This window comes from Melanotaenia boesemani, chromosome 19 (assembly GCF_017639745.1).
Source record: "Melanotaenia boesemani isolate fMelBoe1 chromosome 19, fMelBoe1.pri, whole genome shotgun sequence".
NCBI classification, from domain to species: Eukaryota; Metazoa; Chordata; class Actinopteri; order Atheriniformes; family Melanotaeniidae; genus Melanotaenia; species Melanotaenia boesemani.
Genome location: NC_055700.1, coordinates 4401055 through 4465437, shown reverse-complemented (window position 1 = coordinate 4465437; position 64383 = coordinate 4401055). Strand labels below are relative to the sequence as shown.

Genomic DNA, 64383 nt, shown 5'->3' with positions numbered 1-64383 from the left:
GTCTGTGCCTTGTTATTATATGTTATTGCTGTTTGTGACCTGCAGATATAATTTAGCTGTAATGCTAACTCTGCGTACATTTACATTTTGTATTTTCATTTATTTTCATTAATGTGCAATATGTGATTTTCTTATTTCTTGCTCTGTCACTTTTTTTTCTTTTCTTCACTTTCTCCAGTAATATTTGCTTGCGTAGCTTTGTTGAATTAGCTCAAAAAAAAAGAGAGAGAGATAGAGAAAGAAAGAAATTAAAGAAAAGGGGCCAATTTACTGATATCCAGTTGCTGGCGTGTGATGTGGTTCCATAAAGTAAACCACAGCTGTCACATGATGCCCCATGTACTCAAAATGCTGTTTGGTAATGTCCTACACCTCTTTCTGCACAAAATCAAACTGCTCAGCTTTGCTTGATGGTTTGTGACCATCCATCTTCATTTTGATGTCATTCCAGAGGTTTTAAACAGGGTTCAGATTTGGACATTGAGCTGGCCATGACAGGCTCTTGATGTGGTGATCATCCATCCAGACCTTGATTCCCCTGACTATGTGGCATAGAGGATTGGCCTGCTGTAATGCTCTAGGGCAGGGGTCTGCAACCTGTACACTTCAACGAGTCATTTTTCCCTCAGCCCAACTAAATAAAACTTGCTTAGAGTTACAAGACCTTTTGAAAAAAGACAAAAAAAAATTATTAATATCTGCTATATGAAATGTGCTGTCATTTTGATGAGCCACAATTTTATCTCTATTTTTAGGTTTTAAAATAAAGGCAAACATAAAACTTTGTTTTATAAAAGTTTGTCTGTCAGTCTGCGGAAGAAAACCAGAAGACAGGTCAACCTGGATGCCCAGTAAGGTACAGAACTCCTTCCAAATCTTAGACACAAACTGAGGTCCCCGGTCTGAGACAACGCTGACTGGAAGGCCATGAAGACAAAACAGCTCCCTAGAGAGGATGACACCAAGGTCTTTTAGATACAGGCAAACCAGTGATAAAGTACATGGACACATGAGACCACGGGCGACTGGAAATAGGGAAGGGTCGCAGCAGACCTGCAGGTCGTCGACGAGACGGTTTAGCTTGGCAGCAATGTCTACAACGTCTAGACAGCGAATCTGCTTTTTTTTTTTTGTTTTTGTTTTTGCTCCCAGGCCTGTAAGACAGCGAGAAGTTAAAACGGTCAAAAAACAAGGCCCATCGAGCCTGCCTGGGGGTTAAGTCTCTTAGCTGTCTTCAGGTACTCCAGATTCTTGTGATGTGTCCATACTATGAAGGGCTTAGCGGCTCCCTCCAACCAGTGTCTCCACTCCTCCAGTGCCAATTTCATAGCCAGCAATTCACAATTCCCCACATCTTGGTTGCGTTCTGCAGCCAACAAACTCCTGGAGAAGGCACAGGGATGGGTCTTGTTATCCGAATACCTCTGACTGAGAACCGCTCTCACTCCAGAGTTGGATGCATCGACCTCCACAATGACTTGTCGGGACGAGTCTGGAGAGAAAAGAACAGGTGCTGAGGTAAAATGTTGTTTCAAACACATGAACGCCCTGTCAGCCTGGATCGTCCAGAGGAACCTGGTCTTGGATGAAGTAGGTGCATGCAGAGGCGATGCGATGGAACTGTAATTCCTGATGAAGTTGGCAAAGCCCAAAAAGTGCTGGAGCTGTTTGCGGCACTGGGGAATTAGCCACTCCTTCACTGCTCTGACCTTACTTGAATCCATGGCGATGCCATCAGGAGAGACAATATATCCAAGGAATGAGATAGTGTCCCTGTGAAACTCACACTTCTCTGCTTTGATGTACAGCTTGTTCTGCAGGAGTAGGAGAAGGACAGCATGGCCGTGCGCCTGATGGGAAGAAATGTCCTTAGAAAAAAAATCAAAATGTCATCCAAGTATACAAAAACAAAACACCCGATCATGTCCCTGGGGACGTCATCAACTAAAGCCTGGAAAACAGCAGGTGCATTAGTAAGTCCGAATGGCATAACCAGGTATTCGTAATGCCCTGTAGGGGTATTAAACGCCGTCTTCCATTCATCGCCCTCTCTAATCTGGACAAGATGATAAGCATTCCGTGTTCATGAGGGGCAGAGGATAGCGATTCTTGACAGTCACTGCCTTTAGTCCTCTGTAACCGATACATGGTCTTAGAGACCCATCTTTCTTCTCTACAAAAAAGAAGCCAGCACCAACAGGAGACGAAGATGACTGAATAATGCCAGCCCTGAAGGAGTCCTCAATGTAACTTTTCATGGCCTGGTTTTCAGGACCGGACAGGGAATACAAACGCCCCCTTAGGGGGAAACGCTCCAGGCATGAGCTCAATGGTGCAGTCATAAGGCCGATGAGGGGGAAGGGAGGTGGCGCGATGTTTGCTGAACACTTCTCTGAGATCGTGATATACCTGAGAAACCCCTGCCAGATTGGGGTAGATCTCGAGGCCTGCCCTGGCCTCAATACATGGAGTGTTGACCATGTATTCAGTGCGAATATGAATATGATTCACCTCAGGTGAATGAATGAGCAAGAAAGTCACCAGTTCATGATTGCCTCCCATTAACCAATTCTACCAGAACAGTTTCTTGAGTATCTGGTGCAGTACATGACCATCGAGTGCCAAGACTTTCACTGTCCTAGAAGTGGGTTGTGTTTTGATCTTTAAGGCCTTGGCTAAGCCAATGTCCAGAAACTCAGCACCGGAGTCAATAAATGCGGACATTTGTTTTGACAGACCATTTACTATTAACTGAGAAGGTACAGAAAACATAGCAGAGAACTCAGGTGATTTCCTCTGACTCAGTAGGTGCCTCACCTCTCCTACTGAGCCTGACCCTTTTAGAGGACACCGGGAAGCCAGATGACCGCCTCCCATACAATAGAAACAAAGCCCTTCTTTGAATCTCCATTCCTTCTCCCGGGAGGGCAGTCGGATTCGTCCAAGCTGCATGGGTTTCTCGGCCTCAATGGAGGAAGAAACAGGTTGGTCATAAAGGGGCTTACCCCTCGTTTCAGGCTGACGGTCCAGGTGGGAGCAACTCCTCTCTGCCCTCCGTTCCTGAAGCCTGAGGTCAGTGCATGTTGAGAGGGTCTCCATCTCAACAGACTTCTGGGCGCATCCCGGGTAGCCAACTCGTCCTTAATTTCCTCATTGAGGCCCTGGTAGAAAACATCACACAGAGCCTCATCATTCCAGTAACTCTCAGCAGACAGGGTGTGAAAACCAATAACGTTGTCCGTGACCCGTCTCTTGCCTTGCCGCAGTACCAACAGCCCGCGTGCCACCTCTCTCTTTGGCAAAACAGGGTCAAACACTCTGATTAGGGCTTTGGCAAAATCTTTGTAATCGTAACAAATAAGTGAGTCTCTCTGCCACTCAGCGGTTCCCCATAACTTTGCTTTGCCAGATAATAAGGAAATCATGTAAGCAACCTTTGCTCAATCAGAGGGAAATGATGAGGGCTGGAGCTCGAACTGTATCTCACACTGGGTAATAAAGGGTCGACACTGAGAGCGCTCACCTGTGAAGACCTCGGGCGGAACCAAACGTGACTTTGGACATGCAGATGATACTGCGGAGGAAAGGGAAGTTGTGGCACTGTGGGGACCTGCTGATGTAGAGAGGTTAGTCAGCATTGACATTAAATCTTGCATATTGGACTCCAACTTGTAAATAAACGTCTCCACGCATGAGCGCCACTCCTGTGTGGGTGACGGGTCCATTATGGCCAGATGGTAATGTAATGGTTTCTCCTGAAGACCTGGAAATTCAGCATCACACAGATCTTAGGTTTGAACAGAGTATAATTAATTAAAGCAGGAGGAGTGGTAGAGAGAACTTGGAGCTGTCTGATGGAATATGGCAGGAGGACCTGGGCTGACTGTGTGTCGCCGGAATCTGCAAGAACTCCAGGCGTTAAAGCATGAATCCAATATCCAAAAACGTGGTCAAGAGGGCAGGCAATGGTCATACACAAAAGGCAGATATCATGCAACTTATCAAGGGGGGGTAGGCAAAAACTCTGGTCATTCCAAGCAGGGGTGAATATCCAGGCAGGCTACTAGCAGGGGGGACAATCCGATGTGGCCTGGGCAGGAGCAAAATCCAGGGACGTTACCGGTTCAAAAACAAGAGGTCTGCAAATACAAGGAAACTCAAGAACAAGACAAAGTTAGATGACCATCTGGCAGGGAAGCAGAGGCTGGATACTGTGTTTAAGGAGGGTGGGGAGCAGGTGCAGAGAATGAGCAATCAGGGCAGGTGGAGCAGATGAGCTTGACTGCAGCGCTGCAGCAGAGTAGCAACCATGACAGTCTTTGGTCTATGTTGCTCCTACAGGTGTTATAAAAGAAAAACAGGTGATTGAACAGATTTCTATTTAAAAAAAAAAAAAAAAAAAAAAAAAAAGAAATACAGAGATGTTAAATAAATAAACAAATAAAAAATTTCTTTTATAAATTATGTATTCCCTACTTTACCTTTTTTATTGTTTAACGAAGTTGATTTTTCTCATTACACTCGGGTCCATTAGAAAATAAATTAAACCTACTAAAAAAATCAATAATGAAGGCAAAGAGAGTGTCAGGCTCATAATACTGAGTAACATGATGGGCAGTTACAGCTCATAGTCTGTATTATAAAATAGCAAAAGGGTAATCCGACAAAAGTTCATGACAAAAAGAGATAATGTAATAATCATCTCCTGATGCTTTGAGGTTAATGTGGCCTCAGGCTGCTGCGTGACTCAGCTTCATTTTAAGCTTTCTCCTGCAGGACGGCAGAGCTGGAGGCAGCTGAGAAAAAACCTCCACTTAGTAAAATGGAAAATGTTAAATTGAAAAGAAAGGAAAAAAGCACAAGATCTGATGTCTAATATTAAAATTTAATAGCTAGTACAATCCTAAATCTTATGTATCATATAATTTTGTTAAGACAAAAGAATAGCATGCTTATAACCTAGTCAAATGAAAATGAAAGTGCATACTCTCTCAGGTTTTATGTAAAAAGATACCATGTAATTAAATAAAACTTGTCAAATAAATTTAAAGGCAGATTAAAAAAACAACTATTTAGCAGATTATAACAAAGTTTGATCATATTGACAACTTCAATGTATAATTGGATCCAGGGTCAGATCATCAAGTTCCTCTGACCAGTTGCTTGTTAGGGTGAGGAAAATAAGGCAATAAAGAGATTAAAAAGAAAAACATCATCCAAATTTATTGTTCATACAAATGTTTAAAGAACATTAAATACATTTGTATGAATATTAAAATTGGATGTTCGTTCGGAGGTTTGATGTTGTGAATGGACACTGGACATACTTGCCAGTCTTTAAAACGTGCTTCCAACATGGCCCCTTGATGCCTTTTTTTTAGCACATTCATAGGCTGAGCATATGGTCTTCGACTGTGTCTAGTGTTGGTTGTAATGGTTTTGCTTGATAATTGATACTTATACTTCTCCTGGGCTCCAGGCGAAAAAGGCTCATGGTCATTCTCAAATTGGCCAGGAGCCCTTCTCATCAGTTTTTACTTTGTGAGGCACCAGAAATTGCTGTAAAGCCTCATTTTGGCACTTACTCTTTTATGGTATAAGAGATGCACGGACTGCCCTAGTATTTGGGGCGACATGTCTCAGTGGGTAGAGTGTTTGCCTTGTGTCCTGAGGGCTGCTGGTTCGATCCTCAGCCGGTCAGGCTCATGTTGAGGCTGAGCAAGACACCAAACCCCAAATTGTTCCTAATTGGTTGTGGTTAGCTCCTTCCATGGCAGCTTCCACCGTCAGTGTGTGAATGTGATGTATAATGTAAAGTGCTTTGGGTATCATTTCAGGTACAGTAGAAGTGCTGCATGAATACAAACCATTTACCATTTATTTGACACAAACAGGAAACATCATTCTACCTAGACTGCTGGTTTTTCCCCTGTTCCATTCCTTTTCTGTTTTTACTTTGGCATCCTTTCATCTAGTAAGGCACTGAGGCACCGAGCAGGAGCGTAGGGGTGGAGTAGCTCAGAGAGGTAAGGAGGGCCAGACCATTTAAAGATTTAAAAACAAATGAAAGAATCTTAAAATGAACTCTGTAGTGCACTGGCAGCCAGTGAAGTGAGGCCAGGATGGGGGTTATGTGCTCCCTCTTACGTACTCCAGCTAGGAGGTGTGCAGCTGCATTTTGCACCAATTGGAGATGTGTAAGGGAAGACTGGCTAACCCCAAAATAAAGAGCATTACAATTATCCAGCCGAGATGTAATGAAGGCATGGATTACTGTTTCAAAGTGTTGTTTTTCAAGAAAAGGTTTGACCTTAGCAAGCTGCCTGATGTGGAAAAAGTTGGACTTTACTACAGAGCTGATTTGCCTATCCAGTTTAAAATCGCTGTCCATCTTTAAACCCAAGTTTGAGACTGTTGGCTTTAAAAAACCTACCAAAGGACCCAAAACAATGAAGAAGGGTTCACAAAAGCCACTGGGACCAAACACCATCACTTCAGTTTTTTTCTCATTATGGTATAAAAAGTTTAGGGCCAACCAGGCTTTTATGTCTTTGAGACATGCCAGAAGGGGTGCAAGGGAGAAAGCATTTTTCTTTTTAAGGGGCACATATATCTGACTGTCGTCAAAATTTCCAAAGGTCACACTCATGCTTTTGTCGGAGAGATAAGACTTGAACCACTCCAATGCAGTACCACCGATGCCCACTAGGCAGCATAACCGAGCCACTAAAGTGGTGTGGTCCACGGTGTCAAAAGCTGCTGTTAAGTCTAATAAAATAAGAATAATATGTTCACCAGAGTCATTTGCTAAGAGGATGTCTTTAAACACTCTTAACAAAGCTGACTTGGTGCTGTGCAGAGTTTTAAAGCCAGACTGGAACACCTCCAGGATTTAATGTTCATCTAAAAGCAGCTTGAGTTGAGTGTGGACAACTTTTTCTAAGATTTTAGAAATAAAAGGCAGCCCCAAAATAGGTCTGAAATTGGCCAGTACGCTGCCATCAAGGACTGGACCACAGCATGTTTAAAACTCAACGGAACAACTCCAGATGACAAACTACTGTTAATAATGGCCAGATCTGCCTGCCCTATACTAGGAAAACATTTTGGGGAGAGCCTGATGGCTTCATATGGCCAATCAGATCTTCCAGAACTGAAAAAGATACCAGCTCAAACTCCTCAAGAGCTGCAGAACAACGAACAGAGACAAAAGGGTCAAATGCAGGAGCAGAGATGAGAGTCCTTGCAGTAGCAACCTTATCAATAAAAAAGTGGAGAAGCTACTGCAAGTCTCAGAAGATGCCTCCAAGCTAACAGGCTGTGGGGCATTAAGAACAGTGTCCATGGTTTTAAATAACACATGTGGGTTATGACGATTAGACTCAATAAGGTTTGCTGTTACAGCTGGTACCTTGTGCTGGTAACAGCACCAACAGTCCTTAAGGATGAGGAAGGAAACCTGCAGCTTTTCCTTTTTCCACCTTCGCTCAGCTTTGCAGCACTCTCGTCTAGCTTCCCGAGTTTTGTCATTAAGCCAGGGCTCAGATTTAACCCTGTGCTTCACAGTTTTTATTGGAGCCACAGAGTCCAGTATAGTTCGGCATGTGACAAGTGGGAATCAAAATTGTTGTTGTTATTGATTCCTTCTCTGTAGAAGTGTACAAGAACTTTGTTGCTCCTGAACTTTCTAAACATTGTTAGAGATGTGCGATGCATCCCCCAAAAAACAAGAAAACACTCAAAAACACAATAAAACCCGTATCTGTGTTCAGATTCAGTCAACAGTCAAATTGTTTGTGTCTCTGGCTGCCGGTGCAGTGATACATGAAAGCAAGAGCTAAGGCTGGAATAGTCTTTACACCTACTAAAACCTTTTAACCTCAGCTTCTCGACAAAGTGCTGTTTAATGTTTCACATTAACCTGCTCACACAAAGATGCAGTGATGTTGACTGAGCTGTCATGTGAGGTGTTGGCCTGCCCTAATTCTGCTTTTCCTGCAGCAAGTGGAATGACTACACAGTCACAGACTGAACCACCATACTGGATGGCCTGTCCAACCACCTGATGCAGAACATGTGAAAAGATTTGCAACTTTTTTTAGTCAGCTCTACTTTCTGAAACTCAACCATTTATTGATAAAGTCATAAAAACCAACTGCTGCTCAGTATTATGCAGTATGTATCGCTCTGCAGCCTTCCCTCAGCTCAATCTTAGATATTGTACCTGAGGCAATGCTCAGATCATGGCATTATCTCCGATAAGCAGGGGACAGAAAATGAATACAGTGCCAGAAGAGAAATGAGAGAGCAGAAAAGGGCCATGAGAAAGATTTCATATCTTCCCTCTCCTGCGCTGGAGTGCACCCTGCTAGAAAAGAACTGTATTTATTCACAATGATCTATTCAGAAATTCAATTTTAACTCAATTAAAGCTTCTCTCCCTGTCGGTCATGCCTTTGTTGCAGTAATTGTCAGTGTCTGCTTCTCAGACTCCAGTTCTTTGAACATGAATCACGCCGGAGCTCAAGCCTTCAGCAGAGCGAGGGGGAACATTTTAATTCAGCCACACAAGAGGAAGGAGAAACCGTGACAGAGAAGCAGGTAGGAGTGGGTTTGAGTGCCTTCAGCGAGCCGGGCCAAGCACTCACATACACGCATGCACATGCATGGTTGCAGAGGAAAGCGAGTCTATGCAAATCGTTGAGCTAATGAATTTCTGAATTCCAGCCTTGGCTCCTGTGATGGTAATGAGCTTATTTTGGCATGCGCTCATAGAGAAGAGAGGAAATGAACAAAATCAAGCACAAACACCATGGCAGAGAAAGCCAAACACAATCTCCTGCTGACAGAAGCTCATCACACCTCCTCAATCTTCCTCTCCCTTGTCGGTCCGTCGTCTTTTTAACCAGCATTTCTTCCTCATGATGCCACCTGTGTAAACTCGTTAGCACGTGCACACAAAGCGCGCAACAACAGGTAACCGTGGAGACCAGGGAAACCTTGTTTATCGCCAAAGTGTGTGATTATCCCTACACTAAAATCAGATTTGTGTTTCCACCTGATGAGCAGTGGTGTGCACATATTCGAACAGCAAAGATGACACTTATGTGGCACTCAAGTCATCTACTAAACACACTAGTCTCTCCATCACATCTGATCCTGCAGGGAGAAAGTCAGGCGACTGCTCATAGGTCCTTTCAGATCATAAGTTTTTCAAGATTTTTCTGAGTTGAGTTTAATCACTTTTGTGATTTTCTTTCTGCATCACCAGTCGCTCGTTTCTCATTGGATTGGGTTGAAATTTGTTTTAAAAAATTGCTAAATTTCAGCAAGTAAACAGTTTTTACTGAATGTTTTACACTTTACTGTTTAAAACATTCATTATCTCCCACTTTTATCTGTTTCTTGTAACCAAACATTCTAGTTTCACCACAATTTGATTATATCTAGATTTTCTGCTCCTGAGAATCAGTGTTTTGCTACTTCACAGCACAGAAAAAAAACTGATTTAATATCTCTTGTTTGACTTCAGTCTTTACTTTTCATTGGACTTTAGTTTACAGCAGCGTTCTCTGTGGCATTGTTTCAATAAGCTTCTGCAATGTTACATTTTTTTCTATCCAGATATGCAATGATTTTTCTCCAAGATCTCGTATTGATGATGGGAGCGTCCAACTGCTGCACAAAGCTCTCTCCATGCACATCCCAAAAACTCTCAATGGGGTTCAGATCTGGACTCTATGGTGCCCAATCCATGGGTGCAAATGATGGCTCCTGTTGCCTGAACCACTCTTTCACAAGCTGAGCCAGATGAATCCTGCATTTTCATCTTGGAATATGGCTGTCTCATGAGGGAAGATGGAATAACCTGCTCATTTAGTATATTCAGGTATGAACTGACCTCATTCTTTGAGAACACAATGTTGCTGAATCTAGACCTGACCAACTGCAGCAACCCCAGATCATAGGCTTCCCCCACAGGCTTGTACAATAGGCACTAGACATCATGGCTGAATCGCTTCATCCTCCTCTTTTCTTACACTGATGCTCCCATCACTCTGGAACAGGGTAAATCTGGACTCATCAGACCACATGACCTTCCATTGCTCCAGAGTCCAGTCTTTACGCTTTCTAGCAAATTGAAGCCGTTTTTTTTTATTAGTCTCAATGATTTGTGATTTTCTTAAGGCTACACAGCTGTTTCACACTTTAGCTTGTGGATATGTTCTTACTTTCACTATTAAATATGGTTGTGAGCTTGATTTGATTTCACCAAAGTGATTGAGGATCACAGTCAGTAATTTTTTCTAGAAGATGATGGTTCCTCACTATAAAACCATTATTTAATAATGCATTGGACAGTTCTTAACCTAGTTTTAGTAGTTTCAGCATCTCCTTAGATGTTTTCTTTCTTGATGCCAATAATTTGACTCTTCTGAAACAGGTTAATACATTTTTTACATGACTACAGGACATGACTTCTGACATCAGTTTGGAATAAAAAGACTTGTTGCCAGCTGAAACAATAATTCATGGAGTACTTTTTCAATGGTTGGCTCTTAACCTATTTGCTTATGTTGCCCCTCTGGCATTATAGTCAGAAGTCCACAGAGTTTTTGTCGTCTCAACATTTCAAGCTGTGGTGAAGAATAGAGAAGACACGTTGAGCTGGCTTTAGCTTCATACATGAAAGTTTATTCTTTACAGAAATCAGGTATCATTAACAATTTGACAGATTCCATTTACAACCTGGTCGTAATATCGCTTTAGGACAGTCTGACTTTTGTAATGTTTCATTGACTTAATATTTTTCCAGCAAGGTTACATGAGCACAATAACAAATACAAATTATTTATGCCACTTATGTTCTCTTGATCTGAACTATTACTTTTAACTGTCTATACAAACAATTGACACATTTTTTTAACCTTAGGATAATTACTCTTATTCAAGCTACATGAAACAGATTTTAAACACAAGCACTGAATACTATTTTACTGCCTACTGTGTACATAATAGTTACAGTAGATAACAAATTTTACATATCCAACTAAATGACTAACAAGAAAATGAAGTTTCCCTTTAATGGTGCTTTTCTCTGTTTCTCATACTCACTCAATGACCTACAACACGGCATTTCTGGTTTGGTGACATCAGAGAAAATTATGCTGCATAAACAACTTTCAGTGTTAAGTGAATTGAGATTAAAAGTGAGTACATTAGTTTCTCAGTTGTTTTGGGATAGCTTTATTTTTGTAATCTGGTCTGTTTTTCATGGCCCTTGCAGACATGAATCCTGGCGGAGCAAACAGAGTAGTACCACTGGAAACCCTGTTAAGCAGGATACCTGACGTGTGAACTATGAAAGAAACAAAAAAGCTGTAGTTTATTTAATGGCTGCACAGACTGCCGTCTTCTGCACCACCTCTTTTTTTGTCTCTTCCTCATGATCTCCTCCATCATCGCCATGGTTGCTAGTGTCTAAAATTGAGGTCAGAACTCGTTGGTGAACTCTGAACTCTACACTGCGAGCTAGTGGATATATTGGCCAAAAAAAACATGCTAACATAAGGTACGCATTAAAGTATGAGGGCAACTCTTGACACAGACGTACCTATTTCCATACATAAAGGGAGCATTACAGGACCTTAATACAGAACCCAACACAGTCTCCTCTTCCCAGTCTTGGAAAATAAAAAACACCACTGATGAACCAGAGAGCTTTCAAATTTATGCTTAATGTCATCCGTACTTTTCATTAAAAGATTAAACCCATATTGTGGGGCATATGGTCCTTGCTTCTGATAAAGAATAATCACAACCTGAAGAGTTAGGAAAGTACTAAGATCAATCCAAACATCTACTAACAACTTCCTAAGAAGTAAAAGTGTCAATTATTTTTGTAACAGTCTCTAAGTGGATGTGTTGACTTTGTAGGATATGTTTGAGACTGTATAGCCCGTTATAACCTTTATCAATGTTCATTGCATAAAAACATGTGTTTGATGAACATGAACTTTGTAGTCAATACAGGTTGCTGTTAAACACGGAATTTGAAATTGAAAGAGACAACTCCACATCACACCTCCAGTGCTTGTGTTAAAGTCTCAGAGAAACACTCAGACGTGTTGACACACACAGACGACAGTAAACTGTTAACTCTCAGGCTGAGCGACAGCAGCACTGAGAGAAGGACACAGCGATCGATCGGTAGACAATGAAAAACAGATTACAGACGACCGCTCAGTATAAGACCTGTCAGAGTCAAACTGCTGATGGATTTTCATTTAAATGAAGTTTCAGTGAAGATAGAGATGGATTAGAAAATGGTAAGCTAAAGCAGGAACAGCAATAAATCGGACACACTGCAGGATTTACTGAGAGGTTCATGACATGAGCTGCTCCAATATTTGGGATTTTTTTATATTTCCACATCCTCCCAGAGACAAATGTACATTTTACTGATAGTTGTGATTGGTTCCTCCATAGGCCTGGTCAGTGAGGCCAGACCAGTCACCATCACTCACATAGAGCTGTGGAGACCATTTCCTGTCTGACAGGAGTGGAACCAGAGATTTGGATTTGATGAGTCTGAACACTTCTTTTGCTCAGCACAGTTATAGAAAGTAATACGTCAAGTTTTCCTGAATGAACATTTTTATTTGTTACTATTCTGAGTAACGCTCAACTCCAATGAAATAAAAATCCAGATCAGCAGTGCTATCCATCATCCATCCATCTGGTTGTGGATATGCAGAGGTCAACACCACCAGTGACCCTTGTTTTCATCAGTGGTGTGAATGTGGACTTTAGATATCTTTTTTTTTTAATTGTTCTTTCTTTAACCCATAACCCTTTGAGATCTTACAATATAAAGGAAAGTATAAATCCAATGATTATTTATTATTATTATTATTATTATTATTATTATTATTATTATTATTATAAATATCTTGGTGTGTTCATTGATAAATAAATTAATTTTTACCAAAAACACTGATGCCATCTACATGGAAGGCTGAACCGTCTCTATTTTCAAAGGTCTGGGGTCCTTCAACATCTGCAGAATGATTCTTAACATATTTTAAGAGTCTGTGGGGGCCAGTATCCGTCTTCATGCTGTTGCGTGCTGGCTGGGGCAGCAGACTGAAGACGGACACCAACAGGCTAAGTAAAATGATCCATAAGGCTAGGAGTAGAGCTGGAGTCTCTGAGGGTGGTGTCAGAGAGGAAGATGCTGCCCAAGCTAAGAGCTATACTGGTCAGCTCTTCCCACCATCTCCACAACATGCTGGACAATGTTAACAGACTGATTCCACCTCGCTGCAATACGGAACGCCACCGGAAATCATTCCTTCCTGTGGCCATCAAACTCCATAAGTCTGCAAGGAACCAGAAGTAAAAAAATATATCTATTTGTTAATGTCTTTGTTGTACTATTCATATTTTACATACTTAAATTTTTTATTGATTGAATTATTTTATATTTTTTTATCTCTTTCAGCACCTTGTTCACTTAGTCTCATATCACTATTTTCTATCTCCTTTTCTCTCACTGTATGTCATTGTTTTAAGGAGCACTGCAATGCAGCAGTTTCCCTCTGGCATTATTAAGAATTTCTGATATTGATTCTGATTGTCTTTACCTGCTTATTCCAATGCAAGGTGAGCTGAAGCCTATCCTAGCTAGATGAAAGGTAGGTTACACCCTGAACAGGTCGCCAGTTTGAATTTAGTTCATTTATTTGTTTTTAATATTTGTGTCAAAAGACAAGAACAATGACTGGATTCTTTGATTGCCTCCTCTTTAGTAAAGGAAACCTTTCAGTGACTTTAATGAATTTATTAAATAAAAGTGGAAACAAACCTGCCTGTGCCATCTCTACTCTGTTTGGCATTTAATAACCAAGAGAAACTCATCCATGCATTCATCTCCAGTAGGCTGGATTACTGTAATTACAGGACTTTCTAAAAAGAGCATTCAACATCTGCAGCTCATCAAAAACGCTGCTGCTAGAGTTTTAACCAGGACTAAGAGATCTGAACACATCACACCAGTTTTAAAATCTTTACACTGGCTTACAGGCAGTCACAGAATAGATTTTAAAACCCTTCTGCTTGTTTACAAATCCCAGAATGGTTTAGGCCCAGAATACATCTGTGATATGTTCAGAGAATATAAACCTAGCAGAGCTCTTAGATCCAAAGACTCTGGTCAACTAGTCCAGACCAGAGTCCAGACTAAACATGGAGAAGCTGTTGTGGTTCCGGCTCTGGTGCGTGGCATTGGTGGCCTGTTTTCCTGGCAACCGGCTCTTCACCTGTGCCTCATTCTATAATCAAGAAGCGAGTATTTAAGACCAGCTCAGCCGTCAAGTCATCGCCACATTGTTGCCTTACCCAGTGGTAACAGCCCTCGGCCATTTATGCATGTTTTGATCACTTTGTCTTTTGCCCGCCTAATTTACCATATTTTTGCTCTGCTCAGAGATCCTGCCTGCCTTCTCGCCTGCCGAACTTCTCCTCCTACCCGTGGATTCCCTAAATAAACAGATTATTCTTTCCATTCCAGTGTCTGTGCTTGGATCCCACACCCTGTGACAGAAGCAGCATTTAGCTGTTATACTACAAACAAGTGGTACAAACTGCCAGTGGAGATTAAACTTTCACCAAATGTATACATTTTTAAATCCAGGTTAAATATTTGTGTCAGTGCTTGGCTTTAGTCATCATGTCCCTGCTGTGAGTGTTGCGTATCTGAGTGATGCACATCAGTGTTCACAGTTAAAAACAGCAACACAGCAACAGGTTAGTAAATCTGACAGATGACAAGTCTCCTGCCTTCATTATCTTAGCTCACACTCATCTAATAATAATAAATTAAATTTAATTCTTCACACCAAATCTGTCAAAAATCATACCCGGTATTCTCAACTGAAAGCGAAAAGGTGGGGTTTTTGCACATCTGAAGCCCACAGTAAGAAAAACTTATCATGTGACCCATGAATATTCAGATAGGATTCATAGAAACTCAACTTGGTTTAATTGTTTCTATGCACACAAACTGATTAGAACTCTGCAGAGGTGCTTGGTGTCATATTCATTCTCCACTTATGTATTAGCTGAACTGAAGCTTCCATGCATGGATATTCAATCTGTCTGCAGTGCATTGCAAAATGTAGAAAATGGTGATTCTCCAGGAAATGTCTATTTTGTTCTTTTGTTTATTTTTGTGGTGATTTTTCTGAACTGGAGATTGGTGCAGGTGCATGTGTACTCAGCTGGATAATAAATATTTGGGCTGCACACAGTCAGTTGCAGAGGGACCCAATAGACCTTTGCAGATGCAAACACAGACACTGTGAAGTGGTTTAAACCATCCTCCTATATATATTACCCTTCATACATAAAAAGCATCAAGAAAAACTACACGCCTCTTTGGCCACTAATTAGGTTCATGAGAAATTGTTTCTCATGAAAACAACATAAATTCAGTAACTATTGATAAAGTTAATCTGCCTTCTAAAGAACCACAACTTCATATAAAAGATGTTGGTTCAGATCAACAAAGCTCATTTAGGACTTCAGTGTCTGAGAGTTTCATCACTTGGTTGCATATTTAGGTATTAATAATTTAACTTTAGTTGCTTATTCAAACACACTAAGATAGGACAAGTCCACCACTGCACAGATACCACTATACAACCAAACTTAATGAATATCAGCTCTGAATAGGAAAATACAGCCGAATTATGTGTAGTTCAATGAATTCCTTTATATATGTAAATTAAAAGTTGACAATATAATTCTGACTCTACAGTGGCAGAAGTAGAGGAAAATAGAGATCGCATCTTTGCAAAGGTCTTATTTTTAAAATTTAATGAAAACAATTCAGATCTTTTCTGACATTCAATAAACTTTGTCCACCAAGTTTAATCAAACCAAACCTGACGATTTCACTGTTGTTCTGCAAAAAAGAAATGACACCAATAACTTTATCAGAACTTTTGCCTTGGCAGGTAAAATATTATGTGTACACATATTCAATTTCAGTTTTAAGATTAAACTAAATTCTGGGCAGAACAACACTTCTGTCCCTGAACCTCAACATGAAACATGCCTAAATGCTGGATCAAAAGCACTCCATTTGGCATCTTGACTCTTCTCATGACACCCAAAAACAAATTACTGCCAGTAGGAAGAGTAACCAGCTCCTCAACCTTCCTATGCGTACATTTACTTCGCCACTGTCAGACTGACTTTTCCAGGAGGAGACGCAACCAGAGGAAACCTACTGTTGCATCGGCTCCACAAACGGATCAAAGAGCAGAGAAGCCTCCCCAGTCTAATGCCTTTGAACTGGCAGCCCCTCATTGTTAACATGTGGATTTGGGCCTTCGTGTTGACGTCAGACCTCAGTCGCTGATCCAGCTGTGATCCTCTCATGTATAATGACACGGCTTTTCTGTCTTCATTGGTTCCCTTTCATTCCCTGCTGTGCCTCCCTGGGAGTCTACAACACCTTCATCTTTTCCTTTCAGTGTCTGATGCTCGGCGCTTGCTCCTCTTTCTAAACGGCTTTAAGTAAAAGATTTATCCTTTTATCTTTCCAGTTGTGATGCTACTGGTTCTACCTGCCCAAATACTGCTGATCTAGCTAAAATTTGGTAATTAAAATTAAACACAATTAAAAAACAGATATTACAAACAGATTAAAAATCAGTATTTTCAACACTCAAACAAAGGTTGTTTAATATTACACTAAATAATAAAAAAAATCTCATATATTTACTGAATTTATCATTTTACATTTGAAGACAGTGATGATTGTCTTGTTAATCACAACACTCACTTGTCTTAACGGTGCTTTATTAACGTCAGCCAACAAAGAACTGCTAACAGCATCACCATCGAGCGGGGTCCTGGCACATCATCTGGCATCATCCATTAGTGGCATTGTAGTCTTTATAATCAACAGTCCGCATAACAATAATAACAATATTTTTAAAAAGAATAGGAGCAACGCAGGGTAACTGTATGAACTAGAAAGCAGAACATTGGTCTGGTCTGCAGATGCATCAGTGTAGTTCATGGGAATCTGTTTCATGTACATTTCCACTGGATTTGATTGTTTTTAGCCATACACAATTACATCAAACCAGCCAATAATAGTTTTTAACGGAAATAACCAGACAACTTTTTTAACGAATGCCATTCCTGTGCAAATATCATGGACACATCAGGCTGTTCAGGTGCAATAATGCAACGCACCCAAACGACTGCTGCTACACAACCTCAGACAGCTTCTCTGAGCAAAGCATGTGAGAGTTTGTTTGCACCAAGCTGGTGACTATTGTTAAATGTGTGCGAATGACAATTTAACCACACATGCACACACCACACACATAACTGCACCTGTTAGATCCAGTTAAAGATTGTTGACTAAGCTCCTGAAAGGCTGCAGTTTTTCTTACTTCTACACACCAGCATATAAATATTTTACATTTTCTATCAAATGCAGTTGCTTTCAGACAGAGACCATTCTGGTTCTGGCTCCGTACTAAAATCTGAGAACCTTGGTGCTTTCTGGCGAACCAGCCCACGTTCACACCTGTTTAAACCAAACCAGAGGGAAACAACATATGGCAGACAATCAGGCTTTCACAAGGGCCCTGCAGAAAAAGTTTGGGAACCTCTGTCCTAACCTCATCAATGGCATTTAGATTATTTTCAAGAGCTGCAACTGTCAACAAAACCTGATGAGTATCAGTGTCATCAGGGTGCAACAAGGGTGGAAACAGCTGTATCGCAATAGGGAAATGATGAAGAAAACTGATCTGTGTTTTCTATGAAACAATGTATATGGAAAGTCAAGTGGGCCAATAATTCATCAATGAAATGTGTGAAATACACCTGGTTTTTAAATGTTACCTCTTACGGCGAAAGTTATGGTACAAATTTAGTAAAATATGTATGACTTTATTTAATATCCATCACAGGGGACCATCAGAATATACAATGCAGGGTTATTAGCATGGGAAAAATAAAATCAGAAGATGCAATTGGCTGTATAGGTTGTTGTCTCAAAATAATGATAGACATACACTTAAACCAATAAACAAGCCTGAGACCAAGGAAAAAAGAAGTGTTCCCAGAATAACCAGATACAACCTTGCACTGTTGAAGCAGGTGAGACAAGAAGGGCACAGAGCCAGCTTGAGCACCACAGGGCTACAAAGCCTCTTATTGTAGACGGTCATATTCCACCAGAACCCATTGACACCAACTCCCTGGTGTCCCACCAAACTGCAGAAAGGGCCCCAGCAACAGGACAAAGAAGGAAGGAAAAAAAGCCTGGCAGGAAGAACAAGATCAAATGGCCAAAGGTAAAGGAGACAGAAGTGTGGAGAAGTCTGCAGGCGACCTGGCAATCATTCTCAAGTTGCCCAGGGGCAGTGCAGAAAGCAGAGCGAACATCTTTAGCGATATCATCCACGATGAATGCCTCAGCTGATTAGGCTAAATTGAGAAGAATGAATACAACCCCAAAGCCAAGAGTAGAAGGGAAAAGGAAATCTTCCAACTCATAAAAAATTGACGAGCACCACATAAGGCATGGAAAAAGGCAGAGCATGAGAAGGAGGTTTCGAAGCCTTATGGGAGCAAATTAAGAGCCACCTAACATCACTCAGGAGGACAGAACGCAGTAGAAAAAAGGAAGAAAACAGCAAGAAGCATCTACTATTGAATAATTCTGAAGCATTGTTTTGCTCAATGTAGAAGGAAAGATCTTCTTTGCAGTGATTGACAAGGAGCTGGAGAGCAACAACCTATCCCCTGGAAGTTGGCTACCATAGCTTTGTGGGGCTTCAACTAAGTGCTTCCTGAAAGACATCGGCTTCTCAGAAACCAAAGGTCAAAAAGCCCTGAAAGACCTTTCTAAAGAAGCAGAGAAAGGGAGTTTTTGGCTTTGGTTAAGGTGACAAGAGCTGGGGGATCTTAACAGACATAGTAGGACCTGAGTACCAAAATCCAGCTGCAGGGAGACGTCCCTGATCGCTGACCTTCATCTCCAGATGTATTGGAAGTAAAAAGGGGAAGATCCTGCAGCTGGCATTTAAGCACCGGCAGTGGTGCAACTAGCAGAAATGCTAAGCAAGTACTACCACCAACCTGTAAAATGAACAAAGACCTATTAGGATGCATCCAGTCAGAGGAAGATGTTGCTTGTATTTAAGCTACTTCTTTTTTGCATGCAGTGTAACAAAATATAACTTGAACTTTTTTGTTTTGTCTATCATGTTTTTTTCTGGATGTCACCAAATTTCCTGGCAACTTTACTCCTTGATGGATTGCTTTAATCTGGCTCTCCTCTCTAATTATTGACTACAGAAACTTTTTTATATTGGCTGCTCCAAAACAGAAGGGCTAATTACCATAATGGGAAAATTATGTAAAAAGTGAGAGGAGGCTCTTAGGGCTTTTTGACACACGTTTATTATCGCTCACTTGAATGATATAAAAGAACAGTCATATTTTCCTCAATTTACACTGTATGTTAAATCTGTTGAAATTAATTTATGGCAGCACTGTAAATAAACAGGCTTATTTTAAAAAAAATTGTGCCATAAAAAACGCAGGTTTGTTATAAGTCAAATCAAATCATTGAGAAATTACGGCCCTTTTGGCTTTCCAAAAATGTACGTATTTTATGATCTTGTATGAGTGTTCTTTATTTACATCAATGACTGTGAGGAAAGGCATCGAAGATTAATTTTAATGGACGTTTCCAAGATATTACAGAAAATAAGCGATACTGTACATTCAGAGCATTGTCCTGTAACCTGACTTAAAAAGATGGAAGTGGTTTGCATTTTTTCTGCACAGGTCTTCCTAGCTGTGAGCGCACATCTCCACAGGGAGTTAAAAAAAATTTCAGTGTGACAGGTTGAATAAAAATTCTCCCGTCAGTCAATTGGAAAACCCCTGGGATTTATCCCGTGAGCTACTGTTGGGGTCCCAACCCACCATTTGGAAAAACAGTTCAAGTGAGTCCAATCAGCTGATACAAATTCAAAGCTCTGTTCCCCTGTGGTTTATACATTTTCTCATGTACTTTAGGTAGGATATGCATTATGTTGACTGTGTACGCAATAAAGATGTCCATATATACACAATACAAACACACACGCAGAACAAAAAAAAGCATGTACATTTGAAATGCCTGCAGGAGGATGAGAGAAGTGCCCATTATGAGCCATTACAGATGATTTGAAGTCATTATGAGCACTCCGCGCAGTAAATGGGTATCATTGTGCGAAATGCTCTGGCATCTTACAGACCTGTCCAACTGTCAGAAATAAGTGGAGCGGAGAGCAGACGAGCAGTAGCAAGCACGGAGGGGGAGGAAAGTCTGATGGAGGAGAAAAATAAATCAGGAAAAGTTGAAGGAACAAACCAGAAAGCCAAGAGAAGAAAGTGCAAAGCTGTGTGATTATCGTCAATAGCCAGCCAGGCTGGGTTATTGTCTAGCTGATCAATCTGAGATAAGAGTTGGGCTCGGGTCAATCTTACACTCTGGGCTAAAAGAAAGAAAGAAATAGTAAAAGAAAAAAAAAAACCCTACCACACATTTGGGAAATAGTGGGGAATTGAGTAGCTGCATACTGTATCTGGGAAAAAAGGAAATATTTATTGTATTTCTGGGAGGATTTAATGGGTTTTCAAGGGCAGACAAATAGAGGCTGTTTATGTCCAAGCAGCTATGGATGAACTGTCCTCACTGATCCATTTACAGTATAGGCTGCAAACAGGAGACACGGCGACATGTCAAGAGGTCTGAGAAAGCTGGAAATTAAACAACAAAACAGCAGCAGTTTTTATTTTCCAAAAATAAGAGCTTTTAGTGCACCACTTGACATCTGATTCCGGCTGGTGTCATCTTCTTTTATGTCCTCTGGAATAGCCTTTAATATCTGCACTTCCTATAAACTGCAGTCAGAGTGAAACTCTGTGATTATAGCAGCAGCCGACTTTGTGTTGTTTGCATTTATCCACCTGTTTTTATGCACATTTGTAATTTGCACCTTAAAGGCTGAAGACCTCCAACAGTAGTACTTATCTACATACAGTAAACAGCCAGACTGACTCATGCTGTGCCCAATTTCATCTCCTTTGATCAGGCACATATTCAACATGGCACACATATTCTAAAAAATAGAGCTTCTCTGTCCTCATTTAGAGAATAAAATTCACTAAAGAAGGGATTTCTGAGAAAAATCCAGATGTCTGAAAGTTAGCCTAAATATGAGGCTAAATAATGAGGAATATAGCAATTTAAAATAAACCAGAATGACCCTACAATGACTGTGTTGAACTACCGCTCAGTTATATGTTAGGGAAGACAGAAATGCTAAAATCATTCTGGGGAAGCAGATTTTCACACCAGCACCTTCAATCTAAAGACCAAAAAAGCTTTCATGCTAAACCTTCTAGCGTGAAATAACCAGCAGGCTGAAGCGTGTTCAGAACTGAATGCTGAATCATTTATACCACTGCTGGTCCTGATGGTGCTTAGATTAGACACAATGTTAGTCACACTCAGACTGGAACACCACCAAGGAACGGTCACTGAGCATCTCCAGTTCTAAGTCTGCAAAATACCAGATTCATTAAGTTGTAATTAACATACAGTACTGTTTCATAGTACAGCCTTTCTTTCTTTATACTTTATTTCCAAGCAGCCAAACGTTATAGTAATCTCTTAAGGTGAGCAATAGTTCTCCAGGCTTTTTGAAGGTCGTTCAGTTGTTCTTTGGACATCGGCTGCTTTTTCATTCATTTTCAGTTTAGTTTTTGTACTTGACTATTTTCAGGGGAATGTGCTTTTGTTTAAGCCTCTTAACACTGATGTACAGTATGAATCATTCAAGCATAGAACAGGTGCCTAACTACAGGAATGAGCCAGAGTTTTGTTGACACATAACACACAACTTCACCATTTTGAATTTGGATCTTTAGGCTCTTTGTTAACAGCAGCCTGTCACAACGACATATCATTTGTTCTTATTTCTTTAGGTGGATCTATGAGAATTACCAAAGATAACAGTTTAACAGACAGAAAATAGGATTTTTGCAGCAGCAAGGTGATTCCCAAAGAACTGTTGGCTGAAGACTTGGCATATCTCAGCATGGTGTGCAGTGTGTCCTTTAAACATTTGTGAAAACTGGACAAGCAGAGGATAAAATAAGTGACAGGGCTACAGCAGATTAACAGTGATGTCCCTTAATGAACAGCAACAAATACAGCAAAGACCTGACACATGACCAGAGAAATCAGCTAATCCATCTACTGCTGGCTAAAGTCTCATCAGAAATGGTCTCCATGGAAGGATGTTTGTCAAGAAACCATTCTTAAGGAAGGGAAACATCACGGAACTGCTGTGGTATGCCAAATGACACTGGACTGGACTGAAAACAGGTGGAGGTGGAGCGATAACAGGTCTGACGGAGAGATGAATCCTCCCTAAAGCCCAGACTAAAGCATTGTGGGATCATCTTGACAGAGAACAAAGCAAAGGGCAGAAACATCCAAAGAAGAAGTCCTTCAAGAAGCCTGGAGAACTTTTACACACCAGTTTGCTTGGAAGTAGAAATCCATGTATGTGTTTCACTTGAACTAATTTACTGTTGGATTCTGGTGAATTTTTATTGTCATTATACAAGTAGAACAACAAAACTATACAGTCTAAATCAGAGTATGGGGGCATTGACCTCCTCCACCTCCTACACAAAATACAATTAAGTTACTTAGTAAAGACACTGAAAACAATTAGTTGTGCCTGTGTCTGTTGCATAAAGGTTCAAACAAATTAACTTCTTAAGGATTTTAGTTTAGAAAACGTCCAGGGATTTTTTTAATCACATGCATTTGATTTGTTTGTTTGACGACTTGACTGATTATGAAGCAGTAGGAGTTTAACTAATGAATTATGTTCTATTTATGGACCCAACAGAGTAGTTTTTCTATGTAAAAAGTTTGCTCTTGTGTGTGTGCAGACTCAGACCCACAGGGGTTTGGCCATGGACCTACATGTTTTAAATCTCCTCAGAGCAAACATATTTACACTTAATGAGGCTAGCTGCAGAGGAAAGCTTTAATTTGTCTCCTCTCAGAGTCCCATGACGCTGCAGTATAATCACTTCAGTTCAGCTCGTTTTGGTTCATGTTTAAAGAATCCCAGAGAGAGAAGGATGTCGGCAAAAAGCCAAATGAGCTCCTGTTTAACATAACTGTGTTTATGTTCCTTTAATTTATAGATTTCAATCACCCAGAGAGGGCAGCTGCAACAGCTCAAAGGAAAGATGTGTAAAAAGTTTTAAGTTAGTTTAACTTTCTTTTATTATCTTTGACCTCATTTACTTTTGCAGCCAGTGAGATAAACATGTGTTGAGGTAGAAGTCCAAAGTCATGGTTTGAGAAGCCTGGGGGGCAAATTCAGAGGAAATTTTTGGATTATGTTTGTGTTAATTACACAAAGTTCTTCAGTTTTTAGGGCGCAACCAAATGGACCAAAGAGAGGAAATCATATAAACTGCATCGTAGCTCAGCATGTTGGATAACTCGCTGCCTCACCTGTTGCTCTTACTGGGCAGCTTATTGTGAAAACCATATTAGGTTTGAACACAAACAAAGAAAAGCCCCAAGATTCCAAAAACTTGGTGTTGAATGAATCAGCTGAAGGGGAAAGATTTCTATTTTCGGTTCTGGCCACATTGTCTGGTCCCTCAGGTAGAGATACATTTGCCTTGGGTGATCTGACCAAGGGCATGGAGCCCCAACAACATAGCTTCTAGGATAACTGGGACATGCAAACCCCTCTACATGGTTTGGTGGTGGCTCAGGGAAAGACCAATCAATGAGCCAGATTTTCTTCCATCTTGGTGAATATTCGCTTTGGGAATATCTCCCCTAGCAACCAGTTGTTGTAACCGGGTGACATTGTTTAGCTGGTTTGACCTGCCAAGTCCTCCAGACTATCCTGGTATGACTGTGCCCTTAGATCAATTAAAAATGTGTTAATTGTCCAAACAGTCCTAACCAAGCTCGTGCAGAACACGTTGGATGTCAGATTGTCTTGGGAAAAGGAGTTTTTGTGCCTCTTAGCTACTCAGTCTCCTTCCTATGGAGTCAATTTCTTATTTTTAAAATTGAATTTAGATATTTCCTAAGATTGTTTGGCTGTTTGAATTCTGAATTGACATTCAGACCATTTCATTTAGTTGTGACAATAATTTGCATCAGAACGAATTCAGCAGCTCATTGGGTACAAAGCATCCTGATAATCTACTGATTGATACAATGATTTTTAAAACACAGCCAGACTTCTTAGATTTTGCCCGACATCTTACTTCACATTGTAGGAGCTTCCAAGTTGTGGTTGCCACAGGTTAAATAAGCCAAGCTAGAAAATGTACAACCTTCTGTTTGATTTGAATTACAACTGTTTCAAGAAAAAGCGGAGAAAATGGTTTTAGCTGTAAAGTCTCATAATGTAAAGACTTTGGCTTTTATTAATTTGCTTTGTTTAGTTCAGTGGTTCATTTCAAGGTCTGGTAAAAATATCAAGTTGTAACTGTAGTTTACTTGATGAAAGAGATGCAATAAAAAGAAGTAGACGTAGACCCTCCGCCATTGCTGAGGTTGTGTTTCTGTGTATGTCACAGTACAACAGATGAGAATCTGACTATTTTCTTAACAATGTCAAGGAAATCTGGAAGTTTTTGTAGATTTATCAGCTGTTCGAACAGCAGTGGAAAAAAGTTAATGTGAAGAACACAGAGCTTTACTTCATGAAGAATGCTGCTGTCTGTGTGACACAGAGGGGACAGTGGTTGACAATGTTTGTCCACTGATGGCAGTGTGTTTGCATCTGGGTGGAGAGCAGAGGAGAACTAGCACGCTGTCACCACAAAGGAAGCACTGAATTTTATTCACTGTAAATGTAGGTAAACAATCATCAATCTGACACTAAATGGACATCCATGTTGCCGTCCAGCTTAACGTGACACAACGGGTAATGTTTGTTATAGTTAATGCTAACAGACCAGGCTGCGGTGTTGCTGAGAGTAAATGATTAATTTGGGACATATTGTGAAATGTAATGTTATTTGCTGTTTTCAGGGCAACATTGTGACCAAATAATAAAAATCATTCAGTCAGTAACACAAACTGATCAGATACACTGTGCCCTGCAGCCTAAAGTAGTTATAAAAAAAACTATACCAAATATCTGAACAGCCTTTGCACAAGTTTAAAAAACTATTTCTTTACCAACTTTCATAAACCATTACAATAAGATTTCCAATAAGTAAGTAAGCCAGTATGCAGATTGTCAGTTATTAAAAGTAGTTTCTGACAGATGAATCGTGGTTTGCATCGATGCACTGATGTCTAATATGAAAAACAAACTTTGAGATCTCCAGATAAGATATACTCATCAGTAAATATACCACTGTCTAATGTTGTCCAGGTATTCATGTTGCTGTCCTTATCCGCAGATACAAGGTAATTAGGACTTCCCACCTCAGTCACACAAAACGTCAGCTGGATTAGTCCATATACAAAGCATTCATAATTACTAAATAAGGTTAAAAAAGAAGCTCTGAATGATACTAATTACAGAGCCATTTGGAAGTCTAAAAAAACTGTCTCTTTCAAGGGAGCCAAGTCAAAAGTAGCTGAGTCTTTGAAAAGAACTAGACTTTCCATCCGGTTTGTTGCGTTTATTCTTTTCCTGTTGTTCTGTTTCAAAATTTGTTCATGCTCATCACACAGACACAAAAGTAACAAGTTTTTTAACTTTGTTGCTGTGGTTGTTGAGGTAGCAGGACACAAACAAGCTCATAGACAAGACATCAAGAAGTGAAATAAATAATAACTTTTACTTAAACTCAAAACAAGCTCTGCAGCAGAAGACAGTGCAAAAACAGTGAGCAGCTGGGCAAGCACTAGCAAACTATACATGACATGTAACACGCACTGAAATAAGAAACCAGAGGTGTATTGATATAGACAAGGGAGCAGATAAGCAAAAAGCAGGTAATTGGCTAACTGAGTCCAGGTGTGCAGGGAGAGAACTGTGCAAAATAAACAAAAGTACAGGACACAAAACATAACACAAAAACCAAAAAGAATTTAACCTAACCAAACACACAAAACATCACCGTAACAAAAAACAACAATCACATGCCAATTACTTTCCTCTAACATCTTACCAGTTTACATCATTTAACGTGTCCCTTTTTGCAAGACTAGAAAGTAAAGAGTGACTTTTTGTGTGCAAATGCCTTTTACTGGCCCTGTTATCTCTTTTTGTCTCTTATGACAAACACAACTCACCCCTTACGCTGTGACAATGCTTCCATAGACAACATCCCCTTTGTTGTGTTGCTGCACACACACACAAACACACACACCTGGTCTTTTAGCTGTGCAACTTTGTTCAAAGTAGCAGTAATTAACACCCAGCTAACTGCCAAGTTAATAATGCAGGCGCTTCTCCCTTGGTGGTGTTCTGAGATAAATAAGGTGGAGGGGAGGAAGAGGCAGACATCTGAAGGGAAAATGTCACCTGTTCCGTGAAACTCAACGATTGCCTGCAAGGTCTATTATCAGAGGTTACGGATTTAGCGACTTTATCGGCCGGCCTCCTGCGTGGACATCAGGGCAGCCGCAAGCCACGAACGGCGAATGTGGGAATTAAGACGGAACCTGGAAGGACCAAAAGACGAAGGGCACAGAAGCTAACAGCTGTTAAATACCACAGAGAGCAGACCAGCACTCACTCAGTCACACTGTTTATCTCCCACTCTAAAGACCTTTAACATCTTTGTTAGCCCAAAGTATAAAACCAATTAAGGAGCCAAGTTTAACCTCCTGCCAACTAATTTTAATAAATGTCCAAAGCAGGGAAAATAACTACAAATTTAATAAAATGGCGAAAGACATGCAATGGTGCAGGCTTCAGTTGAAGCCAAGATTCATTGCTAATTTTATTTTTTCCTTGCTTTTCCAAAGAATGGAAAGATGACCACAAAATGGAGCTAAACTGAGACAAAAGATGAAAACGACCCCTTTCATTCATTTATTTATTCATTCATTCATTCATTCATTCATTTTCTATACAGCTTATTTTAATTTTTGGGGGCTAGACATTATCGCAGCAATTAGCAGGCAAGGGGCAGGGTACATCCTGGACAGGTCGCCAGTCCATCGCAGGTACACATAAAAAAAAGTACAGAGAAAGAAAATAGCATTACCTCAAAGAGCTACAAATGGCCAGTGAAGGGCCATTTAACCTAGTCCTTGCATCGTGGCAAGCAGGACGGTGGTCTGGGCCACCATGTTTGCAAATTAGCTTTGCCAAACATAACTTTATGTAATGGAGGAAAAGAACCTTTGTGGATATAAGGCTTCTAAACTTAAGTTTTTTGATTGTTTGTTTGTTTGTTTTTTTAATGCTGGACCTCACAGGGGCCAACCAAAAAGGGGGATAGCGTGAAGAGAAGAAAAAAAAGAGACAAAGATACAAAAGACAAATAAAACTAAAGAACCAGCTGCTTCAGCTTCTGTAGAAAAACACAGCAGAGCATCATAAGGAGCACCTTATATACAAACCCAGGCACATACTAAAGCAGACTTTCTGCCACTGCTGCAGTGGCTTTTCTGTGCATGTCAGAGCAGAAGAGAAGAGAACCATATGATTTTCTTAAAAATGTCAAGGAATCTGAACAGTTCTTGGCGGTTTGAATAACTTCAGTTGTGGAAAACAGTGAATGCGAAGAACTCAGACCTTTACTTCATGACGATTGCCTCTGTCTGGCATGGAGGGGAGTAGCTGACACTTTCTGTCATCTGGTGTCACTGTGTGATAATCAGGGTGAAAGAACCCCCAAACAGAGAGAAACATCATGCTGTAAGTAACATCAGACTGTTTGGTAAATTTGGTGAAAGTTGGTCAATAAGAGTTGCAGTTAAATCAAACTTAATTCTCTTTTGTTTTCTGAATCCATGTTCACATGATTTCAGAGTTGCTTAACAGTTTTTTGAAAATCTGATTTTAATCTGTGTATCTTAACGAGTTATTTGGTGTTACGTATGGCAAATTCCTCCATTATTATGGAAAACCAAACTTTCACCTAACACTAAACTCTGCATATCCATGTTGATGTCAAGCTTAACATGGCAACAGATAACAGCGGTTACGCTAAGAGACAAGGGGTTGTCACGTTGCTTAGATGCTGCACCTTATGGGATCAATTTGACATGCTTTTTTGTTTTCCATCGTATGGAACCAATACTGTTTAATACTTCTCTGGTAATACCTCAGCTGTAGTTCTAAGAATGCCAAGCCGATATCATACAATGATCCTGAAACACTGGAGAGCTTTGGCTGGTCAGAAAGAATCATTATATGTGGACATAAACAACTCTCTACAGCTCCTTACACACATTGCCACTCTTTGTTCTGCAAAGTCATTTGAAAGACAAATATTTAAGTCTAATGAGCCTGAACTGAGAAATTTGATGTTTCAAAGATCACAAAAACAAGCTGCTGGGAATTTCAAGCTACTTTGGGAAAACCCATGAAAATGATAAAAAAAAATTAGGGTTAAATGATCGGATTTCGTCCAACAATTAAACTGAGAAGAATAAATGTGAGAAACCGAGTGATGTGTTCAGGCTGCTGGGTCTGATCTGCTGCTCCAGACAAACGATATAATAACACAGTGATCCACCTTCTTCCTCCCTGCCCATCCCTCCCCACTGACTGCAAACATAAATACAACACACACACACGCATACACACACTTCATGGCTTTGTCCTTGAATGGTGAAAGACAGAAATAGACCAGTCAAACAGACACCAGGCAGCCTGGAGGTAGGAGACAGGAAAGTCGACCAAACTTTTACTTCCTCCTCCGGCATGAAGCGCCCCACCAGAAAGAATGCCAGTTGACCTGGCACTCAAACAGGTTAAATGAGTCTGTGCAGGGGATGGACCTGATTATCTAAATTAGGACCAAACCTTAACCATCACTTTCACCTTCAAGCTTCAAGTGAGAGAAACTTCTCAACTCGAGTAAAGACAGCAGATCATCTGACATCTGACTTTGAAACCAAACAGCGTCCTTGTTACAAAACTGTCTCACAATGGGCTAAGGATCATGTTGCTACATGAACGTTTCTAAATCCTGTCTGAACTAAGAATATGCTACATTTTTCTGTTTTGTTATTTTCCTCATATGTTAAAGTAAAATTTAATATTAAATCATTATTATTATTCTTAATCCCAATTGAGAAATTCATCCCTGCATTTAACCATCTTTAGATGTACTAGAGAGCAGTGGGTGGCCATGTTTTGGCACCCAAAGAGTTTAAGGGCTTCACCAAAGTGTCCACAGTGTTTCCCTTTTTTTGGCACACCAGGGACTTAAACCTGGGCTCTCCAGACCCAAGCTCACCTCTTTAACCACTCAGCTAACACTCCCCCAATAATATCATCTATAATAATAAGAATAATAGTAGTAGTAATAATAATAATAATAATAATAATAATAATAATAATAATAATAATAATAATGAAAATAATATCCCCCATTTCTCATTTATTGCCACTGAATGTCATCAAGCATCCAGTACCTGCATTTACTGGATTCAATCATTCTGAAACAACTGTGTTTGGAACAGAAATAATCTCATAAATCCACTCACATCAGAAACACATGCTAATTTTCTCTGAGTCTTCTATACTCATGGCTGATAGAAGGATCACAACTCGGATTTTAATAATATTAAAAATACATTTTATTCATGGCCACCTTTTAGAACACTCAAGATCATCTTACAGTAACAAGACAAAATACAATAAATTAAAATGCATAAGATACAGAACATTTAATCACAGGGAGTTGAATCAGATGAGTCTTGAGTTTCCATCTAAAAAGTGGAAATGAATCAGTGATGCAGAGGTCAGGGCAAAGTTATTTCCATAATTTGGGAGCATAGTAAACGAAAGCTCTGTCCCCAAATGGTAGTGAGGTAAGCAGAGGGGGCAGTAAGATGGATAGAAGAAGAAAATCTAAGGGTGCAAACAAGTGTGGACATGTGAAGGAGGTCAAAAAGGTAAGAAGGGACGAGGTTGTGGGGTTGCCTTGTAGGTAAACAGCAATATTGTGAAGTGAATGTGATATGTGATAGTGGACCAGTGTAGCTGCTGCAGGACAGGCGCGATGTCATCATTAGATCTGATACTGGTGATGATGCAAGCTGATAGATTTTTTACCAGCTGAAGTTTTAGGAAGATTTTCTGTGTAAGACCAAACAGAGAGGAATTAGAGTAGTTGAATCGAAAGGTGGCAAGACTGAACCAGAATGGAAGTAGTGTGAGGTGTGAGGGAGCGACATAGACGGAAAGTAACTGATTACAGTATTTTTTTACTGAGATGTGAAAGAGAGGATAGTATTAAGGATGACACTCAAACTCTTGACCTGAGGGCAAGGAAGAGATGGCAGAATTACCAATAAAAGTTGTGAAACAGTGTAATTTGGCTAAAGTTTTTATCACTATTTAATTTGAGATAGACGGACGAACAGACGGACGGGTAGGTAGGTAGGTAGGTAGGTAGGTAGGTAGATAGATAGATAGATAGATAGATAGATAGATAGATAGATAGATAGATAGATAGATAGATAGATAGATAGATAGATAGATAGATAGATAGATAGATAGATAGATAGATAGATAGATAGATAGATAAGCTTTATTCATCTCCTAAGGGGGAAATTTCTTTGCCACCAAACATCTCATATACACACAATGACGAAAAACATGATAAAGACATTAAATATGTAAATATAGTAAAAAAAACATTGTATAAAAAAACTACAGGTGTTCATTAAAAATCTGACAGCTGCAGGAACAAAAGACCTTCTGAAGCGTTCAGTAGAACACTGAGGCTGAGGATGTTCACTAAAAGAGCTTTTGAGACTAGTAAAAACATCCTGTAGAGGTTGGTTTTCAAGGAATAGAATTGTTTTCAATTTGGACCCAGTTCTTTTTGCTCGAGTAAGGTCCAGAGAGTCAGGCGTGATGCCAATCACAGCATGTTAACAGCAGTAACATAAAGTGAAAGTGCATAACTGAAAGTGAACCAGGACTTAACTTTTTGGAGACAGTTAACAAAGCATGAAGGTAAGAAGGTATAATCGGGAAATAGATCTGGGTGGTAAAGATGATACATTTCCAAAAGATATGGCCAGGAGGAGGTTTGTAAATGATGAACAGCAAAGGCCCCAGTGCAGAGCCCTCAGGCACACCTGTGGTAACTGGGAGTGAAAGGTTAATGAGTTTAGTTAAATGAATTGTGGCAAGACCAAGCCGCAACCTCAGGTGGTGAAATGGGAAGCCTATGCGGAAGTGCAAAAAATTGCAGTTCACCCCTCATCCACTAGGGGGTGGCCCCCAAACAGGGCAAATCCCCATACAATCCCATGTTAAAAAGGCCAACTTCACAGCAGAAATAAACTTGTTTAAAACCTGGTACAAAAATCCATTTTAGGATTAATAGGTCAAGTTTACCGTCATGACAACTGTGAGGGGGGTGAATTTTTTTCTAACTCATTTGTTCGGATGTTATTTAATCTTGAAATTCGGCATAATTAGGGGCATGTCCTTTTGATTGACATGCATCCAATATCCGCAGCAATAATGGAGAATGTAGCACAACCACGGTTTTTAGCCCACTTTAGCCGTCCAACAGCGCACTTAAGTTTTAGCCCACCTACCTTCATTAGCCGGTTAGCTCACGTTAGATCCAGGTTGGCTCAGTTAGCTCTGAGCTACAGGCAGCTCAGAGTTTGATAGACATCAATCATCCACCCCCACGCTCACAGGCCCCCTCTCAGCTCCACCACTTTGCCCATTTCTATATTTTCCTGGAGCGACGGCAGGCGTGATGCTGCCAAGATGGTGATGGTAGGAACCGCCCAACGAGCTTCACTTCTGATCTTCAGAAACCTATGGGTGACGTCACGGAGACTCTGTCCATCTTTTATATACAGCAGGGCTACTCAATTCGGTCCTACGAGGGCCGCAATCCAGCAGGTTTTCCATGTATCCCTGCACCAACACACCTGAGTCAAATTAGATGGCTCTAACAGCCAATCAGGTTCTACACAATGACTCATTAATTTGACTCAGGTGTGTTGGTGCAGGGATACATGGAAAACCTGCTGGATTGCGGCCCTCGTAGGACCGAATTGAGTAGCCCTGATATACAGTCTATAGGCGAGACAAATAAAATTGTCTTTTCTATGTCTCAAAATCAAGGTTTTGAGACTGAGATTACAAGAAAGTGCATAAAAAAGACACAATGGATCAATTCAATCAGTCTGCATGACAGCTTACAACTCACTTTCAGCCCTGCTGTATGGCAGTTGGATGTATTTATTAACATGATTTGTCATCCAGGCTTGCCCATTGGCCCATGTGGTGATGTTTATAATGATGTTGACATCATTCAAACACTAATAGGTAGAAACAGTCTTAGCATACTCCTCTATCTGTGTGTGTTGGATTTCAGTTTCAGCTTCCCTGAACTTGTCCCAGTCAGGTCATTCAAAAAAGTTATGTAATGCTTCCATCCTCTTCTTCATGTTTTTGTAGGTCTTATCCAATGTGTTCTTACTTCTGGTTGCAAAGTCCACATTCTGATAGAATGTCTGATGGTTTGGAAAAGACATTTAAAGAATAATAATGTGGGTTTTGCACAGCTGTATATGTTTATGTTCTGCTCACTGACTTTCATGTTAAAGCTGCTCAGTCTGCTCAACACAAGTCCTGTTTTTCATAGTAACACACAAACAGGTATTTAGTAAGGTGAGAAGGAGGTTGTTTTATTTAAGCTACATTTTCCAGGCAACATGTTAACCAGAATAAACAGTAGTGTTTTAATTTCATTAACAGACACAACAGTAGAAGTATTGCACCTGTTGACACGCTGTCACTAAACTTTGTAATTAGCTGATGTATTTGCTTTGACAGACAAATTAGTGTGTTGTGCATGCTGACAGCCTAGTGTTTGGTTGGTGTTGACAGAGCGGTGTCTGCGCGTCACTGTGGCTCTCAGCATGCTCTCTGTTTCACACTGAAACTGATTGCCGGCTGTCAACTCCACTCCTGTCTGCTTCCCTCCATCTCTTTCTGCACATCTCTCTCCCTTGCAGAGTTGTCACAGCCACTAATGTCTCTTTCTCTGACAGCACCGCCCTCCTCTTCTTCTTTACCCCACTCAACGCACATTCACATTCAATAAACCTCCTCTTCATCAGCCCAACAATCAATAAAACCAGTCAGTCCTGACAAATTCATTTGTGGGTAAATGGTGTGGAGCCTTTGGGGCTGTGACTCTCTGATGAGCAGATTATCATTCTCATTCTGCTTTTCCTCAGAGTGAGAGGTGACTCCATGGATTCCTCAGTGACCAGGTCTCCCTGGAGTGTGTGACACTTCAAACTCAACTGCATAAATGCACCAAATAAATATTCACCACTTTAAGAGACACTCTTCATAAATAAAGGGCTGCTGTGTCAGAACAGAAGATGATGACCAACCAGCCTCGTCTTCTAGGATTTCTAGCTGTTTGTTGTAAAGGATTTGTTGGACATGGGTGTGAAGAAGCTCCAGCAAAAGGTTTTGACAAACAGGAGCTTGTAGGTGTATCGTTTTGTGAAACAGAGAGGAGGGGAAGGACTCAAACACAGAAATATGAGGTGAGAAGCAGGCAGAGGTCACAAATAAGGGTCTTTTTCCCTAATAAACAGAATCTGCAGCAAAGAGGATGTACAAGAAACTACAGTAGAATCCAACAAAGACAAAACTCAGGGAAGAACTCATGACGGGATGAATGGCTGGACACGAGAAAGCTATGATGAATCACATGACAATAGTCAAATCACACTTAATGCCCACTTTATTTAGGTCAACAATACTAGTACTGGACTTCCTTTTGGCCTCAGAGCCACCTTAAGATTCAACAAGGTGTTTGGAACATTCCATAAAGATTGTGCTCCATATTGACATGACAGCATCACACAGTTGCTGCAGGTTTGTCGGCTGTTCTGCAGACCTTGGTTGGAACCAGTGCTGAACTGACTTCCTGTTGCCTTCCTATCGTCTCCAACCAGTCTGCCCATTCTCCTCTGACTTTTATCCAGACTGCTGCTCACTGGATATTTTCTCTTTTTCAGACCCTCCTCTGTAAACCCTAGGTTGTGTGTGAAAATCCCAGTACCAGCACATCTACCAACATCCATGTCAAATTCAAAGCCAATTGAATCTTCTTTCTTCCTCATTGTGAACTTCAGCAAACCACGTCTACATGTGTAAGTGAATTAAGATGCTGCCATGTGATGCCAGATGTGCTGAAGAAAGTGTAGATGATTGTATAGTAAGAGAGGTAATGACTAAATGCAGAGCAGGTGTCCATGGAGAAAATTCATATCCTGAACCTGATGCCTCCGCCACCTCATCTTTTTCCCTCTCATCCTAAAGACTTCTGGTCTGACTGGCTGCTTTAAGGTTTCAGTCTTGTAAGCTCTTGTTGATCACTGACACACAGAGTTGTTGAGATCATGTGTGTCACTGACCCACCTGTTTTTCAGAGGGTCATTTGTTTCTTCCTCTTCTCCCATTTTCTGATTTCTTCATCCTTGACTCTCCAAAAGAGGGGGGGAACCAAAAGAGAGATGAGTTGAGACAAGGATGGTCCTTTTCCCACCTCTGCTCCGCCTTCCGACACCCATGCCGAGCTGCACACATGGTGGCATAGTGCCAAGGCTCCTGTTTTGTCTTTGGGTGAAAGGCTTTAAGGGGAGCTACACTATCCAATACATCCGAACAGGTGGAAATAAAAGAATTCATTAGTTGCTCCGTATTCATGGATACAGTAGAGTTTATGAGGCTATGTGCCATTGCTGAAAAGAGAGGGTCAAACAGCAGCAGTGGTAGACTTAATAACACGACCATGACTGGCAGCTTTGTGTCCATCGTTAAAAATGGCCTCAGACAATTAGCTGGTGGCTAAATCTGTTCTTACATCTTCAATTAATGTTTGCTCGCAGTCAATAACTGAACGATAAGCAGAAATCCCCTGTGAGTAATTAACCTGATTAACCCGTCTCCTGATTTTTCCAAACCAATCACCTTTAACTTTTTGTTGAGATTTTCTGATGAGTCCCAGATGATTCACCAACTGACACACCCGACACACATTTTTCCTCTCAAGTGTTTCTTTGGATTCTTTTCTGGTGTCGTCATGATGTAACCTGAACCTGAAATTCAGTCATACCAGAAGCACTACCGTTGAAAAAAATAATTTTAACATAGCTGAAATTATTCTGGAAACATTTTTATAGCTCTAACAACACAGTGACATCAGCTATTTTAATTCCTTCAGCATTGTAAGAAGCATGACATTGTGTGTGCTTTTTTAAATCATACGTTTGACGGCATGAAAATAGTTTTTAAAATTCATGTCTACAGAAAGAGATAAGTTTTAAGTATTCAAAAATACACTTTCATTACACAGAGCCACAGGTTTCAGGATTAGCCACCAACTGCTGTGGAGATTAGATCATACAGATGAAGAGGGAGAAATAATAAGTGCAGTCAGAGAATGAGCTCAAACCGTCCACCGTGTTCATCAGATGCAAACTGAAGTACGCAAATAAGAGATCAGTATTAATCCTGTTAGCTATGGCTTTACTGTGAGGGCTCATTAAAAAGGAAAACACTGTCAATACAAGAAGAGGAAACATAAGGTTTTGGAGAAATTATAATCATTGTGGTTTTTCTATCACACAGTCTAACTGCTTGACTGACTTAACTTGAGCTATAAAACTGAAGCTTATCTGAAGACAACAACAGCGTTTTGAATCAATCAGAATGGGTTTGTATGTGCTGTTATCACATGATCAACACAATGTGCCACACACTTCAAAAGTGGATTTATTGAAATGTCTTTCAACATTTGTTTTTCATTATCTATACCGCTTAGTCCATTACAGGTCTCAGGTAAGCTGAAGCCGATCTCAGCATCTTAATTTTTTCCCAGTATTGCCCGGATATTGATTTTAGATGAATCCTCTGCATTCTCAATTCTGTTCAAGGCGGAATCAGGTTTTCCTCGATAAATTAGCAGTATTTAGCTCAATCCATCATACCTACAGTTCGGACCAGTTTGCCAGGTCCTACTAACAAACATCAATGAGTTTGTGCCACATGTAGTCGTTTTCTTGACAGTCAGAAAATTCAGATTTAGTTTCGTGAAACCTAAGCGAGCTACTCAGGAATACATCCTTCTGTAACTCATGAAAGATATGGGCTGTATCTAAGGGCACATTCACACTGGTGCTGTTTGGTCCATCTAAGGGCTGAGATATACTTGCTGTGTAAGCAAACATGCACGTCAACATTCTGCAAAATCTGTGCTTGTACTTACTAAACGCTTGATACTTGAGCTCACCACTAGGGGCAGTATACAGCACTTAGAAATAGGGAAAAGGCCAAACTGCGGGTCATTGTAATTCCTGGGCATTTTTAGGCAAATCTCCTCTTAAACTCCCAAAACGCTTTCAACCTATTGCCAACTTTTAAGGTTCGAGTGTTTGTCACTGTTCAACAAGGAGGAAAAATCATAAAGATGGCAGTTGCAGACAAGGTCTGACAAGCACTCTTCAAAACTATCTGCCATTGTGTTTACCTCCACGTGACCTTGCACCTCTAGCAATCAAGTCTGATCAAACTGCGCACACAACACATTACTTTGCATCAGTGTGAGCCAAATGAATGCTAGGCACAGTTATCAGCCATGATACGTATGCAGACACATTGCTAACAGCAAGTATATCCCAGCCAAAGCAGAACCAAGTTCGCTGTTTCTCATGCTGCTCGTACTGGACAGAGTCTTGTGAAAACCAGAATATGTTGGAACATCAAAGTAAGAGTAGAAATCATACTGTCCTGGCCACATGATGAGGCAGATTTTTTTCTTCTTTTTTCTTGGTCAGTGGTCGTTTTGGGGAATAGCGCTCCTTGTAAGCAGATGTAACTGTCTGATGTTGTCTGTGTGGTTTGTTCCGCTTGAGTAAAGTGGAGTGTGAAAGCAAACCAAACCAAAGAAAGTATAAGATTTATCTGAATGTTAGATTTTGTGGGAAATCTGAGAAATCATGTTTTCATATCAATATGAAATTATCTTTAAATAAACCAAATTACTTGTTGTCTTTGTTTTTGAAGTTACATCCGTTTCAACAGCTCCGTGTTCTTCAGCCTCTTACAGTCAGATGAGGATCCAAAGCAGTTCAAATATTTGAATTATTCTAAATTAAGTGCACTCTACTTCTTATTTTTTCCAGAAGGGCCTTAAGATGATAATGCTCAGCACCACCATCAGTTTCTGTGCTAGTACAAGTCAAAACTGCACATTTATCCAAAGTTGTTTATTGGTATGGATGGTGGAGGCGATGTGGCCGAAGTATTGGTGATGTGGTGCAGCGATGTGCGTTTGGCTGCCACAGCACTTTACATCAGAGATTGGGCTCTAATCCAGCATCACAAAATACTGCATCCTCCACCACTGCTGATAAACACAAACACAAGCATGCAATAATTGCGAGTGACACGCATTCAAACATCATGCGGTCGTGGTGCTGTTGTGATGTTGACTTGCATGGCCAGAGATATTAACATCACAGAGTTTCTCCTTGTTTCACCTTCCACGTCTGCAGCAGCAGATCAAACGATCCCAAACATTAAGCAGCAGAGACGCAGAGCCACAAAACACAACAGAAGCATTTTTAACCTTCCACCTCACCGCGTGATGTAGCGCAGCGGCCGAGTACAAAACCTGTCACTGCAACGCTGCAATCATCCAGGTCAGACAAGCTCACATTCTTAATGTGGCTTTTATAGAAAAAGACAAATTTATGAGAACTTTTTCTGCTCTTTAACTCTGAACTACATTTCCAAGAGCCTCCCACATACTGTGGTCCCTTGTTATGAGTAAAACTGTTGGTTGCTACATTTTCCAGGAAACAAAAAGTAAGGAAGTGAACTGTTAGTTGATAACAGGAATCACACCGAGTCACTCTGTGAAAATCCAGATGAAATTTGAAAGAACAATTGTTCTGTGGCTGAAACACAGACACCAACTAATTTACATCATTGTTCACTGATTACCAAGCTGAGCAGCAGATTTAAGTCAGGAGGAATCAGTAATCTCATGTTTCCAGGAAACAGATGCACCATTTTCAGCTTCCACATCATTTTCTCATATTGATTTAAACATCACATATAAATGTAGGAAACTTAACAAGCACCACTCCTGATACCTTCTCCATTTCCTTTTTAATTAGACCTTAATTTCCTGGAGATATCAGTGTAATTTACAGATCATTTAAGCAGAATAATCAATATTGAATTAGCACTTGAGGTAATTCTGAACTTAAACCTTTGGAATGAGATTCAGTAACCCCTGAAAGAGTGTGGGTGCTTCCAGATCTACAACATCCCTGACAAAGATCCATAAGCAAGCAAGTCAACCACTCCATGACCACCACAGCCCGTTTTGTTACTTTCAATAAGGTGCTCAGTCATTGGCCTGTAGTGCCACAAAGTCTAATAATACATTGCACATCTAGTGTGAAAAATGTGACATGTCCAGAATAACAAAAATATATATTTCTGCAGGGCTTTTCTGACTTTTCCCTTGATGCACCAGAAATTAAAACATTGTGGAAAAAAATGATATTTTCTGAAAATAAAATGGACAACTGTTAAGGGTGATGGTGATTTGAGCTGTTTTCTGTAGACAGACACATTTAAAATATTTAAATTTGGCTACATTAAAATCATGACAGGTCCAAAAATGTAAACAATTAAGTTTCTGCTCCTGTACAGGACTGTACTGATTGAAGAGACCATGAGGAATTTCCTGCTCTTTTAGCGTGATGCCACAATTGTTTCAAAGAAAAGAAGATGATATTTCACATTTGTTTGTTTGTCATGGTGACATGACCCCCTTATCTTTTTAACTCACAAGTTTCTGGCTGAGTGCCTCAGTGCTGTTCTCCCCAGTGAAAAGTCACCTTGCTATAACTGCAAGTTGCAGGAGGGAAAGCTCTAACTGCAGTTAGTGCTTATGCATCAAAGAGCAGCTCAGACAACCTGGCTTTCTTGGAGGAGGTGGCATCTCTGGATTCCATTGTTCTTTGGGGAGACTTCAATGGTCATCTGGTAATGATGGAATAACCTGGAGGGGCATGACCTGGAGGAACGACCTCAGATCCCAGCCTGGGTGTAGCTCTGGTGTTGGATTTCTGTGCTTGTCATAATTGTACATAACAAACACCATGTTTGGGCATACGGTGTTTCATAAGTATACCTGAAGAACTTGGCCACCTTAGTATAATTGTATCATCAAATCTGTAGCCACATGTTTTGGACAGTCAGGTGAAGAGCAGGGCAGAGCTGTCAACTGTTCAACACCTGGTAGTAACCTGGACTTGGTGGAGGGGAAGGCTGCCAGACAGAGCTAGTAAACCCAAACAGGTTGTGAAGATGAATGCCTTCAACACACTCCTCTGGGAGAGTTTTAAATGTCTTCCGAGGGAGGTTGGTAACATGGAATCCAAATGGACTATGTTCAAAGCCTCCATAGTGGCTGCAGCTTCTAAGAGCTTTGGCCAGAAGGTCATCAGTGCCTGTTGTTACAACCAGAGGAGCCATCAGTTGACACCAGCAGTAATGGAAGTTGCCAAGCTAAAGAAGGAGGTCTTTCAGAAATGGTGATCCCAGTGGTCCCCTGAAGCAGATGACAGGTACTGAATGGCCAAAAGGGCTGGAGCATTGGTGGATGGAGAAGTGTAAACTCGGGCATAGGTGGAATTTGGTGCGGACATGGAGAAGGACTTTTGGTTTGCCTCAAGCAAGTTTTAGCAAACCAACTGAGGGCTCTGAAAGGGAAAACAGGGTTCATCCACTTAATTCTGGGCATTGCTAAAGAGCTGTTGACCTTAGTTTGTGGTGTTCATGGACAGAAGGGGCAGTCGGGCAGAGGAGGGTGTCTGGTTTGGCAGCCTCATTGCTGCATCCCTGCATTTTGTAGATAAAGTGGTTGTATTGGCTTCCTTCCTTAGGCCAAGATCTTCCACACACATTGCTGAGTGTGAAGCAGTCAGGGTAAAAATAGTTCTCATATGGAAAAGGGTGGAACGCTCATTGGTTGGAAAAGAACCATTCCCTCAAGCAGAGGAGTTTGAGTATCTTAAGATCTTGTTCACAAATGATGGTAAAATGGAAGAAAACACAAAGTGTTTCATCAGCCGCACTGCGCCAGTCGGTTGTGGTGAAGAGCGCACTAAGCTGAAAGAAAACTTTCAATTTAGTGGTATATCTGCCTTCCAACCAATGGTCATGGGATTTGGGTTGTGACCAAAGTAATGAGATCACAGATACAAGATGCTGAGATGAGCTACATTTCAGATGGTGGCTTAGCTCATTCTGAGCGATCAGGTGAAGGTTTTTTACATCTGGAGAAGGGCTTGTATTGTATTCTAAATTCATAACAAAGTCCAGAAGCTTAATGACGCTACGAAGAATATAGATTTAACTGTTCAATTATGCCTTTCATCTCTGCAAGGACTGAAGCATTCTGTTCCACTTTGTTGCATGTACTTGTAAATCTTAAAACTTTAGCATGACCTTCTCATGAGCCCACTGTTGCCTTAGGCCCTGACGTTTCTGACCTTCTGACCCTTTCAGAAGCATATCCTGCTGCTTTTGTTTTGGACAACAGACAAAGAGGAAACTTGACCTTATCTGTTTCCTGTCAGATTGATTTTGGATGCTTCTCTCAATCCAAATATGTTGTGAACATCGGTGGGACACCAAAGTGATCTTTTATAGATGGCTGCTTGATAAAGAGCAAAAAGCACATCCTGACAGAGCCACCACTGTCACTTCAGGCTTTCTGTATTATCATGAGGTAGTTCTGTTAATTCTGCCATCAGGGTAACAATTAGGAAAAGATCACCACTTAGCTCGAAGTCTCAGGATCAAATCAATTTGACTGCTAAGAATTTGTTCATCCCCCTTGAGCAAGAAAATGAAATGCTGCTGGGACTGCTTGGTCCTCTGAACCTTCCTGTGGAGAGGGGCCACAGAGCATAGTTTCTCCTTTAGCGATTAATGAGTGTCACTGAGGGTGAAGCTCGACTGCCACCATGCACTTTAATAGCTCTACTAATTCTGATGTGACACTTTGATCCAAAGCGTAACATGTCAGATGCTAAAATAATGTCAGTGGGGAGGTGAACAGTTTCAGTTTGTGTGTTGCATGCCTGTTATGTACTGACAGATATATTAACCAGTGCTCAGATTTCTAGACTCAGTTTGCATTATGTGCTCTCACTGCATGTTTTTACATACCTTTTATCTGAACTTGATTTGCATACAGGTGTTTTAATATGGTTATTTCTGTGGAGGATTTAAATGTCTACAATAAAACTAAGAAATAAAGAGTTTTTTTTTCCTTTTTTTTAAAAAATTAATGGCATATTTAATCATGAATAAAGGAAATGTCATTTATTCAATCTGCAATAATAAAAATTAATAGGTTTATCATAGTGATATGGCCCCATTTTCAGACTTGGAACAGGTGACATTTACCTGTTTTAACAATGCTTTTCATTATGCAGACTCAAGAATTTGACATTAATGATTCCTCCAGAGTGTTAGAGCTAAACCTGTTGCATTAAGGGAAAGACGTATCTATTCCCTCCCAGACTGCTGCAGCAGAGGTGGAATTTCATATTTATTTAGCTTTTGAAATCTCAAGATGTATTTTTACTGCAGGAGTTTACCCTAAAGATCAGTTACTACCCAAAGGTCTTTGACCCACTACAGGGACTATAAACAGAGTACCACAGATTTTTTTTTTTTTTACCTGTGAAAACAGCCCTCGATGGGAGGTAATCTGAAAATGACTGGTAGGGTTGGGTTTAACACTTAAAATGATTGAGTGCTTAATTCCACCTTTCTGTCTGAATCATGTGTCGTTTAATCTGCACCAAACCTCATAAAATATGTTAAGATTAAGTTGTACTGTAATAACAGTTTTTACCTTTTATAAAGGCAGCATTCATGCTAGGATAAATTATGAATGAGGAAAGAGAGCAGGGACTTTAAGAACAAGCAAAGTGAGGACGTTTGTGTTTGGTGGCTTTTTTTTTTTTTTTCTGTAAAAATGCTTCTTGGCAAAACATCTTATACCATTGGTTGCTGTGGGACAGCATCTCAATCAGCATTTGTCACCAGTCAGCCAATGTGGTTGTGTTGGTCACTCAACACAAACAGCATGGCCAATTTGATCCTACAAGTGTTCAGTGGGGTTGAGTCAGTACTGCAGGCAGGCCATTCTATGCTCTCCACTCCCAAATTCATGAGGTAGTCTCTGATAAACCTGCTCTGTGGGAGCAAGCATGGTCATCTCGGAGGATGGAGTTTGGTGCCAGACTGTGGTGACTGTGGAACTGCCACTGGTTGTAGAATCTCATCTCAGTATCTCTGTGATGACAGGCTTTGTTTTTCCATTGAGGGATATTCTGCCCCCAACCGTCACACTGCCTCCACCAAAAGCTGTTGTACTATGGGTGCAGCAGTCAGCACATTGTTCTCCATGTCTCCTCCATACTTTGACCCTATCATCCAAGTTTCGTATGCAGAATCTGGACTCATTGCTGAACGTAACGTTTCGCCACATGTCCAGGATCCAGTGCACTTGTTGCTGGTAACCAGGTGCCTGATTCGCACCTGTTTACCACCTTTCAAGATAAAAATCACAAAGTGCTTAACAATACAGCAGAACACAAAATAACATGTCAGTAATGAGATGGTAAAGAAAAACAGGTAATCACACCCTTTGAGAATTAAAACTGTGTCTTTGGAGTGGAGATTTTTCTCATTCTGTAATCATGTATTTTTTAAACAAGAGGTAATAACCTATTAATTATTATTATATCAGTCCGTTTCTGAATGTGCTCTGCTCAAGCACGTCCAAGGCATGAAAAGGGTTTGAGAGTTTGTTCAAGACTGAATTCAGTTTCCTTCTCACCACAGCCACCTGTTCAGTTGTTCAATAGCATCCTCTGTGAACTCCTCCTTCCTCTTTCTAGACGTATTTGTGGCCAAATTACCACGAACAAGATGGATATACTAGATATACTGTACAAAACCAGAGAGGTGGAACACTGATGTGTTGAAGAAACTTAACCTGGAGTAATTTGTGGATGAGAGAGAAAAACAGGAGAATTGTACCAATTACCAGATTCAGTCTTTCAGACTTTTTAAAGACCAGATCTTTTCATACTGTGATGAGACCAACTCCACAAAATAGACAAAACAAGTTTAGAAATTGATTTTTAAACTTTTTGATTTGACATTTTCAGACTGTTCATGTTAACATCTGCAGAACCTGCAGTTTTTATGCAGCTTTCACTTCTACCCTTTACACAGGAAAATAAATCTGCATCCTGTTTTAAAATAACATCTAAACAACAAACAAACCAACTTTGAAAGAATTTTTAGCAGGAAAACATAACTTAAAGGGCAGAAACTAAACGTATAATATCCTCCTATAGCATTTATTTACGGTTTTCTAGTTTGGGGTTGTCATTTATTTAAAGACTTGTTACACCGGCAGTCTTTAATTAAGAGATGTGAAAAAAATTTCAGCTGACAGAACAGCAGGAGCTGCAACCGGCCAGCTGCTGCAGCGTGCACTGGCAGCAGACAGAAGAGAGAAATTAATTTGTTCAACATGACTGTCAGATTTCATTTGATTTCTCTTCTTTAGCTTTGCACTTTGAAATGCATTATTAACTTCAAATTAGTTATATAAAACTGATTATGAATTATTAATTGGTTAAAATTAGAAGCAGTGGGAATGATTAAAGAGCACACTCCATGCTCTGTGTAATAAAGACATTGGTTACACATTAATAACCTCTTATATAGCCTCCCTTACTAGAAGTCAGCGCTCAGTGTCCTTACCCAGAGTATCGTCTTTCTGGTGGATGATGGGCCAACACAGTCATCTGACACAGCAGCGCTGTGGGAGGAAAAGAAGCAGAGAGGAAGGACAGAGGAGAGAATGAGTGTCAGATGTCTGTCATCAAACTCTGATCGGTGACCCTGATAAATTACCTGCGTATGCAAGCACTTCTCATAATGGCAAAATACTGCTGGTGTGAAGTGATGGCATCATTGTTACTCCTGTTTCACAACCCACCCACTCTGTCATCTCCGCTGTTTCCTGTTGCCTGGATTGACACAGCACACACAGAATAAATGTCAGTGAACAACCTGCCACATCAAAGGCTTATGAGTTTCTTTGCATCTCTTTTCATTCTTGTTTTTTTTAAATAATTATTATTACTACATTTAACAGAATATCTTGGACTGTGTGGGGGTGGACACATATAGGATGTACCCAACAGAGTTTAAACACACGTCTTAAAGGTTTTCTGTCATTTGAAAAATAAATAAATAAAAAAACAAAGAAAAAAAGACATAAGCTATTACAGCCCCCTCACATCATCTGAACCACTTTATTTGACAGTATCTGAGTGTAACATGTGTTTGTGTCCTAATAGATGATTTCACATGAGTCAGAGTAAAGTCTCCAGGGGTCTTTAATCTCTCCTGGATGAATCATCAGCACAATCAGAGCACATTCACAGCTAAGTTAAAAAAAAAAAAAAACAAACATCTGACTTTGGTAACTTCACTAAATTCACTTTTCAGACACAATTTGATGTCTGATGCTCACAAATCAAGACTGGAACTGTGGCCAAGGCCAAGTTACACCCACTTACATTTCAGTATCACTGTAAATGCAAGTAAGATCACAATCCTGAGCCAAAGTCCCATCTACTCTGTTTAATTCGAGGAGGTTTTTCTAACCAAGAGAGGTGGCAGACTTGGTAAGGTCCTACTGATCCCTCTTTACCCAACTCTTTTGTTTTTTCAAAGAATAATGAGCCTCTTTTCTAATGGCAGTCACATCATCATCTACCTCTTCAACAGGGGTGTTGGGTGCTAGGACTTGATCTACAAAAGAAAAGGGGCCCCTACCCTGTCAGGCAGAATTTACAACTGAACTGAAGAGCCGTGGAGAAAAAATGGGTTAAAATTAACCAAAGAACCAAGACAATATCATACTTTATGCAACAATGAAAACCAAACAGTATCACCCAACTGCTGTAATGATGGCCTATTCACTTTAAATAACAGTGTTAAATAACAGCTATATCCTAGATTTGTCTATAGTGTCAGCTTTACATGTACTCAAAACGCTAATGCTTTGGATATGCATGATGTAAGAAGAGGTGACCAGTAGAAGCAGTGCAGGGGCATCAGTGAGCATACAATATCCTTTATATAGTATCCTGTACAATCTGTAGCTCTTGCTCATTCTGTTAGTAAGATCATCATAAATCAAATACTAATCTCATTTAGTGTACATCAGGGGTGTCCTCGAGAGTCACAGTCCTGCTGGTTTTAGATGTCTCCCTGCTCCTATAAACCTGATACAAATTAAATGGCTCTCCTCAAAAGCTTGTTGTCAAATTCTGCCTAAACATGTTGACTCATTAATCAGATTCAGCAGGAAACATCCTAAACGTGCAGGATAGTGGTCCTCGGGGACAGACTTCGGACACCCCTGTTCTACATACTGCAAATCCAGCACATCTGCCTGGTCTGTGGTCTCACTCCCTTCTAGAGTTGTCTAGTAACAAACGTTGTACATTTGAACAGTTGTCACAACCCTGCTACAAACTGCAAAATGCTAGCAATAAATAATTTACTTAGAAAAATAGGAACTACTCTGTACACACAAACACACTCTTTAAGTTGTTTTTATATGCATTTTAAGTTCTTTACAACCTATTTAATGTTTAATTACAAAAAATAATGAGCCACTTTACATCAGACAAAATTCCAGTTTTGGTTCACACAAACAGGCGCACACACACACACACACCTAACAACATTGATTCAAATTTATCAAACACATTCCCACAGAGCTGCACAGGCAACCAAGCAACTAAAGGAAGCTTCACAGCATAACCAGCAATGCAGTGCTGATCATACCTGATAGATGCCTGACATAAGCATCAAATTTCAGTTCATCCACATGGAAACTCCTGACGGGCATCTTCATTGTGGAGCTGAAGTGCTTGTGCCAGCACACGAGCAGGGCAGAGCAAGGGACCGGTGGCTCCATGACAGCCAAGAAAAATCACATTCAAAATAGAAGATTTGATTCAGAAAGACCAAGATCCAAACCTGCAGGAGAAGCTCAGTCTTCATGTGCACGTAGGAGTAAACAGGGACACTGTAGTTTTTTCAGCATCTGGATACTTTTGCTTACCCAATGCTAGATTTCAGCAAATTGTTTCATAGCAAGACATCAGTGGGCAAACTGCTGTGAAATCTGACATTTGACATTCACAGACAGGGGTTTTTGTATATTTTGCTGACCTTTTATTTTGTGCTCCCTCGGGTCAAAATGTTGTTTTTCATAATCCCATTTCTCAGAACAAATCTGTGGTGATCTTTGAAATTTTGCTGTAGAAACAAGAGAGCGTTTCTATCATCTGATTTTTAATTGCGAGGGTACCCATGTCAAAGAGATGTTGCAATTGTTTTATTTTCTGTAGGGATTTTTTTTTAAATAATCTGAATGCACAGAAAGCATCAAAAGATCATGAATATGTAATAATTAATTTGAAATAGAACTCTTTCCAAAAACTACCCGATTTCTTCAAAAACAGAAGAAAGAGGCTGGGTGGCCTGAATGTCATAAAAACAAGTAACCTGTTGAAAGAAAATTACCACATGCTAAAAAAAAAATGAATAAATAAGTCAAAACACCACAACAAATAATAATGCAAAAAAAAAACGCAATTCCATCAAACACAGGTTGTTGTCTGGAAGACTCAGCAGGAGCCCAGCCGTGCTTTTGGTCCAGAAGAGGGTGGAGTCCAGTGGGGAGGATGTCTCCAATAAACAGGCCGTGCATAACTAAATAAGCCCGGACAAGACAGCAGAGCATCCCAGGGCACCAGAACATAGTGCCCCACGGCGCAGCCAACCTACATATCCACATACACACAAAATTAGGCGAGTTTATTCATATTTAAAAACACGTATGGCATCAAGGGCTAGATGTCCTTCCAGTGAGTGAAGCCTCCTCTACCCAAGGAGGAAAGGAACCACAGCCAGACATCAAACTACTGGATGAAGGAGAAAGCAATTTGGTCCAATTACTGCAGCAATTGAGAAAGAGAGAGCCAGTTCAGCTGAAAAAGTCAAAAGCAATGCAGGCCGCCCAAATCACAGCCACACTGCAGAAAAAATAAAGCATCTGTAATATCCAAGGAACAAGAAAACCTCTGATGTCCACAGGAGAGAAATGACACTTAAGGTAAACCAGCAATCAGTCACCTGGCAAGACTACTCGTGCCAGGACTGGTCTTACCAACACTGCCAACACGCCACAGAAGGTAACAAGCCGCATAAGGAAAAGCAAACACCAGGAAAAACTATAAAGCTGTCTGCTCCTCCCTGCAATTACCACCGATGGGTCACACCTGATGAGTGCAAAATAGAGGAAGAGTAAAAGGTTGGAAGCCTTTCCCACAACATTTGCTTCCTATTAGTAAATCTGAATGAAGATGCTTTTCTTCCAGTACTGTTTCTGAATTTGTCTCCCTTTCTCTGAACTTAGGAACAGGCAGCTTAGACATCCGTCATCCTACCCGTCCTTAGGGAGTAACGAGGCATTCCTGAGTCAGGTGTGAGATGTTATCCTTCTAGACTTTCCTCGGGATTGGCAGCTCAGAATACCTGCACAAACATGACCCTAACAGGAGCCAGAACCGTTTACGTTACCTCTTTCAGACATGAAAAATGAGGGTTAGCACACTGAGCTCAATGATGTACATCTGTATCCATGACCAGATTGTTCCAGTAATTATCCCAAATAACTCCTTTGGGAAACAGACGTAATATGAATCAAAACGTGTCTTTCAGCTACAACTGGAAGAGTTGTTAACCTGCAAAGTCACATATGGGTTCACAATTTGATGTTTATCAGTAATGACTGATGACAAAATTGATTGGAATGGTAAGATGCACTCATTTTACAGGCCAGACTCCAAGAATACCAATTTAATTTTTATTTATTAATCTTATTCTCATCCATCCATCCATTCATTTTCTAATGCATATCCAGGGTCAGGTCGTGGCAGCAGCTTGAGCCTTTGAGGTCTCGCTGTCATATCTCACATGAGCAACAAGGAAGGCTCCAGCAGGAACGTTCTCTCGCACTGCGTCCAAGTTATTCTAAGACGGTACTCTGAACTGCTGATTGGTTCATAAGCTCAAAGAACAGTCAGGATTCATATGCCCATCCGAGGGTGGAGACAGGCATACCTCTTGTCCAACGGGGTAAACCCCAATGTATAGGCACTGAGTCTGGGGACAATGAGTATGCCCACACCTGCTTGACACCTCTCACCAGGAGCAACTCCAGAATGGATTGTCCAGCCCTTTTCATGGAGACTGTTCCAGAGTCCAAGCTGGGCATTGAGGTGAGTCCAACTATATCTTTATTAACATTAATATTATTATTATTATTTACTATTATCTTTTATCATTCTTATTCCCATTAAACCCTAAAAAGGTTGTTTATGCACCTATTATTTATCTAACTAATTGGCTGTGGTGTATAAAGACTTAAAAAAAAAGAAAGGGAAGAAATGCTGGTTAAACAGACTATTTAGTGAGGAGGGGTAAACAACTTCTTCCCTTTCAGCTTTTTTTTTCCCCCTTCAGGGGTCACCAGAGTAAATCATCCGCTTCATCTGACCTGGTATGGAAATCATAGGATGTATTTGCACGTTTCACGCCGGATGCCATTCCTGACATAACATTTATCCGGGCTTAGGGCCGGCACTCAAAGATCACTGCTTTGTTTCTGACTTGGGGTTGCAGATGCTGGGGATTGAACCCGGGACCTCAGCCAGACAAAGAATGTGCTCTACCACTGAGCTACATCCCCAGCAGAGGGGGGGGACAACAAGAACTATAAAATTCAAAACAACACACAAGCAAAGATTGAATGATGAGATTTGTTTCATGACAGAATGTTGTTGTTTACTATTAATAATTAAAGGTACAGTGTGTAAAAATTACTGACATCTAGTGGTAAAGATGAGCCTAGAAATAACTTGCCAAGAACAGTTGGGAATGGATAGTAGCTGTCAGTGGCCAAAATGCTCCCAGACATAAATGTATTTTCATCTAAAGAAGATCCAGTGGCCAAGTGCAGCAACTACAGCACTACAGGTAACTACGTTTTGTGCCTTTTAATGTGTTTCACATCCCAAACAGGACACATATCAACAAGGCAGTACTGCAGTTGTAAAGCTCAGAGAGTTCTCACTTCACACACAGAGTTGTTTGTCTATTCAGAGACACCGTAGTAAAAATGGTGGCACAAATATGGCAGCTTCAATGTACGGGGACTCACAGCAAGTAAATATAAATGGTTTATTCTTAGAGAATGAAAACACAACAGTTATTTTAGTAAAGTAGAAACATAGCTTTTAATGATATATTAAATTTCTATCATAGAATTTTGATTTTGTCACATACTGCACCTTTAAGTCTGCTAGGGTGCCATTAAAAATTCATCATGATTACAATTCATTGGAATCAGAGGCAAGGAGTTGTACAGAACTACTGGATTACTAAGTAGAAGGCAGGGAAACACAGAAATTGGAAAAGAAATATAAGATTCTGCAAAAGCAGGATAAACATAATTAAACTTCAATTAACAACAGAGCTGGAATGAGATAGACAGTCAGGCAGGGATTCAAACAGTAACCGAGGTCACCCCAACTCATATACTGTACGGACATGCTAACACTCATGCAGCACACACACACACACACATACACACACACACCGGCTAAGTAATCACCAAAGCTCATTATTCTATGTTGAACCAACATCAGCCACCAGTCCAGTTCATCCCTCCCCCCTCGCATCATCAAAAGGCTCACTACAACGCAGGCTCCGACCATATTTGTACTCAACTCTGAGCATAAACGAGCCCTAAGAGAGACATGAGAGAGAAAATTAAGTATATACTCTCTAAATATGTTATTCTCCCTGATGTGAATTCTTATTTTAAAAAATAAATTTAAGGGTCTAAGCTCTTATGAACATCTTACTCACCATGACTTGACCTATCAGCTGTTATTGGTTTTAGAGAGTAATCATGGCCAACACACACTGACATGAAACAATAACAACAGACTCCTGGAGACCTTTCTCCGTATTTCTAATATAAAACTAAGAACACTTATTTTATATTTGTCTAAGAGCACATTCACTTCTAGGAAGTTGTCCAGTGTTAAAGAAAAACAAAATCGTCAAGACTGAATAAATGAGGTGTTGCTCCAGTGTATACTTGCTGTTAAATGAGCCGGTGTTCAGTGTTTGTTGTCATTTCAGCATACTCATCAGAGTAGCATACATTGCATTAATGCACATGTGTGTGCTTGCACATTGTAAAATAATTCCACCATGTGAATAGAAGCCATCAGTTCAGCATAGGATGAGAAATTATGTTTATTTTAAGGTAAGTACATTGTTGTTTTTGGTGATAGCTGTAGGGCCTTTCAGTGCATTCACACAGTTTGTAGTTTTAATGCATTTTGCTCTCCTGTAGGCAGAAGGGGTGAAGCTGTGGTTCAGGGAGCAGCAGCAGGTGAGTCAGATTGGCGCAGCAGTACTGCTTGTCTAATCATGATCTGTCTTTATCTGCAGTGTGTGCTGAGGCCCAGAAATGAAACACAGTGTTTTTTTTTTTGTTTTTTTAAATATATAGCTAAAATTCTTTAAAAGCAAATGGGAGGAGATCTACTCCTCTTTTTCTTATCCACCGGAAAGCACGAGGAGACAACAGCAAACCATCAGTTGTAAACTTCTTTTTAAAGGTTGTTCTGCAATAAAGTCTAGTTAATAAAAATCTTGTGAATAAGTTAACTTTCAGATTTTAGTTTGGATTTTCATGGTGCATGAGACCTTAAAGGTAATTACCACTTGTTTGGGAGATGGTGTTAAATTAAGCTTTTAAATATATGAAAGGCTGCTAGCAACAATTGATAAAAACTTAACTGTATGATGGTTTGACAGTGCATGCTAGTCTAACAGATGTAGCTGTCAGTTTGTGCTACACGTATGCTGATCTTACTAAACTGGCAGAGCACTGGCTGAATGAGCCTGGCCAGTCGATAAGCTGGGTTTTCTACTCCCTCCTCCTTTTTTCTTCTTGGCCAGTTGTAGTTTCAAAGAATATCATTGTAGACAATAGCTGTTGTAAGTGCATGACATTGTTCAGGTGGTTCGGTCTGCTCGGTGTGAGTAGTGCAGTGTGAAACCAAAGGAAGTTCCAAGATTTTCCCTGTGCAATAAAACCAAGTCCCCCTGGATACCCTGCTGTGAATGTACCCTTCGCTTCCAGTTAGTCTGTAGGCCGCAGCGATAGTTTATTCACTTCAAACTAGCTGATAGACATGAAACTAATAAGTATTTGCACAAAAAAGTTCCTCAAACGAAGCTAATATTTTAGGTTTAGGAATTAAACTCTGAAACACCTACCACCCAATGTTTCCCACATATATAATGTTCTTTTACATACTAATGAGGGCAGAACTCCCAGATCCTCCCAATGAGAGATCACAGTGTCTCATCTCCCTCTTAGGGTAGCAGCTATTTCAGACCATCAGTTCAGACCCTCTTACACTCATCATATGAACTGCTTTGTTTTCAGCCCACTGCAGTTTGAAAGGTCAGGTGTTTCTGCATATCTCCCCTTTCTAATCCCAGGCACCGACAAAAGGCCCATTTTTAGCATTCCCTTTTGTTACCAACATACACGCCCACTCTCTGACCTGTCTGCTGTGTAGTTATTAGAGACAAACACATAACTAGCATCTGCATATTACACAAGAAAACAGCACAGTCAGCAATTTTGGAGTGGAGGCAGTGAAAATGCACACATAGAAACTAACAAAAAGACACAGAAAGGGCTAATTCAGCAGCTTTGCCCTTGTGGCTCTCATCATTGTGAAGTGGAGGATGAGGTCAAGGGAGACACATCCACACAGAACAGAGTGGAGGGAGAAAAACGAAGGGATGTTAGGGGAAAATAAGGTGAGAAATCAGGTGGAGGTGGAGAACCAACTGTTCAACAACAGATGAGAAATGTAAAAAGGTGCAAGACAGGGTGCTGGAGGTGGAGGAGAGGAGGGTGGAAATGTGAGGAGGTCGACATTAGTCATTCTGTCGCTGTTAATTGGTCTGCAATTACATGGCTACTGGCCTTCTAACACTCCGATAGATGGACCATCGGGCCCATCCATCAAACTGTTTGTCCACATGTACAAACAGTGCTGGCGAGAGTGAATGTTTGCAAGAGAGAGACAATCAGGGAGGAAGAAACAGCAGGAGACAGGGAAAAAAGCTAAAAAGAGAACAAAGGAGAGAGTATCAGGATATAAATGAACCTGCAAATTAATGGATACAACTTTGGAAACTCTTCTGAAGCACCAGATAGTTTGCAACATGAGGAAACTGAAGTTTTCCTCCAATTCTTTTGGATAATGTAAAAGGATCTGTGCTAGGGGTGGTCAAATTTTAGATGTTTTCCTGTTTCAACACACCTGATTGAAATAAACGAGCCACTGGGCAGAACGTTATAAGCTGTTGGACCCATTTAATTTGAATCAGGTGTCTTAGAGCAGGGAATCCGGAGTTGGCCACCCCTAAACTGAGCTCGCATCTAACCTATGAAAATATTCTGACAATGCCTCACATCCTCTTTGCATATCAACTATATTGGTTTGTTTAGCCACAATGCCCTGTGGAGTGGCAGACTGTGGTGGTAGTCCTCATTTCTAAAAAAGGGGGGCTGGAGAGTGATTCATTAACTATTAGGAAGAGAACATGACTCAGTCTACCCAAGAAAGTTTACTCCAAGGTGATGGAAAGGATGCTCCAACCTGCTGGGTGGTGTTTGCCCAGGGCACTGAATCACGGACTTGCTCTTTATTCTTGTAGAGTTACATGAATCCTGAAGAAGGCCTATGACTATAGTCACCAAGGGAAACCTTCCACAAAGAAAAAGATCACAGGCACAAATGGCTGAAATGTGCTTCTTTTGGAGGGTGTCAAGGCTTAGACTTAGAGAGAGGGTAAATAATGTTGAAGATGGTTTTATTTTCTGGTCATACAATATAATCTGCTTATACAACAATGTCAATAGTGCAGAAATGTCTCTCCATAAAAGCTCAAGTCACTGCTAGTCCATATTGAAACGAGTCAGGACACAAAATGCTGCTATGGTAGAGAATCTGAATGATTCCTGTAATGCTGGAACATCTGACACCAAAAGCACAGGCCTGAAGTGAGAAGACAGAGCAGATGTTAGCAGATGACTTCGTGAACTGTGTGAAGGAGTTGGGATGAGAAAGAAGTTCTCTCAAACAAGTCCGACATTTTGTCACCTGCTATTCTGATTTGATGCCTCGCTCCTTGCTACCTTACCCTCATTTGACTGCTGACTTCATCATCTGCCACCTCTCCATGTCCCTCCCACCCCCCTCGCATTCCTTTCATCTCTGCTCTCCGCTGGCCGCTGAACGCAGACCAGCCGAAGTGAGGACATGTCAGCTCAGATCCCTCTCTGTCACATCAGTGTGTGATCTTATCGCGTAACAGGGTGGCCGTTGCAGCCCATCTTCTTTAGCATTCAGTCTGTGATTGCCGGCTTCCCGCAGGCCTCAGCTTTGAGTTACTTAGATGGGAATGAGATGTCAGCGTACGTGTGAGGGGAGCAACACCTGCCAGCATCAATCACAGGCCTCCAGCCCTGAAAGCCGTGCAGACACACAAACAAACAGCTGTGTGCTGATATGAATGCACCAACATCACATCACCACCCTCACCCTCTGCAGTCTAATGAGGTATTTTACACAAATGCACTCTTGTTTTTGCAGAATAGACAAATACAGATGGATATGGATTCAGTTTAAGCCAATATTACACACCTACAAACTCTCTTACGCGAAGCCATGTCTGGGTTTTGACTGAGTGTTTTCCATTTAAATTTTATTCACAAGTTGGTCACCTTGAAAGTGACAGCTGAGCACAAACACACACTTCTGAGAGCAGCAACACAGAGTGAGGACCACAGGCTTTACATCGAGCTGCAGACTTGTCAGGCAGACTGAGCCTCTGTCACGATGTGGGTGGGAGCTGATTGGCTGAAAGCATCAATCACTTCTTTCATGCTATAACGGTAACCCGGGTGACAACACAGAGGCTTGACCTCCTGCTGGGAAACCTCCCTGGTTTACCTGAGCATCACAGTGGTTGAACTGGATCAAACATGGAGCTTAAAGCTGGGGGAAAGTTCTGGGACTGAAAGAGGTCTGGTGGTTAAGAGATAATGGACAAAACATGAACCATTGTGTTTGGAGAATGATTATTGAGAAGTTTAATGCTTGAGTTAAAGTGTGAACTGTCAAATTAACATGTGTAAATACAAATGAAATAGAAATTCTCCTGACAGCTGCTGTAAAGTCTATTCATTCGTGTGAACATGAGCACAGATTCAGACAAATTCTGTCACTCCACAGTCTCAGGTGGAAATATTAAACACATTGCACAGGCAGGTGCACATTTTTCTGACATTCTGACACTCCTGAGGAATTTGAATTTAATGTGCATTAGCAGCACACACTCAAAAGCTCTGGAAAAAACGATAGCTCCTAAAAGTGGAAAACATCTAAATTTCCACATTTACTTTTTAGTCATCTTGTTAAAGCATCTTCATTAGAAAGAAACTGAAGAAGGGAATAAAATGGAACTGGATAATTTAAAAAAATCTTATTTTAAGCAATTTTGTCATTTAATTATTCTGTTTTTATACTCAAACATTTATAGTCTATAATCATTTTATTAAGAAAAAGTAGAATATTCTTAGAGAAAAAAAGGACTGAGGTCATCCCTTGCAATCATGTTGCAAGAACCAGTGCTCATGTGTGTTGATGTGCAAACCCCATTTCCAGAAAACCTGGGAATTTTTCTAAAATGCAATAAAAACTTGAATCTGTTGATGGTGGCATATGCCTCAAAAATTTCAACATCCACCTTTGCATCAGTGGTACCTTCATGCATAAGACGTCATCCATGCACTGATGGACACTGATGCTTCCTTGCATCACAGATTTTATTTTTTTACCAAATGGCTGGAAAGTGGATTTATGTGTTCATAGAACATCTTTCCACTGTTTTTCTCTCCTTCAGAGATGAGCTGGTATCCAGAGAATTTGGTGCAATTTTCTGCACAGACTTGATTTGTAGCTTCTTCTTTGTGTAATCTAATTAGCATGACCTTTGTGGATGTAGCACTGGACAGTTTGTGGATGCTTCTTATATAACCAATCCTGACACCCTCACCTGTCAGCAGTTAATGTGCTGATTGGAGGATCTTCTAGAAAGTTGTTACTGTATATTCAATCAACTTTCTATCTTTCTTTGCCTAATTTTTTTCTAAATACAAAGCAGCAGGTCAAACAAAGGCACCAGAAAGCATTTATTAATTTTTATGTTTGTTGAATAAAACTTAAAACCAACTGAGAAATTACAGATTTTAAGTGTGTTGCATTTCAGAAAATGTTCCATCTAGAAATATTTATCAGCAGAGTCGCCCTCTGCTGGTTCTTACCTAACTTTACTGTTTGAGACTCCAACCTTGGAGCAAAGGGTGCGCAAACTCCAGCTGATGCGTGAACATTTACAAACACAGATTGCTTAGTAATAATACACAAAAACACACAAAAACATCAACTATATTTTGTTTAAATATTAGAGTTCAGCTCTGCTGAATGCTACAACAGTGCCCCCCGCTGCTCACCCTTTGCATGCTGCAACGCGATCTCTGGGTTGATATCAGGCTGCTGAACTCACATTTCTTTGCTCTGTACTGTATTAGACTCAGACCAGCCTAGCAGTTGTTACAGCTTTTATGTGAGTCTGTAAAGAGCATTGACATGAAAGCAGTGGATCAATAAGAGCTTGGCAGTACATGTGTTTGCATACATTTCTCAGTCCAAGCATGTGTGCCTTGGCCTGCCTGTGAACTGTGTATGCAGGGGGAGAGCTGAAGTTTAAAGCGAAGGAGCAGAGTCACGGGGAGCTCAGCACTATCCTCCATCTATTTCCAATCCCCCCTCCAGCTGTCTCTCCTTGAGCCTCAAGCAGAAAAATATTGTTTGTTTTGACAGGCGCTGAAATCCATTTTCTGTATCTGTCATATACTGGATGAATCCATTTGAACTCTCCATCTGCTGTGTTTTTGCCTCATGGATTTGCTGGGAGAGTCTATATGTGACAAGAAATCTCAGCAACACACATATATGTATGTTTTCAGATGAAGGAGCTGCCTCTGTCCATGCACAAGATCATAACCCGGTGAAAGGTACAAAAAGAGCAGGCGAGCACACATACAGTACATGCATAAACACACACACTCTGTGGGAAGTTATTACCGATCTTCATTCTGTTGTTATTCAAACATGAGTCTGCTGCTGTCCTGAGGGATGGGGCAGCATATGAGGGCTTGTTAGGAGAACAAACTAAGAGACAGGAGCAGACTGGGGGAGAGTGTAGAGGTAGAGGAGCCCAGCTGAGTGTGGAAGGAAGAAATAATGTTAACCTCCTCTCGCCACTGTTTTATTAGATTTACTTGTTTTCTTCTTTGCTTTTTGGATTTTTTCCATCTTTTCTGTTCTAGTTTCTCTTTTTTCTGTTCTACTCTTTGATTGTTGACTTAAGGAAACATTACAGAACAGATTTTGTATATGTATATATGTGTGTGTGTGTATGTGTGCATGTATGTATGTATGTATGCACAGGTGCACGTATGCAGGTATGCGGGTATGCATGTACACGGATATGTATACATGTGTGTCTATGTGTATATATTGTATGGTTGTGTATATGTATGTATATATGTATTTATGTATAGATGTATAAAATTATAGTTTTCTCCTTTGTTGAATATAGAAGTTGGGAAGCAGGATGGATGTACAGAGTAATTATTAATTATGGGTGAAGGGACAGGAATAAATAAGTTTATTTCTCCCTACCTCTTTTCAGACATGTCAATGGGGTTCAATTATGTTGTTAGATGATTATATGTATGTTTTGGTGGAATTAATTTGATCTGTCTGAATAAACATAAACATTTTGATGCTGTTATGGTGTTAAATACGCTGAATAATTATTTTCATCGTAGTTTTATCAACAACTATTTTTTATGATGAAAAAAAAAAAAAAAAAAAAAAACTAAATAAAGTACTGCTAAACTAAATTAACCATAACAGCATCCTTTCGATTTGCATCAAATAGGTAAGGTTAATGGAAAATTAAAAAGTCCAAACTCCAAAGTGCTGCTGATGGTCATCAAGATCTCTGCTTCCCATAATAAAGCATGCAAATATTTTAAAAATCCCATCATTGAGCATGTTTCTTCTTTGACATGCTCTCTAGTTGTTTAAAAAAAGAGGAGAAATTTACTTTCTTATTCATTTATCTTTTCATCTCTTTCTGTTCTTAATCTGACTGCCCTTTATATTTCTTCCATGAAAACATGTATGTGTCAAAGCTACATGTGAATAAACAAATATGTCTCATTTCATAAATTATGTTCCCAAAACCAGTTCTGACAAAATGTCCTATTGACCCCAAAGTAATCTAAGATGTTCAACAACAACATGGAAAAGGTCTGTTTCTGGAGTGCCTTCATTGCAGTGTCATCACTTCAATAATTTTGTTTCCATATTTATGAACAGAAAACACAGCTTTTAATCGCTGCACAGTTTAAGTCAACCACAAGGACAGTTTACATAGAATGGTCAATAAAAATGTCCAAGCATCAATAACCTTTAGGATTGTTCTGTGAAAAAGTGATTAAGTTCAATTCAGCTTTATTTGTAGAACACCAATTCAAAACAAAGTCATCTCAAACACTTTACAGACATAATCAATTTGAGCATATCCAAATTAGTCAAGTTCTCTGTAAAGTGGCTCCATTATGCTCATTATAGGCTAATTTATTGTAATATGTGAGTCCACAAGGGCAGAAATTAATCAAGCATTTTTCACAAACCCATTTATTATTTTATTTATATTATTTTTCTTCTCAGATCAGCCTCTGCCAGAAACAAGCAGAGTGAGACTTTTCTGCTCTGAACCCCGTCTCCCCAGATGAGCTACCTCTGGTTGGTCTACTGCTGGGAGTAGTTGTCAGGAGCATGCACATCTGTTTTTGTCAAAGAAAACACCGACAGAACTCATTAACAAACCGAGGTCATATAAATACACAGTAAACAATGTCAACACAAAACATAAAACCGTACATGTTTGAGCCCAAATCAGACCCCGAAAACGAGAGTGAACCTGCCACAAGGAATGCAGCAGGATGCATCCGTTTGGTCTAACAGCTGTTTCCTTCAAGAATTTAACAAGTGTAGCTGTCCCTCACATCCGAAGAAGCATTTCTTCACATGTTGATACTGAAAATGTTGCAGTTTCCAATGCAATTCTAACCTCTTCCGCCTTACACTGAGCATTGAAGGCGGGTGTGCTTTCATCTCATGAACATGCACAAGAGAAGATGACCAATTACTGAGTAGATTAACTAAGACAAGTTGTGAAAATCATGAACATGAAAAAAGCAACTACAACAACATGTATGTGTGTGTGCAAGGGTGCGCATACACATGAGTGCCAGTGTGCTGGTTAGGTGCCGGAGTTTTTTTAAGTTTTTAAGGCATACTGTAATTGAGATAAAATGCTGACTGTGAACCAGGGTTTATGAACCAGTAAAATTCATCATCTAATTTTACATAGTGGCATCACAGGTTGGCAGCCGTATTATAACTTTTACTATGAACTATCACGACCAAATCACGTCTGCTATCTAGGTTACAGGTTTTAGCTCTATGCCTTGAGACATGGTCTGATGCTTGTCGCAATTTTGCAACTGTCTAATCAGTACTGTGTTTTCTTTAATGACATTATGACATGTATAAAGAGAAACTTCACTCTTATAATTTACAACTGAAGAATGCAAGAAAGCATTATTTCTCTGCAATGAGTTTGCCAACTCTTCAAAGACAAAATCCAGAATATCAGACAAGCAGTGGGTTCATCAAAACCAGTTTAAACACCATGACACAGGTTAATCCTATTAACAGCAAAGATCTTATGTAAGCTGAACACCTCCTCTTGCAGTTTAGACATCCTGTCCACAGGTTTTTTCAAAAAGGTCTCAAAGACCAGATCTGTTACAGATTGTGAACTTGTCTTTAATTTTAGGTGTCTTCCCAGAGCTTCTAAAAACAGCTGTAATCAAACCTCTGCTAAAAAGGGACAATCTAGACAAGACACAAATGAGCAACTACAGGCCAATTTCAAATCTTCCGTTTCTAGGTAAGATCAGCTAAATGACTTTTTAACACAAAATGATTGCTACGATGTCTTCCAGTCAGGTTTTAGACAGCACCACAGAACTGAGATGCTCTGACCAAAGTCATTAATGACATATGTTTAAATACAGATGATGGTAAATTGTCAGTCTTAGTCTTACTTGACCTCAGTGCTGCATCTGTTACAGTTGACCACAATATATTACTCAAACGACTGGAGAACTGGGTGGGCCTCTCTGGCGCTGCGCTACACTGGTTTAAACGTATTTAGAGAACAGAAAGTACTTTGTGTCAATAGGTAACTTTACATCTGAGCAGACAAAAATTACATGTGGAGTTCCCCAAGGTTTCATTCCGGGGCCTCTTCTGTTTAATATCTACATGCTCCCACTGGCACAAGTCAAAAAGAAAAACAAAATTAGTTACCATAGCTACGCAGATGACACACAGATATATATTACAATGTCACCAGGAGCCCGAGGCCCTGTACAGGCTCTTGGTAAGTGCATTGAGTAGATTAATGACTGGATGTGCCTAAACTTTCTTCAATTAAACAAAAACAAAACTGTGGTGATTGTCTTTGGAGCCAAACAGAAACGATTAAAGGTCAACACAGAGCTTCAGTCTATACACCTAAAAACCACCAACCAGGCCAGAAATCTGGGTGTATTGATGGACTCAGACCTAAACTTTGAAAAACACATTAATACAAAGTCAACCTACTATCACCTTAAGAATATATCAAGGGTAAAAGATCTGATGTCTCAGCAGGACCTGGAAAAACGTGTCCAGCTTTCATCTTTAGTCGGCTTGACTACTGTAACAGTGTTTTTACAGGTCTCCCTAAAAATCAATTGGACACCTGCAGCTTACCTTGTCTTGCGTTGTCTTACTACACCGGCCTTCCAGAACTTCGTTCTGCCAGTCAGATGGTCTTGGAGCTTCCTCGATCTAACTTAAAAACTAGAGGAGGCCGAGCCTTTGTAGTTGTGGCCCCCATTCTGTGGAACCTTTACCTATGTGATCTGCAGTCTGTCTGCTTTTAAATGTGTTTTAAACACACTTGTTTGCCTTGGCCTTTGACTGACTACAGACACCCTAGTGGAGTTTTTATGTTGTACCTTTGTGTGCAGTCCTTGTGTTTTTATTTTTTATTGGTTTGCATAAGGCGCTTTGGAGGCTTTGGCTGTATAAATATGTTATATAAATAAACTTGACATTGCCAGTCTCGAGGCAGATGAATGTTTTACACTTTGTGTTGAACTTTCTGGTCTTTTCTTTGTTGTAGACTTACAACCCTAAATCCAAAACAGAAAATCTCAGAATTCAATATTTAATTTACAATAGTATAAATAAAATATTTTTTAATAATTCATGGAAAATTTCAGCTCATCTTCAGTTTGATGGCAGCAGCACAGTTTGAACAGTGTGCTGCCATGTAGCATCCCATCTTCTCTTAACAAACTTCTATAAACTGAGGATGTCAGATGCTTTAACAATGAGGAAGCAGACTTTAACAACCCATGAAAAAGCTTTTAAATCCATTACATTGGAGAAAAAGAGGATTCTGCATATTAAAGAGCTGTAATTACTAATAACTCCATCCAATCTGAAGGAAGTTGTTTAGGAAGCTGAGAGTGTTCCAATTATACATTATGTAACCCAAGTAAAGGAAGTAAATGTTCTTTATTCCAGTTTCCACTTGCAGACTAATTAAACAGAAGTCAGAGCTCTGCACTGTCTTCAACTTGTTTTCTGTTTAAAAAAGAAAAAACTGCCAGTAATCCATATACAGATTGATTTATGTGAGGCTGTTCTCTCATAAGCGTCATAAAGTTTCTTACACACAGTTACAATTTTTTTTTCCACCAGTTTATATGCAGCCATGATGTACTGATTGAACACATAGAAAATGAGACTCCATCCTTAGATTAATTGTGTTGCTCGAAAGCAAACTAGCATGCAAATTCATCCCTGCAGAGACTCTGAAAGCTTCATTACAACCACTCCTGTCTCTGCATTTCACAACGTATCTTTTCCAGTTGGCTGAGTTTTGTTTGTCCCTTCAGTCAAGCTAAAATCAGTCTTTACTTTCCTTGCTGCAGGCAGTACATGTGACTTTTTGCCCTGATCGACATTGTTCTAGGAATCTCCTTGCCTTCATGAATCTTTACCATGGTGGTAAGAGTGCATTAAAATATACTCGAATCAAGTTATAAATATATGGAGTTTTAGTAAACTCCTTTGTGATGTTGCAAGAAGAATGTGGTGTCCTAATGCAGGTACCTTCTGAGAGCACCTTGAATCTAAACAGCTGCACAGAATTTAGGGACCAGTTACCTACATTTTTCTCCTTAACTTGGATATTTGAGGTTTCATATTTTACTTTAGCCAAGGAAATAAACTCAAGGTGCTGAACATAAGGTGTTATTGGAGTAACTTTGGCAGATTTTCACAATTTGGCACACCCTAACGACGATTAATTTTGCACCTTGCATGCATCCTGAGTTCTCTCCAGCTAGTAAAAGTAATTCTGATGTTTACTTTTGCCTTATGTCTTACTCTGTCACTTTCTCTCTTTCATAACAAAGTTGAGGAAATTGTGAGATAGTAAAATGATTTGCCTGTGGTATATTTGGCAGCATTCAAACAATTTGAACCTACAACTATGTATTAATACTATTTTTATCTCTTCACCAGCTGTGACTGATAGGGAATGTGTTTGAGTGAATTGGGTCAGGTGGGGTTCAACCAGCTGGGGCTCTGCAGTGCATATGTGTGACACTACCGTTCACATCCTCATACTACCTCAGACGTGTTTAACTGAACATGTTCCAGAGTTCACTTCTGTGACACCTTCATGTAATGCAGGATGTAAAATGTAAAATCAACAGAAAATGTCATTTTAACAACTTTTGAGCTCATGTGACAGTTTAATGTGATTTAAAATGTGAACTGGAAAATCAGTTTTAGCGCACAAAAGAAAAATAACATCTTACAAGTTTAAGCTCTTATTAAATGCCACCTGAGGCACCACCTGAGGTTTTTTTTTTTATGTTAATTGAACATTGAGAGTCCAAAAACAGGCTAATTTTTTAAACCAGGTTACAAAGTGAATACATTTGAAAGCATCACTAGTTTGTTTCCATCTTTATAACTCATACACATCTTACCTGAACTGATGACTCTATAGTTCTCTCTAAAACCACATGTGGAAAACCGCAAACAACTGCAACAATGAGACAGACACCACATTTCTGCACCGGAGGAGATGCGACATGGTAAGATCAACTTTAAAAAATGGACGGAGCAATGTTGTACTATAATTTTTTTCTGCTCTGATCACACAACAATTTCTAGACTGATGCACACATGCTAGCAAGTGTAGCATCCATGTTTACCTCCATAAACACAGTGTGCCATGTGTGACATCACGTCTGTGCATGTGGGTCAGTTTAGGGCTCTGCACAGTTCACACCCAAGTGGAATGGAGGTAATGATGATATGAAAAACCACGCAAAATAAAATTAGATTTCAGCAAAAGATTGGATTTGAACATCAAGACTTGCAGTGTGGTGCAGTAAGTTTTACTGATCATGGGTAATTTCTCTGGCTGCATTTGCTTCATTTTTTTACCACCAAAAATTGCCAACTTGTAGTTAAGGCACAAACGTAGCTACCTCAAGTTTTTTGTTGCTCTTTTTTCCGAAGGTCTATTGTGCAACGCTAATTTTAAGAGGTTTCTTAAATACAAGAAATCAATTTGAAAAGAGCTTACAACACTACATACATTTCCAACTTTAAAACTGTGTGCTTCTGACTTTTGATTGCAAACTGATGATTATTATACACATTCCAGGTGCCATCATTGACCTACAGTATCCAGGGACTGAGAAACAGCACTTCACAACTTTTTTGGCAGCCCGAGGCATCACATGACAGCTTTGTGTTGCTTTAAGGCACCAAGTCTCATGCTGGATTTCACCCCACTGGCCACGCACCATGGCTGATTCAGCAAAGAAACACAAGAGGACCTTATCGGAGTAGGCGAAGAAAAGAAAAAGAGAGCATGACAAAGAAAGAGAAAAAGACAAAAGTCAAAATAGGACTGATTTTTACTGGTTTGTGAGAGCTCAGAGAAGAGACAGTATGCATGACTGATGATGAATTAGCTGTTGTTAGGGGGCGCCAAAGTGCACAAACCTGCCTAAATTCAGTCATGCTGCTTTGAAGGAAGCATGACTAAACTTTAAAGTCGTGTGACTGAACTTGTAATCCATGTGCTGATCATTTCTGAAACATATCATATATAAATACGTCTGCACATATCATGATTAAAGATAAGCTGTCAGATAATTTATCAACAAAATGCTGACAGAATGATCTGAATTATAAATTCATTGATTTATTGTGATTGCATTGTATAATACTGCAATTACTCTAAATGCAAAACAATGCAGCAGGCTATCTTCACTATTAGCTACTGTGTGTGTGTGTGTGTGTGTGTGTGTGCATGGGAGAGAGTATGCATGCCTATTCTAGCATCGTTATTATAATTATGTGCATGTTGTGTGGTTGGGAACACGTTGTGACAGCTCATGAATAATTCTGCTCCTGTGCAGGAA

General features: G+C 40.2%; 1 long non-coding RNA gene across 1 annotated transcript; it reads right to left on the bottom strand.

The window, feature by feature from the left end:
* Positions 1 to 4250: 4250 nt before the first annotated feature.
* Positions 4251 to 27402, bottom strand: LOC121630343. The gene is made up of 3 exons (XR_006008517.1): positions 27389 to 27402; positions 15278 to 15281; positions 4251 to 4324 (listed from the first exon to the last, which is right to left on the bottom strand). It is a non-coding gene; the product is annotated as an uncharacterized LOC121630343 (long non-coding RNA).
* Between the last annotated feature and the right edge of the window lie 36981 nt (positions 27403 to 64383).